At 40.0% G+C, this 72,089-nt stretch overlaps 4 protein-coding genes across 5 annotated transcripts; 3 read left to right on the top strand and 1 right to left on the bottom strand.

Moving 5' to 3' along the window:
• Positions 1-15,180: 15,180 nt before the first annotated feature.
• On the top strand, positions 15,181-19,585 carry LOC141368985 (uncharacterized). The gene is made up of 6 exons (XM_073873859.1): positions 15,181-18,140; positions 18,231-18,405; positions 18,485-18,780; positions 18,864-19,033; positions 19,112-19,366; positions 19,450-19,585. Exons 1-4 carry the CDS (start codon positions 17,588-17,590, stop codon positions 18,908-18,910), a joined length of 1,071 nt encoding a protein of 356 aa, XP_073729960.1. The 5' UTR covers positions 15,181-17,587; the 3' UTR covers positions 18,911-19,033; positions 19,112-19,366; positions 19,450-19,585.
• Positions 19,586-25,997: 6,412 nt separating this feature from the next.
• LOC141368984 (uncharacterized) lies at positions 25,998-28,241 on the top strand. The gene is made up of 2 exons (XM_073873858.1): positions 25,998-27,505; positions 28,108-28,241. The coding sequence occupies exons 1-2, from the start codon at positions 26,815-26,817 to the stop codon at positions 28,122-28,124; spliced, it is 708 nt and encodes a 235-aa protein (XP_073729959.1). The 5' UTR covers positions 25,998-26,814; the 3' UTR covers positions 28,125-28,241.
• A 452-nt stretch (positions 28,242-28,693) lies between these two features.
• Positions 28,694-36,185, top strand: LOC141368983 (uncharacterized). Of its 2 annotated transcripts, XM_073873855.1 has the most exons (8): positions 28,694-28,739; positions 28,812-28,877; positions 31,090-31,233; positions 31,331-32,597; positions 34,627-34,790; positions 34,905-35,009; positions 35,086-35,157; positions 35,237-36,185. In XM_073873855.1, exons 4-8 carry the CDS (start codon positions 32,435-32,437, stop codon positions 35,591-35,593), a joined length of 861 nt encoding a protein of 286 aa, XP_073729956.1. In that variant the 5' UTR covers positions 28,694-28,739; positions 28,812-28,877; positions 31,090-31,233; positions 31,331-32,434; the 3' UTR covers positions 35,594-36,185. The 2 variants fall into 2 exon arrangements, with proteins under 2 accessions (XP_073729956.1, XP_073729957.1); XM_073873856.1 differs by having other exon boundaries at positions 28,707-28,877.
• A 4,254-nt stretch (positions 36,186-40,439) lies between these two features.
• On the bottom strand, positions 40,440-59,848 carry LOC141368884 (uncharacterized). Its single transcript, XM_073873670.1, has 24 exons — positions 59,655-59,848; positions 59,130-59,292; positions 58,752-58,941; positions 57,921-58,011; positions 56,727-56,788; positions 56,496-56,604; positions 56,346-56,407; positions 55,966-56,080; positions 55,676-55,737; positions 53,908-54,016; positions 53,758-53,819; positions 53,373-53,487; positions 53,083-53,144; positions 50,927-51,032; positions 50,777-50,838; positions 50,392-50,506; positions 50,102-50,163; positions 47,999-48,101; positions 46,822-46,886; positions 44,697-46,674; positions 44,541-44,600; positions 44,345-44,410; positions 41,577-41,642; positions 40,440-41,167 (listed from the first exon to the last, which is right to left on the bottom strand). Exons 1-24 carry the CDS (start codon positions 59,755-59,757, stop codon positions 40,932-40,934), a joined length of 4,224 nt encoding a protein of 1,407 aa, XP_073729771.1. The 5' UTR covers positions 59,758-59,848; the 3' UTR covers positions 40,440-40,931.
• Positions 59,849-72,089: the final 12,241 nt, after the last annotated feature.

Raw genomic sequence — 72,089 nt, 5'->3', positions numbered from 1 at the left:
ACTGTGTGTTTCATATATGCATTGAGCTATTACGTAAAAATGAGGTGTTTGAGTTTGAGAGTGGAAAGCTACCAGCTTGGGTGTGTGTGTGTAAAACTGCAAGAAGGATTATCTAGGAATGTATGTCTGGAAATTGTCAAAGATAAGAGAGAGACAACCATGTATTAACTAATGCTTCAATATTCACAGGATAAAATATGCAATATATTTCTTACTTAATCAGTATTAATCATTGAATAATTCATGTAATAAATGATATGATGTTGTCTTTGATGGATGTGTGTTGACCAGTGGGATGGGGGTTGCATGCAGAGTGGCCTGGTGGGGGGATGGCAGCTCAACTTTGAAGAACAGAATCTCCTGCGCTTGTTCTTTGTCTGTGTGTGTTTATCTTCGCCTACAGGCTAAAACTGGGTGTGGTGATGGAGTCAGATTGACGAGGGGAACGGCCTTTGTGGGTGGAGATTCTAAGAAGAAGATCGACGTCACATACTTTATAAATAACTGTTTTCCCCAAATGCTGGCTGTTAGTCGATTGCCTATTGTGGCCTTGAGACTGCCCAGCGCTGTAAAACTTTTTCATATCTGATCAATAAATAGTTTAATTTTAATATCGTGCCTTTCCTCTAATTATGAACATGCAATGGACGCCTTAAAGTCCAGCAGAACAAAACAGGAAAAAGCCTATGCATACAATTAAACACAAATTAATTGATCTAATCTGTTCATTGAAATAATAATATGACAGTATAGGTATTACACAAGTTTCATTTATTATTTTATTCTCTCTTATGATCAATGTGTTACTTTCCATGTTATGTACTATATTTCTAAATTATACGATAGCTAAATGGCTTACCTTTGTTGTTATCCATGGTGTAACTGCTTAAAGTAGGCTACTGCAGTTGAAGTTTATTTTTGAAGTTGTTTTTGAACAACTTTGAAGTTTTTGAAGTTAAGGAAAGAAACATAAAAATGGCAAACATTAGTTATAGATGTTATTGGTGACATTCGTTATTGTCCATGTATTATAGGCTTTATGTTATTTAACAGGCCAAAGCTTTTTTATATGACTGATTCGTCCATTTCTCTTGCGTTGAAGATAACAGTTAACGAAATTTTGTGGTTATATTTGGCGACCATTTACGTTATACAACACCATGTGCATTAATCAACATGTGCCCAGCAAGCACGTTCGTTATCTATACCAATGCCTAATTTAATCGTGCTTAAATTAATTAAATCATATTTAATATATGTGCTCCCATAAATATGACTCATTTAACTTACATTCTACATAGCTTTTTAAAATTAATTACTTATGTTAACTAACATTTAGTTAGTCTGTGCCTAGTATGTTATCTGGTTATCCCTTTACATGTACCTATTGTGTAACTTATTAATTCATATCACCAGTTGAATATCATTTTACATAACTTTTTAATATTATGCATTAACTTAATATGGCGTACTGGCATTACATTTTTAAATAAATAAATAGTATGCAAAATGACAAAAAAATTCATCATTATATCACAAGTTCTTTAATATCATAACTTCTTAATATTATGCATTAACTTAATATGGCGTACTGGCGTTACATTTAAAAATAAATAAATAAATACTATGCAAAATAATTACCAAATTGCTCCTGTTCACGCTCTGCCTTTCTGGGAGATTCGGTGGGTGTTCAGATTTCTCTTGGCACGGCTATTAGAAGACTTACAATTGTCAGACAGGTTGCTCACTTGATATCTACGTCATCAAGCTCAGTTTGAGTCTGCGCAGTACGCTCGACACCCAGGAAGTGGGTGCTTCTAATTGACTTCACTTGTCTCCGTTGAATTCAATGGGGTCGCTGTGTGGATTTTTCAGTAGGGACAATTTTTTGTTTTGTTTTAGGTCTTGCTGAGGAGATTGTTTTCATAGTTAGACACCACGCTTCATAGGTCCTGATATTAAGAAGCAAGCACTAAGATAAAAAATACAACAAAAAAAAACGATCTAACCTATCCTACCCAAAATATTGCTGTTACAGTAAGTTATGATAAACATGTGAAAGATCATTAAAGCAGTTACCTCAGTATTAAAATAATTTTATAATGATTGTAGCCTGTAGCTGCTCAAAGAAAAAAACATCATCAAAGAATGGGAGAGAAACTGAGGCAGAAGAGGGAAGGAGCAATGTTGTAAATGAACAATGTAAAATCAGACTTTTACAGATAAAAGTGCTAAAAATATCAAAGAAATGGGTAACACTTTACAATAAGGGTGCACTATTAAGCAATTCATCCTTAACTAATGCACAGATAATACTGAATTAATGTATTACTAATGATTATCTAAGCTATTCATTAACTATTCATTAATGATTGCCTCATTAGCAACTAATAAATAGTCTGTCTGATTAATATATTAGTTCATATATGAATTGTTATTAATTAAATATGTAATTGTGGATTAATTCCACCATCACTTCTTTTATGAACTAATAGTGTTAATTAATTTGTTAATTACCACATTGAGCCAAAGCCTTATATTTTAACTTCCAGATAAAACAGGTTAACTAATATGCGTTAATACATTATTAATTACACCATTACAGGGGTGCAAACTCATCAGGGGTGAAAAAGGTGACAAAGACACAAGCGCTCATATATGTGACCCGTCACGGAAACCAGGGACACAACTCGGCAGCACAAGTTTCGAGAAAATGAGAAACAAAGGTGTTTTTTTTTTTTCAAAATTTGTGATTTTCGTTTTATTGCAGAATCTGTTAGTTGAGATCACGAAGAAGCCTCTCCGTGTTTGAGATAGCAGTTTTTGTATATTTAAAAGCATACATTTTGCGGTTAAAATAGGCTTGTTTTTCCAGAGATTCTAGCATGCAGCGGGGGGCGTCATTGTCTGTGTATATTTACATACTGTATAAGCTTGTGTTTTCGCCTCCGCCCCAAAAGGAAACAGCGTGACTACTAAATAAGGATAGTTCGCCCAAAAATGAAAATAATGTAATTAATTACTTACCCTTATGTCGTTCTAAACTCGGAAGACCTCCATTCATCTTCGGAACACAGTTTAAGATGTTTTATCGTTAGATTTAGTCCGAGAGCTTTCTATCTCCTTCATTGAAAATCTATGTATGGTTTCCATGTCCAGAAAGGTAATAAAAACATAATCAAAGTAGTCCATGTGACATCGATGGGTCAGTAAGATTGTGTTGAAGCATCGAAAATACAGTTTGGTCAAAAAATAGCAGAATTACGACTTTATTCAGCATTGTCTTCTCTTCCGGCTTGAGCGTGAAGTCACGTGACTGTAGTGACGCGGCTGCCCTATTCCTCAGACATGTTTGTTAAGGTTTTTTTTTCAAACTTATAGCGTGCATCTCCCCAGACTGTAAAGCTCTGGCGCACAAAACAAAAGAAAAATAAAGGAAGCTGGGGCGGAATAAATAACAGTCAGCCGCATCGTACGTCAGCCGCATCACTGACTTTATGCGGCGCCGCAGTCGGATGACGTCAAAGTACCGCGAGAGCTCTTCAAGAAATCTTATGGAGTAGTTTAATTTTGACTCATGTACTTTGACGTCATCTCTCTGTCAGTTCTTGCAGCGCAGCATGAGTCCAAACACACAGAAGTTACACAGAGATCGTTGTATCCGTAATATAATTTGCTACTTGTTTTGTCTATCATTATTTTCCATGATGTCATTGGCTGTTGGAGGAACGTGCGAGCGAGCGATTGGCTTAGCGATTGGCAACATCTCTAAAGGATGTCACGTTTTCGACGGCGCTGTTTGGATGATCTATTTATACTACCTCACTATTTTAAATACAAACTTTAAAGGCGGGTTCATGTGTTTAACGGAGTGTAATCTCATATACCCTTACATGTTACGATGTAAATAGTCTTCAGATTATATATTATATTGTATTACCCGACATTCATGCGAAATCTGATGTAAACAATCTATATTTCATGGATTATACCCAATTGTGGACAAAGATGGTCATTGGATAATCTGAAACAGACTGGATTCGACTTGTGATCCCCACAAAGGTAAAAAAGTCATGTTTATTTTTGCATGTTGTTATTTGGTCATAAAATACTACATATCATGCTAGAACATCTGTATCTCAAAACGGCTTTACAGAGGGTATGGCTTAGCTAAATAAGATGTAAATGAGCCCTTTTGTCTCCCCCAGTTGGAAAGAAGAGTCCCTTTTGTCTCGATTTTCTCGGTTTGAGTATTTCTGAGTTCCTATATTCAAATGGCCACAACTTCTCCAAATCTTATCAGATTTCCATGTGTTACACATCGTTTGAAAGGTAGAAACTGCACTTTCAGAATCTACTAAAAATGCCCCAGATCCGACTTGTGTCCCTACTTTCCGTGACTGTTCACACACACACACACACACACATATAATATTTGGATCAAAAACGGCGAATTTCGCCGAAAGGTTTGCACTCCTGGCATTAGTGTGCCAATTACTACAATTACTAAATGATGTTAGTCATTAATAATGATGTGCCTCAACAAGTAAAGTCACAACATAATGATATATTTGCAAACCATTAGCTAATGATTAATTAATAATTAATGACCATCACTAGAGTTTATAAAAGCTGTTTAATAAACACATTTTCCAGAAACACATTTTCATAACACATTATATTAAAACATTGACAAAATATAAAAATGTGTACTTCCCTTTTTATGACAACTGTTAGCCTAAACCCTAAAGAAAAAAAACTAGCTCGGCTGAGCTAAAGAAAAAAAATGGGAAGATTATTCTAAATTCTTATTTAGGAATTATTTTGTTCTATTTTACCACTAGAACAAAAGCAGTCATAAACACATTTTCCAGAACACATTTTCATAACATTACATTTAAACACAACATTTAAACATTTACAAAATAATATAAAATTAATTAATATATATCCCTCTTTTTGACAAACAAAAACATAATGTGTCCTGTGTACTTGATGTACTTTTAACAGGGCAAATGTGATGTACTTTTAACAGGGCAAATGTGATGTACTTTAAACAGGGCAAATGTTAATAAAAAAAAAAAAAACTTGTGTGCTTTGTGGTGAACTTTTATACAGGATAGTAATGACGAATGTCTTTTAAAGAGCCAGTAAGATGACAATTTTAAGCATCCTATCACTGTTTATAAGTCCCGGACAACAGGTTTAAATGCATGCAAGGTCAAAAAACACTGTAATTTTCTCAAAATATAAATTTATAATTACCCCATTTCTCAGAGATCCCCAAACGATTCGTGTGAAGCCGTTCAACGACTCAGTGTGACACAGTGTCTTTGCACAGATCACAGATCAGTCTCACAGACCACAGATCGGTGGCACAGACCAACAACAGTGCAACATGTATTGACCTCATGCTAACATGATTTACTGAGAAGACATTATCAACATCAATACACATCATTCATCATTAATCCAAGCAATAACAACGACGATTGAAACTAACATTTTACACTCATTTAAGCATTTATGTAAACTAACCGGGTCATAATAAAACCGTAAATGAGCATGCGTTAGCCGTTTGCTAACGTGACTCTCTGACAGTAAATTAACAGTTTAAACACACAACATCATTCATCATTAATCCAAACAATACAAACGACGATTGAAACTAACAATTTTACACTCATTTAACCATTTATCTAAACTAACCGGGTCATAGCAAAACCGCTTGCTATCGTGACTCTGACAGTATATAAGTTAGAGTTTAAACAACGATATCATTCATCATTAATCCAAGCAATAAAAACGAATATAGACATTTTACACTCTTTTAAGCAAGTATGTAGCTATAATCATACTTACAGTTTGTGGTAAGGAGACGCATGTTGTTCCAAATAAAGTGGGTACTGAACCACTTTCATTGCCAAACGTCTAAATCCCTCCGATAAAAATTAATTTTAACCACTGATTCTTCACAGCCAGACACGTTTAGTATATCCCTCCTTGAAAAAGTCTCCTTTGGTAGTGAAAACAACACAAGCTGAAAACACAGCGTGAGCTGATGTTTACACTCACACACAAACTAGCTATGGGCGGGTCATAGTTTTCGTTTCTCCCGGGCAAGGCTGTAGGCGGAGATTAGTATCTCATGTGACGTGGATAAGTTCGTGTGACGTGGATAATATCAGGAAGAAGACTCACTCCCTATAACGACTCGTTTCAGCGATTCAGAGTCGACTCCCTACTTTGGAAGCCAATAACTTTATTAATCGTGCACTTTTTGGTTCAACTACTTTACACGTTGTTTACATTGATGGACAGCTACATGACACACTGCAATAAAGTTAAGTTTCGATTTTGGATCTGTGTGGCTCTTTAAAAAAGTCTACCAAGGGGACCCTGACTATGTTTGTCAGCCAGCCAGTGAGTCCATTCAATGACAGAGAGGTGTTGCTTCAGGTGTTTTTCTGTTCTATTTCCTTGAAGTCTCCAAATAGTAGACTTGTACTTCAGCCATGCTCTCTCAAGATGCTGGGTGTGGGCTCCACTGTGAGGATCCACAAACCACTGTCTGTGATTTACACTGAAGTGAGTGTAGCCCATGGCAGCTAATGCACCTCTGTATGCTCTCCATTGATCACTTATAATGGTGCTGCCAGGTCGCACATGTTTGACCACGATTGGCACAAGATTTTGCCTTCCTCTTCGCTTTACAAGCCGTAAGACTGGACGTCGCCGCTCATTCTTCACTCCAAGTATACCAAACACCCACTTTCTGCGTCTCCAAGCTGTGGCTGCCCTCCCTCTGCCATACTGTAATAAAAGTCATAAAACATTTTATCACTTGTAGTCGGCAAAGACCTGACACAAAAACAAAATATACTCAATGGCAAAAGAACAGAAATGGCTTCCATATAAGCACTCAAAAATACATATTCATGCTTAGTATGCCTGTAATGGATCAAAATATGTATTATATACTATTAATTACAAACAGAAAATGATTTGTGACGGTTGTCATTTGCTCAAAGTTGACAGAAGGTAGTATTAAAGAGAAAAGTGAATGCAGTTACAATGAATAATAATGCCTGTCTTCAGCAGCACAATGTTTACAATTTTTTGAGTATGACATAAAGCAGTGTTTCTCAACTCCGTTCCTGGAGGCCCACTGCTCTGCACATTTTGTATGTCTCTCTTATCTGCCAGCCTCAGTTTAGTTCATGGAGATCTCTTCTAATAAGCTGATGATTTGAATCAGGTGTGTTAAATAAGCGAGACATACAAAATGTGCAGAGCAGTGGGCCTCCAGGAATAACGTTGAGAACCACTGACATAAAGAAATATGCCACAAGCAGCAGTGGGTTACCAGTGCATTTTAAAACAGCAGTGCATTTTTAAGCAGTATGAGGGACTAGTGGTGTCCTGTGGCCACAGATGTGCTCAAGTCATTCAAGCAAGGCCACAACTAAATTTTTTTCAAATTTTGAATGGTGAATAATATTATTTCTGGAAAAAAGTGTTCATAAATTGTTCTCTATTTATGATCTCCACTGTAGGTTAATCCTTTGTGACTCCACAATTTGTGAATATTCCATGGTAACATGGAGAACACCCTTTAACTCACCTTACGTTTATGACGGAAGTTGCTTTCGTCAATAACAGCAAATTCTCTGGCATCTCCAAAATTTGCCCCCTTCTTCTTCTATATCGCCTTACAGCACATCTGCAAACCTTTCTTAATGTTGCAGCCAACTTGGACAAAGTCCGGGAACTTCTTGCAATCCCATCTTCCATCATGTCGATTTGTCTGAGGTGCAAGCCCTGAGAGAACCTGGTGGTAGTGAAGATAAGTGCATAGTTGGACCATTAAACAAACAAAAACCGGAAGTAAAGTTCAGACCATAAGCTTATCGCGTCACTGCACGTATGCCAGATGAAACAGTCTATACAGCATCTGTTATATCAACACTGGAGAGTTAATCTTTATTAAAAGAATAGCAAAGAATAGCACTGAAGGCTCTTCTCAATAACAAATATGTTTTTACTCTACTGCCAATAGCTTTAGCAAGGGTTTAATTCTGTTTCCTCTTATATGTTTGTTATTTGGATTGGTTGAAGTTAGTCTATTACAAATAGACATTGATTCAATTACCAATGTAAACAGTTTAGGATGACATTCCAGATGGTTTAGTCATGTTTAGTACATTTATTTCTTAACCAAATGCAATCAAAACAAATGCACAGAATTATGTTAACATTAGACAATGTGGTATATTTAATCTGGTATGGATATTCCAGGATGTCTTCAGAGTCATGGCAGGTAAAGGAGAATCAGAACTATAAGGTAACACTTAACTGTCATTATGCACACGTCTACATTGCATTATGTCAAAGGGTTAATCTGTTTAGTTGTAATTGGAAAAATTTAAACCTGAATGTATCAGAAAGGAAAAAAACTCCCGCACACTATCATATACTTGCAATTTAAAATAATTTATTTAACAACGTTTCGGTCTCACGACCTTCATCAGGTATACAAAAAACTTCACATTCGTCTCATTTAAAAAAAATATCACATGACTAATCAACAGAATCACATCTGCACTCACTCAAGCTCATTAGGCATACCTAGACACCTCTCATTAACAATTACAGGTTGAAATATAACAGAGAAAACACACTCCTGTTTTTTAATTAATTACAGTCATTAAAAGCACAATCCACATATCATCAAACAGTCTCAAGTTATAATTCTAGACAGTTACAGTGATCGATCAAACTCAATAACCAATAATCACCCAAACTCATAAGGAAGAGTAGTATACAAAGCACACCGTTTCAAACAGTTCCTACAAAAGATATTATAAAAGACACATTGTTCCAAACCGTTATCATAACATCACATTGAATAATGCCTCATCATTCATACCCATAGGTGATAAAGTCTGAAGGGTATAGATCCAGAAAAGTTCACGTCTCTGTAAAAGCAATTCAAGGTCACCCCCTCTAGGTGGCAAAGTTACTTTCTCAATTCCACAAAACCGTAAAGAGGTAACATCATGATTAAAAGACAAAAAATGGGCTGCAACTGGATAATTTAAATCTTTTCTTCTTATAGAACTTTTATGTTCACTAATTCTCTGTTTCAATTGGCGTGACGTCTTCCCCACATATCCTAAACCACAAGGACATCGGATCAAGTACACAACATGAGTAGAAACACAAGTAATTACAGATTTAATTTGATATTTTTTACCAGTTCTTGGGTGACAAAAAATGATGTTTTACACGTATTGTTACATTGAGCACAGTTCCCACAACGATAATTGCCATTTTGTATAGGGCTAAGTAGACTCTGAGAAACGCGAGTAGTCTGCATACAACTTTGTTCACAAAAGAGACTGATCGAAACACACTTTTACTTGCTAATAGTTTTCATCCAACCTTTTTAAAAAAAGGACTGCCTAAGAGTCAATTCTATAGACTGAGAAGGATCTGCTATTCTGATTCCGATTTTATCGAGAAAGCGAATACTATGAAGAATAAATTTTTGCACAGAGGTTATCCTTTAGAATGGGTGGATGAAGCGTTTAATGCAGCTTTTAAAAAAACGCGGTCTGAATTACTAAAAAAGAAGCTAAAACGAGAAAGGAAGTATTCTTTTACATGTATTACAACTTATTCACCCAAATCACATAGGATAAAATCAATTTTTAAAAAACATTGGCATTTGTTGTCTTCTGATCCAGAGTTGAGAGATATTTTTTGTCACCCTCCTTTGTTTGTATATAAGCGTGCTAGGAATCTAAAAGATAGACTTGTACATGCGCGTTTTCAGAGTGAGAATCCTTGCGTTTCTTAGAGTCTACTTAGCCCTATACAAAATGGCAATTATCGTTGTGGGAACTGTGCTCAATGTAACAATACGTGTAAAACATCATTTTTTTGTCACCCAAGAACTGGTAAAAAATATCAAATTAAATCTGTAATTACTTGTGTTTCTACTCATGTTGTGTACTTGATCTGATGTCCTTGTGGTTTAGGATATGTGGGGAAGACGTCACGCCAATTGAAACAGAGAATTAGTGAACATAAAAGTTCTATAAGAAGAAAAGATTTAAATTATCCAGTTGCAGCACATTTTTTGTCTTTTAATCATGATGTTACCTCTTTACGGTTTTGTGGAATTGAGAAAGTAACTTTGCCACCTAGAGGGGGTGACCTTGAATTGCTTTTACAGAGACGTGAACTTTTCTGGATCTATACCCTTCAGACTTTATCACCTATGGGTATGAATGATGAGGCATTATTCAATGTGATGTTATGATAACGGTTTGGAACAATGTGTCTTTTATAATATCTTTTGTAGGAACTGTTTGAAACGGTGTGCTTTGTATACTACTCTTCCTTATGAGTTTGGGTGATTATTGGTTATTGAGTTTGATCGACCACTGTAACTGTTTAGAATTATAACTTGAGACTGTTTGATGATATGTGGATTGTGCTTTTAATGACTGTAATTAATTAAAAAACAGGAGTGTGTTTTCTCTGTTATATTTCAACCTGTAATTGTTAATGAGATGTGTCTAGGTATGCCTAATGAGCTTGAGTGAGTGCAGATGTGATTCTGTTGATTAGTCATGTGATATTTTTTTTAAATGAGACGAATGTGAAGTTTTTTGTATACCTGATGAAGGTCGTGAGACCGAAACGTTGTTAAATAAATTATTTTAAATTGCAAGTATATGATAGTGTGCTGGAGTTTTTTCCTTTCTGATACGACCTAATTGTTGGTCTTTTTTCCTACGCACCTATTCACTACAGGTGTGCGATGGAGTTTGTTCATTAAACCTGAATGTATCAATTTTTTTTTGAGGGGGGGTAAAGTGTGCCAATAACCTTAGTATTTATTATGTAGCTGTAAGTGATTACAGTTCCAATTACTTGTATCCGGATCGCAATAATTTACTCCCTAATGGTGCGTTTACACCAACTGCGGTAGAGGCGTGAAGCGCGAGTGATTTCAATGTTAAGTCAATGTGCAGACGCGTTGACGCGCGTCAGGAGGTCCCGCGGCGCGGAAGAGGCGTTCGGCGCGGAGCGGAAGACGCGTTTTCCGCCTCATTCGCGCGTGAATGGTGCTTTTGTGCATTTTGCGGTTCACGCGAATTTGCGGCTGACGCCCGAGTTGAAAAATTTGAACTTTGGCGGAATTTCGCGCCGCGTCAACCAATCAGGAGCCTGTGTGCTGCTGTGGTGGCAGCCCCGCCCGGAGTCACTGACTCAAGCAGTCACTCGAAGCTATATGACACAAGTTGTTATTTCTATAGAGGAGACAGGAATAAAAAGGACCTCGCTTGGAAGAGTGTCAGTAAGAACTTTTGGCAACCTGGTACGTTGTAATACACACTTCACTTTTGAGTCAAGTGACATTTACTTGACCCGCGCCGTTTATTTCCCCCCTATAGTAAGGTTACCCAATACAAACTGGTAACTCTCTTGATAAATGCACAATCAACATCAGTCATTTTGCAAACAGACACTAGCACAGCAGTTGCCCCTCCCACAAGAAGCGGATTTTGCCTCGGAAGCGCGTCAAATGCTTACTTTTTCCGCGCGTCTACTCAGGGGTGCAAACTTGTCACCTTTCGGCGAAATTCGCAGTTTTTGATCCAAATATTATATATATATATATATATATATATATATATATATATATATATATATATATATATATATACTGTTATTAACAGATTCTGAAAGTGCAGTTTCTAAGCTTTCCAACGATGTGTAACACATGGAAATCTGATAAGATTTGGAGAAGGTGTGGCCATTTGAATATAGGAACTCAGAAATACTGGTGGAGACAATAGGGCTCATTTACATCTCATTTAGCTAAGCCATATCCTCTGTAAAGCCGTTTTGAGATACAGATGTTCTAGCATGATATGTAGTATTTTATGACCAATTAACAACATGCAAAAATAAACATGACTCTTTTTACCTTTGTGGGGATCACAAGTCGAATCCAGTCTGTTTCAAATTATCCAATGACCATTTTTGTCCACAAATGCATATAATCCGTGAAATATAGATTGTTTACATCAGATTTCGCATGAATGTCGGGTAATACAATATAATATACAATCTGAAGACTATTTACATCGTAACATGTAAGGGTATATGAGATTACACTCCGTTAAATACATGAACCCGCCTTCAAAGTTTGTATTTAAAATAGGGAGGGAGGTAGTATCATAGATCTTCCAAACAGCGCCGTCGAAAACGTGACGTCCTTTAGAGATGTTACCAATCGCTCGCTCGTTCCTCCATCAGTCAATAACTTCATGGAAAATATTGATAGACAAAGCATGTAGCCAATTATATAAAGACTACGACGATCTCTGTGTACCTTCTGTGTGTTTGGACTCATGCTGCGCTGCAAGAACTGACATAGAGATGACGTCAAAGTACATTGACGTCATCCGACTGCGGCGCCGCATAAAGTCAGTGACGCGGCTGACGTACGATGCGGCTGACTGTTATTTGTTCCGCCCCAGCTTCTTTTATTTTTATTTTGTTTTGTGCACCAGAGCTTTACAGTCTGGGGAGATGCACGCTATAAGTTTGAAAAAAAAAACTTAGCAAACATGTCTGAGGAACAGGGCAGCCGCGTCACTACAGTCACGTGACTTCATGCTCGAGCCGGAAGAGAAGACAATGCTGAATAAAGTCGTAATTCTGCTATTTTTGGACCAAACTGTATTTCCGATGCTTCAACACAATCTAACTGACCCACTGATGTCACATGGACTACTTTGATGATGTTTTTATTACCTTTCTGGACATGGAAACCATACATAGATTTTCAATGAAGGAGATAGAAAGCTCTTGGACTAAATCTAATGATAAAACATCTTAAACTGTGTTCCGAAGATGAATGGAGGCCTTCCGAGTTTAGAACGACATAAGGGTAAGTCATTAATTACATTACTTTCATTTTTGGGCGAACTATCCTTATTTAGTAGTCACGCTGTTCCCTTTGGGGGGCGGAGGCGAAAACACAAGCTTATACAGTATGTAAATATACACAGACAATGACGCCCCCCGCTGCACGCTAGAATCTCAGGAAAAACAAGCCTATTTTAACCGCAAAATGTGCGCTTTTAAATATACAAAAACTGCTATTTCAAACATGGAGAGGCTTCTTCGTGATCTCAACTAACAGATTCTGCAATAAAACGAAAATTTGAAAAAAAAATTTGTTTCTCATTTTCTCGAAACTTGTGCTGCCGACTTATATGTGCCGACGGGTCACATATATTTATTAACTTATTAAGGTACATTGTTACACACACTTATTTTTTTACACACTTATTTCTTGTTTCCCGCTTCAAGACTTGTTTGCCCGGAATGGTGGTCTGATCAAGAGAAGACCTGAGAGCCAGTTATAGTCATATGGTGTGGACTCTGGTCCTTGCCTGAGAGGGGGCTCCCGCGAGCTGGGAATTTAGGGGGTTCATGGAATTTTCGCCCATTCAAATAAATTGCCATTGTCTACTTAGTGGGTCCATTGGCTTGCTCCCCTTTCGTGGTCACCCCGATTGCCCATTAACTTGATGTCATTTTACCCTTACTGGCCAGGAAGGACCCCAAGCCCCCCACTATTGGGGAAATGGACACCACCAGAGGCACCCTTGAGCTGTGGGCTACGTAGTCGCAGACCACCAAGCACTTTTTTTGTCCATGGGGGCTTTTTTTGCATTGGGGGTCTTCTCTCCCTGCCCACCAAAGCATTATTTTACCCACTTATCTCTTACTGTTGTTCATTGAGGCCCTAAAAGCGTTATTATGCCCAGATGCCAATTAAACCTTTTTCATAGTCTTCCTCATCACCCACAGAGCCACTAAAATGCCCACCGACCGTTTAGTAGTCTTCATCATTCCCACAGAGCAAGTGTTCTTTCTACCCTGTTGCCATTTAACCTTACTCGGCGGCCTTTAGAATGGCACGGTGCGCCCGTTCCGGCGACCACTGTGGGGCCTGTACAAAAATAACATTGATTTAATGGGAAACTGTTCGATCTCCCGTGCACCGCAGGAACGTCACCCGGGGCCAGGACCTTGCTTTTCACAACGTGCTGAGCCTCGGCTTTTGTTGCCACGGAGCACGGGCATCTGGGTCTTTCCACGGCCAAGTTTGGCAGAAGCCTGCCTCAAGGCCGAACGCCTCCGGCGGGTAAGAACTTTTAGAGGGTTCGTGGAAAAAAGTCCATTCAAATAATTTGCCAACGTACACATAGTATGAGCGAGGGACCGTACGCCTCTATTGGACGCCCCAGCCCATTTAGATAACAGGCAAATGGACGATCCCGTTTTTCCGGCAGTAATGGGGGTAAGAGGGGGACGTGGCCGTACGGACACCTCCAGGGGCGCCCTTGAGTCACGGGGGTGCCCCCCACGACCCCCCCGAGACCCCCCCGTCCACGTGACCACTATTTGTCCATTTGCCCACTATTGGTCTGGAGATCATGTACAACCCCTTTCGCCGGTCCGGCACGCCCCCCAGACACCCCCCCCCCGTCCACGGACCCGTTATTTGTCCATTTGCCCGTTATTTGTGCGGATCACACTCCCTGCCCCCCCAGACGACCCCCCCTCCACCCCCCCACGTCCACTGACCCGTTATTTGTCCATTTGCCCACTATTTGTGCGGATCACCCCCCCTGACCTCCCCTGACACGCCCCCACGTCCACGGACCCGTTATTTGTCCATTCGCCCACTATATGTGCGGATCACCCCCCTTGACACGCCCGACACCCCCCCACGTCCACAGACCCGTTATTTGTCCATTTGCCCACTATTCGTGTGTAAGTCGTCACGTGACCCGCCCGACCCGCCCCGGTGGCCACGGACCCGTTATTTGTCCATTTACCCATTGTTTGTACGAAAGTTCTCCCGTGACCACTACGACCCTTCGCCGGACCCCCTGATGGCCACGGACCCGTTATTCGTACGTTTGCCAACGTTTTTTTTCCCTAAACCTCCGAATACCGAACGGACGTCGCGGCCTCGTCCCTCGTCCGTCAACGTGTACCGTAGTGCCGAGCTCGTGTCTAAAATGCCTTCCCCGTCCGTTTTAGCTCAATTTGGACCCTATTGTTACTAAACCCCCCACCCCCCCACCAGGGTCACCGGCCGAGCGCGTGGCAGTCGTCCGTTTCGAGATTGGACGCGTCTCGGCTTCGCGGGGACGGGCGTACGCGAACCTGTTACGAAAAACGCATTGATTTAATGGGCAAGTGTACGCTCCGTCACGCGGCCCCCGAAGGTCGCACCGTCCCGAAACGCGCGTGGTACCGTCGTGCGGACAGCCCGCCGCGTGTTCCAACGGACCGCCGACCCGCAGGGAGCAGACTTCCGGAACCTACCCTAAGCGGGTTCGCGAGAGAGCCGCGAGCGCGCCGTACGCCGTCGGGACACCAAGAGGATCCTGAAGAGTGATTTTAAAAGCATTCGGACAACTACGTCTTGAAACGGAGCCAGACGCTCGCCTCGCGGATATGTCGTTCAGGGGGCCTCGGATAGCCGCCGTGAGCGATTTCGGGCCCGCGGCTCGTTCCCGAGGAAATCCAACTTCCCCATTAATCCAATACGTGAGGATAACGGGTTCGTGTACGGCGCTTCGAAAGTCGCGAAAGCCTCGCCGCCTTGGCGTTGGCGTGTTCTTAGGCCCACGAGGAGACGCCCCTCGAGGCGTGCGGTTTCGACACCGTTCGGGGCCGCGGGGGCGCGCGTACGCAGACCCTTTACGGAAAAACGCATTGGTTTAATGTAAAAGTGTACGCGCCGTCGCGCGGTCCCGATACGCCCGACGTCACATCCCACCGGCGTCCCGGCCGGGGATACGGTAGGACGCGGCCGAGAACCCTTCACGAGCCGAGTTACGACCCCTAACCCTAGATTTTCGCGCCGGAGCCGCGCGCACGCGACGGGCCGCCGGCGCGCGGGTTTCGGATATGTCGAAGGGGCGCTCGCCTGCTGTCGGCTCTTCGATTTAGGCGAGCTCAGGGCTTACGGCGGAGGCGCGGGCTAACAGACAGTTTCCCGCTATTCGTAGCGGGTTCGCGTACGGGGTCGAAACTTTGCACGCCGGTTCAAGGAGGTCACCCTAGACGGACCCCCGAAGCACAGGCCGCTGCGACGTTCCTGAAAAAAAAGATGCCAAAAAAGCAACGAAAAAGTGAAGCCTGAGGCCTATGCGAATTATAATGGGAGAATTTCATGGTTTTGGACGCCGGCCGACGTTTTTTTTTCGCGCCACGACACCGAGCTTCGGACATGCCGTAGAGGGGCACTCTGCGAGCCAGGGCCCCGAATTTGGGGCACCTAGGCCCTTCCGCGGCCCTTCGGCGACGCTCGGAAATTCGTCGTTTTTTCGTGTTTTTAGTATGGGACGCAAAATTTTGTCACCAGGGACCAAGTTTTCTAGGCGTTTCGGACGACGCAGATTCACCTGGTAAACTTTCTGTGAGAAGGTTTTTTGAGTTTGGCGTTTTTTGTGTAAAATTGGGTGAAAAAGCCATGTTTGTGGCTCTATTTCTCGGCCGAGGGAGGTCGTAGAGACTTGAACGAGGGTTCGTTGGAAAGGTCTGGAATTGTTCTTTCCTACGAACTCAAGACGGAGGCCGTGACCCCTTCCAGGGCGGAGCCACTGGCAATCAAAAACAGAAAATGTGTGAAAAAGGCTAAAGTTTAGGGATCTTTTTCTCAGCCCTGGGAGGTCGTAGAGACTGAAGACGGGGTTCGTCGGAAAGCCCCTGACGAGACCTTTCCAACGAACCCAAGGTCGAGGGCGTGGCCCGCTCGAGGGCGGAGCTAAGGGCATTTGAAAATAAAAGCACGTTTTTTTATATCTCCGGAAGGGGAGGTCCTAGAGACACGAGGGTGGTGGCGTTTTGAAGGGGCCGTAGGGAGCTTTCAAACGCCACTAACCGCAAGTCTCTACGACTTTCCTAGGCCGAGATAGTGGTTTTCATTTTTGAAAACTGGCAAGAAAGTCCTGTATTTGGAGCTCGATTTCTCTGCCGGTGAATATAGTAGAGACTTGTATGTGGGTTCGTTGGAAAGGCCAGGAAGAGGCGGCGTGGCACTCTCGGGGGCGGAGCTACGGGTGTTTAAATATTGGTAAAAAACGTCTTGGACTTGGGTTTTTTCTTGGGTTTGAAACAAACTGTTTACTACGGCATCTTTAACTGTTTGGCCTCAATTGTTTTTGCCTTGTGAGATGCCCAAAGTTTGGGTCTCTTTTTCTCGGCCCGGGAAGGGCTCGAACGAGGGTTCGTCGGAAAGCCCTGGACTAGGCCTTTCCAACGAACCCGAGGTCGAGGGCGTGGCCCTTTCGGGGGCGGAGCTAGGGGCATTTGAAACTAAAAGCACGTTTTTTATATCTCCGGAAGGGGAGGTCCCAGAGACACGAGGGTGGAGTCGTTTTGAAGGCGGCGGAGAGGGCTTTTCAACGACACCACCCGCGAGCCTCTACGACATTCCTACGTCGAGATATTGTCGTTCCTTTTTTGAAAATTAATGAAAAAGGCTTGTATTCGGAGCTCGTTTTCTCGACCCTGGAAGGCTCGCCGCGTGGCCTTTGTCGACTGCAAGAAGGCAAAGGTCATTCGGGACCTGGCCGTCCTGCGAGCCAGCAACCCGGTGGTGCCTATGGTGTCTGCCTTTGACCTGGAGGACGAAGGGGCGGCCGCCCCCGAGAGAGAGGAAGAACGGGACGAGGACGAGCACGACTGCACGGAGAGGTGCAAGAGGCAGAAGACAAGGCTGAAGGGTCTGGTCAGCGACCTGAACAAACAGGTCGACGCCTTGTCTTCTGCCTTGCAGGAGGTGACCCGGAGGTGCAAGCGCCTCATCCGCCGGCCCAGTGCCCATCAGACACAGCAGGTGAAGGACGTCACAACGAAGCTCCTGAAGGCACTGGAGGATCCGGCGGAGGAAGACGCCGCGACTCCGGCCGTCACCTCGCCGCCGCGCTCGCCCGAGTCCGGGCCGTCGACCTCGCGGGCCACGGAGGCGGAACACCTCGGAGAGAGAAGCCCCGCTCACTTCCCGGACCACGTGGCGGTTCTGAGTGAGTTCAGAGGTCTCGCCTTTAGCCGGCATGCTCCTGTCGATCGTCTGTCACGCTAACTTTTGTCTCTTTTTTTCTGTTTCTCTCCAGACGAGCTCCTGGAGTCATACAGGCGGCACCAGGAGGGACCGGCTCCGTCACGGAAGTTGAAGGAGAACGTGAGCGGGAAGGTGTTCCGGATCCGATCCTTCGTGGCCCACATGGCTGAGGGCCAGGGAAGGCTCCAAACGTTGGCGTTCTTAGACGACCCAGAAAGGATTCGAAGGTACGTCGCGCTCCCTCTCTCTGCCGTCGGTACGACGTGAGCGTGTCGCCATTAACCAGTTCTTTGTGTGTGTTCGCAGGTGGGTCGGCAACCTGGGGAGGTCCAAGATCACGGCCACGACGGTAAATCACTACTTAAAGAACGTGGCCCAGTTCTTGGACTTCCTGGCCGAGACCCCTCCGAAAACCTGCCGGCTGTCTAAGAACGCCATGACGAGGGTCCGACGGGAGGTCAGGATGCTGCTCCGGTCGATGAAGCGACCAGTGACGATGCACCAGATGGAGGTGAAGGAGGTCAAAGAGGGCCAACTCATCTCCAAACAGGTGCTTCGTCGCTGCAACGCGGAGGCCAAAAAGGCAATCCCGCGGATCCTCGGTAGGTCGACGTCGGCAAACCTTTCTCTTGCTTTTAGACCGTTTGATTTTACTCACCCTTTTGTTTGTCTTTTGTATCCGCAGACAAGCTGGAGAAGGACCTCTGCCAGAAGACGCAGTTCGTCTTCTAGGGGCACTTGACGGCCTTCTTCGCCTCCATATACGGGCACAGGTGTGGTGTCTTCCAGAACCTGACGATCGCGGAGGTGGAGAAGGCCGTCAAGTCGTCCAGCACCGGGTCGTACCTGATTAATGTGAGCGTTTCCCCAGCGCGAGCATATTTTCGCGAGCGGTCTCGCTCTTTTCTCACACTTTTCTTTGTGTTTCCGCAGGTCAAGTTCCACAAGACTAATCAGGCCTTCGGCCCGGCCCAGCTGTCGGCGACGGAGGAGGAGTACGGGTGGATGCGGAGGTTCCTGGCCCTCAGGAACCGCCTGGTCGGCGGCAAGACGGCAACGTTTTTTTTTTTCACATCGACACCCAACCCCTGCAAAAATCTTAACAATTATTTTCAGGGGGCCTGGGTGTCGATGGGGCTTCCCGGGAAGCCCAACTTTACGGACCTCCGGACCTCCATCGCGACCCACGTAAGCGTCCGACCCGTCCGTCCTACGTAGATTTCTAAATGTTTGCTGCGTACTGACGTGCACTTTTCTTCTCTCTTTCTCAGGCCAAGAACAGCCACAGCGCGGACAACCGGCGGAAGGTGGCACAGTTCATGTGCCACGACACCTCCACGGCCGACAAATTTTACGCCATGAACCTTAGTTCTAAGCAGGCCGTGGAGCACCGTCGGTTGTTCGAGCAGGCGCTGTTGGGCGAGGATGGGTCGCCGGAGAAGGCGGCCGGCTCGGAGGCGGGGACCAAACGAAAGGCCAAGACGCAGCGCGGCCGGAGCGGGAAGCGCGCCGGGGCGAAGGAGGCCTCGCCGTCCGGGTCGACGTCGAGCAGCAGCTCCGAGGAAGAGGAGAAGGTCCCTTTCCAGGAGTCTGGGGTGTCCACCCTCGACTCTCCATCGGTGAGTCGTCCGCTGTAGATCTAGTTCGAGTCGACAGCGCGTTTGGGCTCGTGTCGATGCTAATCTGTTTTACTGTCTTCTCTTTCAGAGCTTGGAAACCTACCCCACCCACCTGGAAAGCCCGGACCGATCGCCATCGTCCTCCTCTTCCTCGATCGTGCCTCCGTCGACCCGGGGCTCTCCGGAAGCGGGCTCTCCGGAGCTGTCCGTCCCCGGGCGCACGACCGCCCGGGACTCCGCCGACTCCGAGCCGGACGTACCCCCGCCAGCCGTCCTCGACCAGGACGTCACCCTGCCCGCCGTCCCCGACCAGGACGTCCCGGAGCCCGCTGCCGCGGAGCCGGACGTCCCCCTGCCCGCCGCAGCCACGCCGGAGCGGTCCATGAGAGGTGGCAGGATCACCAGGAGGAAAGCCATGGTGATCCTGTCGCCTCTGAAAACCATCACCAGTCCGAGGAGGGTTAATAGACAGTATCGGCTCTCGGGCCTCGCCCGCGCCAGTCGGGCGCGAGCAAAGGTCCGGCGGGCTCTTGAGAGTCAAAAAAAGTAGCCCGTGTTCAGAAGGGACTGTGTTTTTGCTTTTATCATGTGTTCAAGTGTTTTTGTTCTATTAATATTGTGTGTTCTATGAGTGTTTTCGTGTGTTCTTTTGTTCAAATAAATGTTTTAAATTAAAAAATGCCTGACTTGTCTTCATTTCTGGTTTTGACATGAATAAATTCCAGGTATATGAAAAAACATTCAACTAAAATAGCTTTAATTTTATAAATAAATTTATTATTCATAAATACAATCAGTAGCAACAAATCCAAGTGAATAAACAAAGAAAAACTTATAATTAAACGATCAATGACAATTATTAATTTAAAACACTTGAAAAAAAATAAATAAAACTTAAAACTTGATCTAGAGTGAAAGGTAATAAGCTTTTGGCCAAAAGAAAATTAACAAGGTGAAAAAATTCGATAGAATAAAGTGAAAACAGAGCCAATACAGAAAACCGGAAGTGAACGGAGCTAATAATTAATAAACTAAAAACGTAACATTAATAACGATCGAAATGCAATTAACATCCCAACGTAAAAAGAAATGAGATAAAATTAATTAAAACGAAATTAAACAATCATTTCAACTTTGACAAAAACGTAAGCCCAAAACCGGAAGTAACCGGCGAGAGCAAAATAACGAAAAACAAAGCATTATTCTTCATCGAAAGGGCAATGACAGCGTAACGTTAACATATACGACATGAAATAAGCCCATGGCGAACTTAAACGGTCAGTGTAAGTGGCATAAAGAAGTAAACAAAAACCCGGAAGTAAACGGCGATCGAAGATTAATTAATTTCAACATAAAGACGTCTTGATTAAACGTGACATTGACCTCGAATGATGTCAATTACCTTTAATAGTTTTAAAAAATCAAGTACAAATAAAACAATGCTTATGAAACGCAAACGAATCCCATTGGATACTGTACTCTCAACGGGAACCCCCAGTGACGTAATCTACCTATACGCCACGGCTAATTAAAACATCGCATGCATACTGATTGCAAAGTTGACGAGGTAAGTTTAATTGCTTGAAACCTTCGTGAACAAAATGAATGTGGTTGATTAATTTGTTAATTGCATATGTACAAAGTTGTAAACACGAGCACCTGTAATGCAAAGGTCGTGATTTATTAAATATATTCATCTTTATTGATGTGACGTAAAGGGTGATGTCACGGTTCAGCGTCTGTGACGCACGTTTTAATATCAGGGCATTCAAATGGTGTCAATTAACCTCTGACCTTTGCTATTTTCGTTCAGATAATGCAATATCTCAGTGCCGGTTGCATTATGCATACGCTTATGCATACTAATGTCACGTAACATCAAAGTTTACGGCTTGTGGCTTCCGTTTAAATGGTTTAACTGCAACAAATAGGCCTTGCAACGTGACTCTGGCCTCTGACCTGTGCTTTTCTCATCTAGACGCTGTCATATCTCGGTGCCGGTCGCATTGTGCGTACGCTTAGCTTTGCATTAAAAGGCTTATCTATTGCATTCAAACAACGCGACTTTGCTCTCGTTTCACAGCCCGCATCGTTGCTATTAACGTCCTCTTTTGTGTCATTTCAGACCATGGCGAAGGTTCATTGCCCCCTGTGTAAAAAAGTTATTGCAAACATGAGGCAACACCTGCGCCTCACGCACGGTGTTGCCAACCTCCGGGAGAGGCAGCTGTGGGTCCTGTTTTCCCGGAGGAAGGTCACAAAGCCTTTCCATCCGTGCCCATTGTGCGGCCGGACTTTAAAGCACATCCGGCCGCACTTTGCGAACTCCCACCGGGAACTGTCGGTGAGTCTACCGTTAAACTTTCCTCGTTGAAATGTCGATAGCCGGTAAATCTCTACGATCCAGGTTTTAAACACATTTCGTCTCCTAGGCCAAGGAGCTTCGGCGAGCTGTCCGACAGTTCCAGTGGGAGGTGACCATGGAGAGGCTTCGTGACCTGCAGGCCAGCCGCCCCGATGTCCCGCTCGTGACGCTCCGGGAACCCTCTGGTAGGTGTCAATCAGAGACTCCTGTTTGGACTTTACTTGCTGTCTCTGGAAAGACAATGGAGCAAAGCTAATCGTGTGTGTGTGTGTGTTTTTTGTCATGTTTTAGAAGCCCCTGAGGATGAAGGAATTCCTTCAGCTCCCACACCCTCCATCACGCCCGCAGTCTCCTTCACGCCTGCACCCTCTGTCTCCTCACCACACCCCATCATCTATTCACCCCCCATGAGCCCACACTCCAGTGCAGTCGTGGAGGAGATTGCGGTGGAGCTGAAGGAATTCCTCATAGGCATGGGTGAGTCTGATGTCACCGCTTTGCTCTCAGCTCATCTCTGTCATTGTTCTCAAAACACAAATTTTACGTTTGTTTTCCCTCGTTGTGTCATTTCAGACATTCCTGGCATGGTGTCAGAGGGCGTTCCGGGGAGCGGCCTTTCCTCGCCTGACCTCGGCATGGCCATCAGTGATTTTCTGAGTAGGCCTCGAGACAACGTCCTGTGTGGCCCTTTGTCGTTCCTTCTGATACAGAAATTTAATGTTTGTTTAATTACAGTGACCCTGGATGGCGATGCTGAGGCCAGAGCGGGGATCGAACAGGTCTCCGGTAGGTTTTCCATTTCGAATCACTACTTTCCTAGCAAGTCATCGGTCCAGAGACTTAAACGAAAGCTAACATTTTGCTTATCTTGTTTCGTTTTTCGTGCAAAGAGTGGGACGCCCCGGCATTCGTGCCAGAAACCATAGGGTTTGTCCAGCTACTGGAGCTGGACTCCTTGGATGACGAGATGGTCCTAGGTATGTTTCAAATCGACGCTGTGCCTTTAATTGTGTTACTGATAAAGGAAATCATTTCAGAACCTAACAAGTTTAATCTTTCTTTTGTTTCAGGGCCAGGGTCCCCCACACTGGAGGCAATTTAAATCAGTTCTATTTAATCATGTTGTTGTTGTTGTTGTTGTTGTTGTTGTGTTTTAATAAAGTTTTAAATGTGTTTTAATAAAGTTTTAAATGAGTTTTAATCACGTGTTTGGTTGTTTCTTCATATTTTTAATTGCATGGTAAATAACATGCAATATAACTGCATAATGGATGCATTTTTGATACAGGTGACATTGTGTCACATTCTTAATTGCATGGTAAATAACATGCAATGTCACCGTTTAACAACACAGGTGGGGAGGATGTCTCGCCGACATTCCTGGGCCGAGATGTTTTTTTTTCTTTTTCTTAAACTGTTTAATACGGCCTCTTTAACTGTTTGGCCTCAATTGTTTTCGCCTTATGAGGGGCCCAAAGTTTGGGTCTCTTTTTCTCGGCCTGACAAGGTCGGAGACACTCGACCGAGGGTTCGTTGGAAAGCCCTGGACTAGACCTTTCCAACGAACCCGAGGTCGAGGGCGTGGCACCCTCGGGGGCGGAGCTAGGGACATTTAAACGTGAGGATAAAGTCGTTATATCTCCTGAACGCAAGGTCCTAGAGACTCGTTGCTGGTGGCGTTGGAAAGGGGACGGAGAGACCTTTCGAACGGCGCCCGATTCGAGTGTGGCCGACGTTCGGGGGCGGAGCTAGGGGGATTTGAATGTGAGAACAAATGTGTTATATCTCCCGAACGCAAGGTCCTAGAGACTCGTGGCTGGTGGCGTTGAAAAGGGGACGGAGAGACCTTTCCAACGACACCAACCCCGTGTCTCTACGACGTTCCTAGGCCGAGAAGGCAAAAATGTACACAAACCCATTATTCGTCCAATGGCAAGCTTTTTACATGCACATGTCAGTCCTCTATCTCGGCACAGGAACGAGCTAGACTGCCGGGACCGACGCTCCCGTCTTACGGTGGACCCCCTCTACGCGCGGCTCGAATTTGGTAACGATCGGGCGAGGTCGAAAATTTGGTCCAAAAAACACGACAGGGGTCTGTCGTGTTTGACGAATTTTCGACCTCGCCCGATCTCCACCAAATTCAAGCCGCGCGTTGAGGGGGTCGAGACGTGCGCGGGAACACGCGTCTCTGGGCGGTGACATGTCGTGGGGCTGAGATAACGCCCGTACACTTGCCCATTAATCCCATTCAAAAAAAAAACGTGGGCTAATGGACATGTCGCAACTGCGCGAAAGTGACTTGGTCGCGTTCCGGGCATCGACCGTGATGCGGTAATGCGGTCTAAACCGCTGAGGCTCTAAAGGTAAAAATGTACACGAACCCATTATTTGTCCAATGGCAAACGTTTTGCATGCTCGTGTCAGTCCTCTATCTCGGCACAGGAACGAGCTAGGCTGCCGGGACCAACGCTCCTGTCTTAATCTGGACCCCCTCTACGCGTGGCTCGAATTTGGTAACGATCGGGCGAGGTCGAAAATTTGGTCCAAAAAACACGACAGGGGTCTGTCGTGTTTGACGAATTTTCGACCTCGCCCGATCTCCACCAAATTCAAGCCGCGCGTTGAGGGGGTCGAGACATGCGCGGGAACACGCGTCTCTGGGCGGTGACATGTCGTGGGGCTGAGATAACGCCCGTACACTTGCCCATTAATCCCATTCAAAAAAAAAACGCGGGCTAATGGACATGTCGCAACTGCGCGAAAGTGACTTGGTCGCGTTCCGGGCATCGACCGTGATGCGGTAATGCGGTCTAAACCGCTGAGGCTCTAAAGGTAAAAATGTACACGAACCCATTATTTGTCCAATGGCAAACGTTTTGCATGCCCGTGTCAGTCCTCTATCTCGGCACAGGAACGAGCTAGGCTGCCGGGACCAACGCACCCGTGCATGGCTCGACCCCCTCTACGCGCGGTTTGAGTTTGGTGAAGATCGGGCGAGGTCAAAAATTTGGTCTCTCCTGTGTACACCAATAATAAGCAATTGGACAATCCATGGTTAAGCGGACATGGGGATGGTGCGTGGGGACCTCCCGTACAAATAATGGGTAAATGGACAAATAACGGGTCCGTGTACCTCGGGGGGGGGGGGGTTGGGGATGACTTCCATGTAACTAATGGGCAAATGGACAAATAATGTGTCCGTGGACGTGGGGGGGGTGGGGGGTGTCGTCTGGGGGGTGGGGGAGTGATTCTCACAAATAATGGGCAAATGGACAAATAACGGGTCCGTGGACGTGGGGGGGTGGGGGGTGTCGTCTGGGGGGTGGGGGGAGCGATCCGCACAAATAATGGGCAAATGGACAAATAACGGGTCCGTGGACATAGGGGGGGTGGGGGGGGTCGTCTGGGGGGGTGGGGGGAGCGATCCGCACAAATAACTGGCAAATGGACAAATAACGGGTCCGTGGACATGGGGGGGTGGGGGGGGTCGTCTGGGGGGGTGGGGTGAGTGATCCGCACAAATAATGGGCAAATGGACAAATAACGGGTCCGTGGACATGGGGGGGTGGGGGGGTCGTCTGGGGGGCTGGGGGGAGCGATCCGCACAAATAATGGGCAAATGGACAAATAACGGGTCCGTGGACTTTGGGGGGGGGGTCAGTGGGTGTGGCCGGACCTATGACGAGCATAATTGGCAATTGGACAAATAGAGGGTCCATGGACGGGGGGTGCAGTCGCCCCCCTGTGTCGAAGTGTTATATCACACCAAAAAGCCAATAACTTCGACCCCCCTTTGCTCGGCTCGTGGGGGGGGGGCAGGGGGGCAACGTTCCGCACTCCCACGTGATTCGAAAGCACACGACCCTCCGATTCGGAGCCTCAGCGAAAGGGTCTAGATGCTTAAGAGCACAAGACAGCTTTGAAGAGGTTTTTGATGCCTCAAATGTCGCAACATCTCCTTTTCGGCACCTGGCGTCAATATGTTGCCCGGTGGCTAGGGACGTACCGAATCATGCGATTTGGGGCCTGCCGAACCTTCCCGGAAAAAGGCAGAGTTCAATTTATGGCCAGTCTTTTCCGTAGTGGCTACGCTTATTATATTGCATAACATGCGTAAGAGACCCCTGACATAACACCGTGCATGATTTCGCGACATCAGATCGCTCTGCCATTTTCCGGGCCGACGACTGGGAACCCATTATATTATATTGAATAAATTGCTGATGATCTGGGAATGTTGAAATGAATTTTTACACCACATAGGCCATGAAAATGATATTTTTTACTACGTAGGCCACAAACCATGTTTAGCTGCCTATTGTCCCATTAGATAGAGCATTTGATCTTAAGTTGCCATTTTCCCTCAAATTTGACCATCTCCCCATTCGGTCAACTTCACAACTCTCAATCTCCATCTTACCAACTCCTTTTATGATGGGCATCGACCTGTGTCCTCTGTGCCACAGGAACTATGCACAGCTCAGCCAGCACCTGCGGGTAACCCACAAGCTACTCCTGGCCCTGGAATCGGGAAGGGTGAACGTGCGGGTTGGTGTTTGGCCCATTCCGGGATGCTACCGGGAATCGAATAGGCTCAACTGGCACTTAAGAGCCACACAGAGTTGTCGGCAACAGTGCGGAGGAACGCGATGGTGGCCTGCAAACGCAAGAAAATCTTGCAGAACCTGCCCAAACTGAGGGCCTCCAACCCAGAGGTCCAAATGGCCTCCTCGCTGGATTTGGATAAGCCTGATTCTGAAGGGAAGAAGGAGGTTCCAGCTGAGGAGGAGGTCTGTGAGAACCAGGGCTGCAGGACAAAGGTGTTTCGACTGGCTGAGGAGAATGCAGACTTGAGAAATCAGGTGGAAACTCTGGCAAGCACACTGAGGGAGGTGTCCCGGCACTACAGATCCCTGAAGCGGCAAAGGGGAAAGAAGCCCTCTGAGCAGGTAAAGAGGGTGACAAAGCAGCTCCTGCAATTGTTCCAGAGGGAGTACACGGACAGGATGAAGAAGCTTGCCTCCCACTCCACCAACGGAGGGCACCTTATCACAGCCGACCTCATCGGCTGTGCTCAGTTGTGGCTACTCGATCCGTACAGCAACCCGATCGGTCCGCGCATGTGCGAAATGACGTCACTTCCTGTTATCGCCGACGTTTTACGACAGTTTGCTCGCATGGGATCAGTTTGGTTTTTACGGTGGAGAGAGACGAATAGCGACATTAATTCCTTTCAATTTTATGTACGACTTCAAAAATTTCTTTTAAAGAGAGAAATTCCTGACTGTCCTTCAGAGTTGCGGAAGGTGAAACGTGCGTCTGGAAATGTTGCCATCAAAGGTAAGGAATAATAATTTAAAAGTAAATTACCGATAGATTTTATAATGAATAAAGTAGACTAACTCAAGTGTACAGCATGGGTCATGTGTTTAATTAATAAAATTATTTTGAAAATAATAAGCCAATTGTTCAGTTCCAATATTTGGGTAATCCTGCTGAAAAAACAACAACAGGAGCTTTCGAGATTCTAATGGTTTCCATTAAAATACTGTTAGGAACCATTAGCCTTTACAAATAAAACAAGTATAACATTCATTTTTTGTGGTGTGTTTTGGGCATTATTTCTGTATGATTTAATTGGGGTTATATTGGTTCCCATCTGCCAGAAAACATCTCACCCAACGATTCCATTACATACCAGTATACCCACAGAGACCCTAATAGTTTCCATTACAACCAATAAAATTTCCATTATAACCATTATATTTATAATTATAATTTAATGATTTCAATCAGTTTATAAAATCTGAAGAATTTATGTGATGTTTTATTGTTTTTCTAGCAGAGTATTAATAAATAATTGACCTTAATGTAGTTTATTTTTTAGTCAGATATCAGTTACTAATATGATTTTTTAAAATCTTTTCTTTATTCTTTTATAGGCTTCAAGTTCCTATAGGACATTTGTTCTCAGGCTACAGAACTGGTCATTTTATCAGACATTACATCTATTTATTTTGTGTTCTCTTTTCAATGCCAGAAACATTGCAGACTTCATTGACCCAGGCTCCTGGACAGAGAAACCAGGAAAAGACCTTGAGGTTGGTTTTGAATAATAAAGTTGTATAAAGCTTTTTTTAAGTATATAGTAGGTGTCTCCGACTATGCTCCTGGAAAGCTACCCTCCTGCAGACTTCAGTTCCAACCCAGCTCCAACACACCTGTCTGTAATTATCAAACAACACTGAACACCTTTATAAGCTGCTTCAGTAGTGCTTCTTTGGGGTTGGAGCTAAAATCTCCTGGACCGTAGCTCACCAGGAGCAGGGTTGGAGACCCCTGGTATATATTTATGCATGTTTAAACAGTTTAAAACCAACTGTGAATGCACTTTTCTTTTTCCAGTGTTTTCCTCAACAGTGCAGTGGGAATTCTTGTGGTGTCTACATGCTGATGGTAAGAATGTTTAATTCATCAAAGCTGTTAGACAGTAAAATCAAAGTCTTACAGTATTGTTTGTATTTCACAGTATGCTCTCAGCATCTGCACATCATGTCCTTTAACATTTACAGAGGTAAGGTGGATTTTCACATAATTATGCTTTCAAACTATGCTATGTGCGCATTTTTATTTTTGTGCGTTTTAGGAGGAGGTGCCATTGATTTCGCCAGTGGTGGTGTATTCAGCTAATGGAAAAGTTTTGCCTAGAAGGGTATGATAGGTTTTCTAATAATAATAATAATTTCAGTGTCTTGGCTGTATTAAGTCACTGTGGTTAAAGTTAACACTCTGGGGTCGGCTGCGGCGCGGGCGCCGCCAACTCTTTATTTTTCAATCACTCCGTAAAGAGACTTAGATAACTCTGCTGATTTTGGACATACAGATATGATTTATACATCATTTAAAACGTTAAAGTGTCTAGTTTTTTTTCTGTCCACTCCCAATAAAAACAGAATGTTGTGCTTTTCGCAAAATTAAGAAAATAAACATGATGCGCGTTTTGTTCTCTTTCCCTCAGTGAAGCCATTTCAGAAACGCGTCAGAAAATTAACTGTAACTTCACGAATACATGTCATATAAACAAAAGATAAATGTCTACATAATGCTTGGAATGTCAGCTTTTAAATTATGTAAGTGAGATCGAAAACATATATTGTCATTCGGTGTAAACTGTATGAGAAGTAGGAGAGGGACCGTCTTTCTAATGTTACCTGATTATCTGTAATGAGAAGAGATCGCCACGCCCCCGCGCCATTGAAGTGAATGAGCAGAGACATCCATATGCATAACTTGTGCCTCCTGCAGTCAATGGATACGCAATCCAGTCCACAACCCAGTCTCTCCATTCCCTGTTGTTTCATCCGATTGCACCAAAACATGACATCTAAATCCTTATTTACTTGCGTATGTGTGTCAGTATCTCCAAACGCGAGTGTTTTCATTGTTCTTCCGTCAAACATTTCACGCGAGGGGAACACACGTAAACAAACACACGAGTCAGGAAACTCGACGCGGTTTTTGGTATTCTTATAAAATACGCGATTGAAAACAGTACAATCCTTATTTACTTGCGTATGTGTGTCACTATCTCCAGACGCGAGTGTTTTCTTTGTCTTCCGTCAAACAGTTCACGCGATGGGAAACGCATGCACAAACACGCGAGTCAGGAAATCGACGCGGTTTTTGGTATTCTTATAAAATACGCGACTGCAAACAGTACAATCCTTATTTAGTTGCGTCTAAGCATATATCTTCGCACAGCACGTTTATTAAACACAGGATCACTCGCATGTGCACACATAAGTTAATAGGCTTGTTCGACTTAATGCGGCGCCACAAGAACCGGCAGCCGAATGACGTCAGAGTTTCGCGAGAGCGATTTAAAAGCAAACTCTTCCATATAATTTCGAGGATCACTCTCGCGGTAGTTTGACGTCACCCGGCTGTCGATCTTTGCAGCGCCGCATGAAGTCGAACAAGCCGACTGCTTTCATGAGCAACGCGTGAGGTAATGGCGGCGGCTGTAAACAAACATTGAGCAAGTTTATCGTGCAAGTTTATCATCCTTGTCCCTTGTTGTGTTTCTACTATAATGATATAATGATTACAAAAACACAACTAAGAGTCCAAACAACGATAGGCAGTTGTTCTTTTGAGCTTTTTGCCACACACAAACCCTGTGTTCACTTTGATTAGGCTACTATGGTTTTTAAAAGGTAACTTATAGCCTACATGTGAAATTAATGTAATTATATATATATATATATATATATATATATATATATTTATATTGTGTGTGTATTTAAATTTAAATTGAAAAGTAAACCATCATGGTTTTACTACAGAGAAAGTTACATTCCTGTTGAACATCCCCACAAGGCTCATGTGGCTCATTATGCAACCCTTTTGTCTCTCAGCTGTCAATCACTGATTATTCAGGAGCATTCCCGCCTCCACGCATACAGCCTTTCCCAAGCAAAAGTGTCTTAGAAATTGTAAATCAATATCTTGCTTTATGTGAACGAGTAGGCCGAATGATTTTCACATCATTTTGAAGAAAAAACTCTAGACTACTAGATCCTGTTTTGAAAAGTCTTGGGAAAACATGTTTAGAATTAGTTTTGTGGACTTATATCAGTGACTTAAAATTTTTGCTTTTTCAAAAACCACGCATAAACATTTTTCTCTCAAAAATACAAACATGTACATACATGTTGATTATATGATATTGTAGCCCAGTTTGTGCTGAACGCAGTGTTATGAGACGTTTGCCATTAATATGTTTTTAAGCAACTGAAAAAAGCACAAATGTCAGTGCATGTCAAAACTTCCCCAGGGCCCTAAAAACCCCTTAGACCCCAGAGGGTTAAACTAGAAAGCTATTACATTAATAGATGGCATCTATGTTTGCATATATTTCAAAGGCATGGACAGAGGTTTGCATACTGGACTAAAGAATCATCCCAACTCCTTCAGGGAACACTTGAGCTGTCTTTAGAGTTTCGAAATCCACCACCACCAAACTGTTGCCCAGCAGAAGAGTTGTGGTTGAACAGGACATTAAAAAGGTAAAGACTTTAGTGGTCATATCCAACAGTTAAATGTGTGCCACTATTGTGCCATTATAATTTTGTATATTTGATTTACAACTTGTGTCTTCACCAGGTGCAGCAGCCAACCATTCTGAGAGACCTGTATACAGCGTGGAACTAAATATATAGTCACAGAGACTTATTCCGTGGGGAGGTGACAGAGCCTGCTTTTCTGCAAATGACCATTGATGACCAACAAAATGCCATCAAAAGGGTCATGTGTGATGAATTCCCTGAGGCAAAGGATGACTTTATGTTTATTTTTCAATGTCAAGAGGACATGGAGAAATTTTTGTCCTACTGCATTGATGAAAAGGCTTGAAGGTCAATGCAATGTTCCTGGAGGGAGGGAGGGAGGGAGTGATTGATTGAGGGAGGGAGTAAGCATATTCATTAATGAATAAATCAGTTGAATAAATCAGTTTTGTCCTGTGTTTTTGTAATCTATTTTTCTTAAATACAAACACTTGTAAAAATATGCTGCAATGAGAAGAACAGTTTCAGAACATATATTTAGAAAATGAAATATTAAATGTAAACAAACACACACATCTGTATGTGATGTCTAACATATGTAAACTATATAGTTTAATTTTACAACATTTTCTCATACGTTTTATTTTATGTTGCACATGTGATTGCGTAGGACAAAAATACCACAAAAACAAGTCAGAGTAAGTAAACTTGCACACAAAACAGACATTACACGAGCAATATTATCAATTGTTGAAAGGCAGACATAGTTGTAAATAGTAAGACTTGAAAATAAAGCGCTATGACAAGGGTAAGAAAAGCGTTAATATCCGAAACTGCCGTAAATCGTATCGCAGTCATTTCGCACATGCGCGGACCGATCGGGTTGCTGTACGGATCGAGTAGCCACAACCGTATCAAGAACTTTTTGCCCTTCATGGCCAATGGAAGGTCAAAGCTCCACACTCTGACCTTCCTGAACGACATGTACAGGATCTGGGGGTGAGTATCACGTGACGGGTCTCCTGTGCGTTTTCTTTTCTGACTGTCTGTCTGTCTGTCTGCCTGCAGGTGGGTGCACAGCCTGAGAAAGAAAGTCATTGTTGACACAACGATAAACCACTATATCAAAAATGTGGCACAATTCATCGACTATGTGATTGACACCCCTTCTGTGACCTGTCGGCTTTCGAAAAAGGCGCTGATGGGAGTCCGTCGGGAGGTCCGGTCTCTGATACGAGGGCTGAAGCGGCAGGTCACAGTCCACCAAATGGCAGTGAAGAGGTCAAAGGAGGGGCGGCTAATTTCCAAGCACACTCTGATCCGGTGCAGGGAATTAGCCAAGGCTACGATCCCGAGGATTTTTGGTAAGTAACCTCGACGAACCGCCTTGTGCTTTTGAACATCACCTGAGCATTGCTTTTCTTGTGTGTTTCAGTGTTGTATAAAGTACTAGAAAGCAGTACTTGAGTAAAAGTACAAGTATTGTACTAGAAAAAGACTTAGGTAGAAGTGAAAGTTGTCTTTTAAAATATTAATTTAGTAAAAGTCTTAAAGTATCTGATATATACTGTACTTAAGTATCAAACGTAATTTTCTGATATTTAATGTACTTAAGTATTTGAAGTAAAAGTAAAAAGTTTTTTTTTAAAGCAAGCGGTTAGAACTCTGATTGTGAACTTTATTGTGACTTTCTTATAGTAAAGCATATTCAGGGTTCCCATTATCTTCTTAATCTCAATCATCAAATAAAAATCTGTCTTTTCCAGCACTTTTCAGGCACAATTCTCTTAAGTTCAAAGAGCAAACAGCATATTTTTAGAGCTGACATCAAATAAAAAAGCAGAAATTTCACTTTTGTATGAACTTCAGGTAAAAATGAAAAATACATTATAACTTATTTCGGTAACACTTTATTATAATGTTCATTAATTAACATTAGTTAACTACATTAGTTAACATGAACTAATGATGAACTGCACTTGTGCAGCATTTATTAATCTTTATTAATGTTAATTTCAACAATTACTAATACTTTATTAAAATTTGGTTAACGTTAGTTAATGCACCGTGAACTAACATGAACAAACAATGAACAGCTTTATTTCTATTAACTTACATTAACAAAGATGAATAAATACTGTAACAAATGTATTGTTCATGGTTTGTTCATGTTAGTTAATACATTAACTAATGTTAAATCATGAACATTATAATAAAGTGTTACCCTTATTTCTTTCAAAACATGAGCATATTTTTGAAAAAAGTGGAGTATCCCTTTAAGTTAGCTGCTCTACTAAGAAAAACTGCCAACTCGTTGTGTGGCAATGAAAGCACTGTGACTTTGATCAACAATGCAAGTGTACATTCACAATGTATAACATTAGCACAACATTATCCTATAACCACTGAGTTTTGAGTTAATTAACATAAAAGGAAATCTCAAGTTTGACAAAACGTATGATGCTTTTGAAGACGTGAATATAGTCCTTAACACTTTCTTTCTAACCTGCCACTGATTAACATGTTTTTAACAAATATTTCTCAATCTAACATTAGCCTACCTGAGGGAATATTCGGCCGGCAGTTATGCTATAATGTTACCATAAACAGTTAAGCGTGTTTCAGTTGAGAGTTCTCTGTGAATTAAATAAAATCAGCGGTGCAACGTTAACGTTGATGTTTATTAAACATGTGCGCCTGGCCATCACATTAGACAGATAATTATCTAATACGGCTTATGATAACTAATGTTGAATCACATTGATATTGTGGCTTTACTTAATAACTATTATTTTAACGTACCTTGATGTGATTCTTCAGGTTGGACGGGGAGTTTTTAAATGACAAAATGTAAGTGATTTTCGCTAGGCATAAGAGGCACTTTATTCGGTAATCGGGAATCTTTAATTCCAATGTACAAAAACATTTCTTACAAATACGGCCACGGATGTATAACGTTAGCTTTCTCACCCTGTTCATCGTCGGGGTGGTCGATTACGATAACGGGAGGTCCTCCAGTATGTGCTTTCATTGCAGTTACAGTTGTGCTTCCTCATCCTTTGCCAACACTACGCTAAAATAGAGTGTGCGTGAAATAGAGTGTGCGGAGCGTGCGTAAATCAATCTTGAAGCACTGATTCGCTAAAACCTCCTTTATTGAGGTCGCACACATTTCTTCTGATTTTATTTTGTAGTAACGAGTAACGAATATGCTTAGTGAAAATATATCGGAGAAAAAGTATACATTTTATCTAGAAAATGTAGTGGAGTAAAAGTGAAAGTTGACATAAATTTAAATAGCGAAGTAAAGTACAGATACGTGAAATTTCTTCTTAAGTACAGTAACGAAGTATTTTTACTTCGTTACATTACAACACTGGTGTGTTTCCACAGACCAGCTGGAGAGAGACTACTCTCAGAAGACCCAGTTTCTTCTGTACGGTTATCTAACCGCCTATCTTGTGTCAATTTATGGACACAGATGCGGCGTGTACCAAAATTTGACAATCAAAGAAGTGGAGGAAGCCGTTCATTCTGGGGAGGTGTTCCTGATTAACGTGAGTGCTCTGTCCTATAGTATCTCTCACTCACTCACTCACTCTCTCTTTCTCTCTTTATCCGTGTCCTAGAGACTGCTTTATCACATTCTGATTTCTCTGCATCTCCTTCAGGTGAACAGGCACAAGACCAACCAGGCCTTTGGACCAGCACAGTTGGCGCTGGTTAAAGAGGAGTACGGGTGGTTTCAGAGGCTACTGAACATCAAAGAGAAACTGGTGGGCAGGACTGAGGCTTTTTTTCCCCTACACTTCCACTAAGAACCCATGCAAAAACCTCAATAATTATTTCCAGATGGCGTGGAAGGAGATGGGTCTGATGGGAACCCCCACTTTCACCGACCTAAGGAGCGCCATTGCCACACAGGTAAGTGGGACGGGCTAGGGAGCTTAATTGGGTCCGATCAGTTTGATGTGTTTCACATCCGTCTTTTATTTTTTTACAGGCAAAGAACTCCCACGGAGTGGACGCGCGGCTGAATGAGGTTTTTTATGAGGTTAATCTAACTGCTCTCAGGCAATGGATCACCGCCACCTTTTTGAGGTGGCATTGGAGGGACCGGACACCTCTCCAGACAAGGTGGTCGATAAAAAGAGAAAGGCGGTGGACAAAGCGCATTGTTCTTCAAAGCGCAAACGCAGCTCTCCCTGCCACTCCTCGAGTCCTGGGAGCACCAGTACGGAAGAGGAGGAGCCTCTTTACCAGGAGTCTGGCGTGTCGTCCCAAGACGAGGATGAGGGGAGTTTCGATCATGTCATGTTCCTATGGCGTTTTATCTCTCTGGCATCTCAAAACATTCTAACTTTTGATTTTTTTTACTTATTCAAAGGACTTGGATGAACCCCAGCCCACACCCAGGAGAATGCTGCCAAAGAACAAGAGGACCATCCTCACACCACTCAAGTTCCATCCCCGGGCCATCCTGACCTCCCCGGTCAACAGCAGCGGCAGCAGCCGCCGTTCGCCCCACACCGAATTGACCAGCGTAAAGGGTCTGTCTTACAGAAGAATCCATAAGAAAAACGTACACACCGCTAGGCATCGCCAAAGCCACGAAGGCTAAGGCAAGCGTCCAAAAGGCCCTAAAGACTCGAGCTAAAAAAAATGCCAAGTAGCGGTTGTTCACCGGCAAATTATTAATTGTTGTACGTTTTCATTGTTGTGTTTTGAAATTTGTTCAGACATGTAAATAGTTAATTGTTCCTGATTTTGCCTAAATGTTTGATGTTTTCATGTTGTTTTTAAATTGTTCAGATGTTCAATTGTTCTATGATGTTTTGTGTTCTGTTTTTTTATTTGATTCACTTGTAAATAGTTTAATTTGAATCCACTTTATGTTTAAATTGCTGTTTGGTTACTTTTTGTTTTAATAAATGATGGCCCGTTCATTTGAACATTCCTCTCATGTGTGATTCATATCTTTAGATAATTAACTTGAAAAACTTAAAAGTTTAAGTTTAAGTTAAAAACTTCAACTCATCTTTAACTTAATAATTAAATTCCAATGTCAATTCATATTTATTAACATGGTAAATTGTAGAACAATAAATACTATGCCAAAGATAAAGCATTATTAACACTGTGACCTTTAATCTCTATGATCTTAAGTGATGAAAGCATTATTAATCTGTGTCATATGTGCTTAATGTGCAGACAGGGCCTATAAACACACTTTGACCTTTAAACTCTATGATCTAAATGGATAAAAGCATTACTAATGCGTGTTGTATGTGCACAATGTGCATGCAGGGACTGTGACCACACTGTGACCTTTAATAATGCTTTAATCCCTTTAGATCATAGAGGTTAAAGTGTTTCATATATCCACAATGTGGATGCAGGGCCTGTGAGCACAGTGTGACCTTTAACCTCCATGAGCTAAAGTGATAAAAGCATTATTAATGTGTGTCATGTGTGCATAATGTGCATACAAAGCCTGTGTACACAATCTTTGTCATATGTGCATTATGATACTTTATGATTAGACATTAGAAAAGTACATTACATATATAAACCCATGTAAAATGCATGGTTTTCTAACGCCCTAGAGTCCGGAAAGAGTTAAAAGTTGCTCTGAGCAAGATGTTTGTAAATATACTGCCTCTGGCAGACATAACAGATTTATGTTAAAGCACATGTCATTTGAAGTGCTGCAATCATGCCACATGTAAGTCTCTTTTAAATCTCTATCAAATGTAATGTTTTGCACTAATTATAGTCTTTTTACATCATGTAATGTGCATGTACATGTGCCATCCACAATTAACTATGTGCTTGTGTCTTTTACATGTGCCATCCACATTTAACACTCTCAGATGTAATGCATGTGTGTTTGCACTCTCACTTTTGTATTTTACAGCATCAGTGGCAGGCCTGCATCCATGTGAACTGACTTTGACCTTTGCATTGTACCTATGTGCTTGTGTCTTTTGCATGTGCCATCCACATTTAACCCTCTCAGATTTATTTATTTATTTATTTAAATTAAGATCCCCATTAGCTACTCCATAAAGAAGCAGCTATTCTTCCTGGGGTCTTACAATATAACCAACATATTAACATCAATGCTTTACAACAATGAAGACAAATACAGAAGTGATCACAACATTATCTAAACTCCATACACACACACACACACACACACACACACACATTCTGGTTTCCATGTTTTGTGGGGACATTCCATAGACGTAATGCATTTTATACCATACAAACTGTAAATTTTATTCCCCTAACCTGCCCCATTCCCTAACCCCAACCATCACAGAAAACGTTCTGTTACTTCACATTTTCAAGAAACATCATTCTGTTTGATTTATAAGCTTGTTTCCTCATGGGGACATCAAAATGTCCCCACAATGTCACAAAAACACTGGTATTCCTATCTTTGTGGGGACAATTGGTCCCCACAACGTGACAATTACCAGGTACACACACACCCACACACCCACACACACACACACACACACATACCCGTTTATCGGGCTAGAGGGACATTTTTTTTAATTTTTCATAAATCAGACTGGGCACAGGGCTGTGGGGACACCGGGATCCAGTGGTGCTAGAGCTACAAAAAACATATCAAAAATCATGAAAAAAATCAGCGAACCTATACACAACTTAAAATTAAAAGATTTTCTTTGCACAAATGAGATATAAAAAAAGTATATTTTTCAGACTTTCTGGTGGTTTGTAAAGACTTTTCTGTAACAATGTCTATAAGGACAGTGTGGTGTACAAGGTCAGTGATGATCATACACACACACACAGAGTATAACCTGCTTTGAAAGGACACAGGGTCTGTAAGGCCGGTTCACCATACACACACACAGAGTATAACCTGCTTTGAAAGGACACATAGTCTGTAAGGCCGGTTCACCATACACACACACACAGAGAGAATAACCTGCTTTGAAAGGACACAGGGTCTGTAAGGCCAGTTCACCATACACACACACACACAGAGTATAACCTGCTTTGAAAGGACACAGGGTATGTAAGGCCGGTTCACCATACACACACACGGAGTATAACCTGCTTTGAAAGGACACATAGTCTGTAAGGCCGGTTCACCATACACACACACACACACAGAGAATAACCTGCTTTGAAAGGACACATGGATAATAAGACCAAAGTGAGGCGCACCATTATAATAACATGGAATCGGGACATACTTTTCAGATAAGCATATCCATTAAGCATGGGCAAGAGCAGGGAGAGCAGCAATACTCCCTCCAAGGGGTAACAGAACAGGACCAACATAATGTATTGCAGATATTGTCCCTTAAACAGGCAATGTGCACCACGGGATATGCTCTTTTCAGTGTCTTGTTTGGGGCATAAAAAAGACTTTTCAATCAAATCCTTGTATCACTTATCAAACCTTGGTCTGTCTTGAATATGTGGGTAACATTATTTGCTTCAAGTTTTTTTTATTGATTGGTCAGCCTGACCTAAATCCAACATGGCCACCGGTGGTGCAGGACAGTCAGATTTTGTGGTAAGTAAATGAATATTAATCTTACTTTTCTTCTTTAAAAAATATTAAAACTGCTAATATTAATTGTGAACATTGTCTTAAGGTGCTGAAGAAGAAATTTCGGTTATATGTTGTTCATATTGTTATTTAGCACATTTTGAAATATATGTATCCCCTGAGATACATTGCCTGATTAGGATATAAAAATGGGATTAACCACAATATTGACTTTCTTTGTATTTTGAGTTGAAAAATGTAATAAATGATCACATTTGCAGGTTAAACTGATATTCGTATATTAAGGTGACTGAATCTTAGCATTTTAACTGGATATTTTATTTCGCGGCCTCACAGCGAATAGGAGTTTTAGGGGCGGTTTCCCGGACAGGGATTAGACTAGTCCTAGACTAAAATAAATAAAAGATCTGTCCAAACTCAAAACAACTTGCACTGACATATCTTAAAATACATCAGTGCCCTTTGTTTTGCCTCAAAATGCACATAAGTAATGTTTTTAGTAAGGTATGTTTGTTAAAACTAGTTATATTTCCCAATTAAACTCAGGTCTAGTCCTGGCTTAAGATAATCCCTGTCCAGGAAACCGCCCCATAGAGCCGATACCAATGAATTCTTCATCACTGTTTTTGTGACAATGCAGCGGTGTATTAGAACCAAGAAATTTAGTTAATTTTCCTCATGCCAGGCATGCATTCCTCTGAATTGCAGCCAATAAAAGGCTTCTGCATGAAACAAACAGTTTATATTGAGGGGTAGTTCAGGTAGTATGCAAAATTAATCAATTGCTAAATAATTTACCAAACTATTATCTAATTTTTTTTTTTTTTGCAGATGGAGAGAAAAAGCACCAATGAAGACATTCAAAAACTGCTCATTCTTAGTTAGGCCTACTTACATTTAGTTGGTCATTTACATGTATTGTTACTAGTAAACCTGTTGTTTAAATGTTGTTAAAATGAATGAAAAAATATGTATGACATGTTTTAGAGCAAGAGAAGAAGTCAGAATCACATAATTTTTGCTGCAAATAAAAAATAAATATTGATGACTTAGTCCTTTTTTATACTTTAAAAGGGAAATGTAGCCTGGGAGATCCTAAATAAATCCTGAATATCAAATTTTAATAATTCCAATGAATATCTTTTACATAAGTTCAGATGATACAAAAAATGTCATGAAATGATTTTTTGCTCATCGTTTTCTACTCTTGACTGTTTAAGGGTTAAATGTACAAAATAATTGAGGAATTTAGTCCGATTCAAGGGGAATAAATGAGCTTTGATAGCATGTGATAATACTAAAGAGCTACAGGTATATTATATATGTATGCTGTGATAAACATCATATTCCAATAGGTAGATGTGATCAGCTGACATTCAGCTGATGCAAACTTGACTAACATTACCTGCCAGAACTGACACAATACACTCGATTTATATGAAATATGCTCTTTGTTTTGTGGAGATTACGAATAGGATTGCAACTTGCTGAGGTCTCAAAGTATATTTAGCGCATTAGTTGATTTCATTATGTTTGACTACTAAACTTAACTCATCTGCAATTAAGCTAAAAACGTTGGGGGGGGGAATCTAGGTTTGTCATTATTAACACACACACAACACAACATTTGTTGAATCACTGAAGTATATTTGATTTTGCCACCTCAAGAATAAATTCCTTAAAAGGAAACATTGTAAAATCACTTCTGAACACAGGACACCAACGTTTAAAACATGCCAGAAATGTAAAGGCTCAAGCTGTCCAAAAGTGCATTTACTTTTTAGCAGTGCCTCTTAAAGGCCAAGCCTCTGTTGCGTATAAAATTTAATAAAGGAAAATAAAAGTAAATCTTGACATTAAAGGAAGACACCACCGTTTCTCAATACTTTATGTTTTCAATATGTTCTTCTCTCAACTAGATGAACTAATATGCATTGAAAAAAGATAGGTACGCATCAATTCATCGAAGTTGAGAAAAGAACATAATAAAACATTGAAAACCGGCTGCGCCCTCCCCCAAAAGGCCAAGTCTAACCACATGGCAAAACAAAACACTGCCTGTTAGTGAAATAATTGAAGAAGTTACCTGAACTATTTCTGACAAAACATGCCTGGGAAGGGAAAGGCTCAATCTGTCCATTTAATGTTTAGCATTTGAATGCCTCTTAAAGGCCAAACCTCTGTTGCGCACAAAATCCCTAATGTTTTGAATGGATCTTGTCTCCAAGATGGGTTGTTCTTTTTCCTTGCACTTCAGGCACTGCTCATTGTTGACAGTCACGCCGTTTTCAATAAAAGGTCTCATGTGTTTCATCACAGCATGTATCTCCTCCTCAGACCATGGTCTCTTCACACACCGCCTTGAAACACGGGAACCTGAACAATTAAAAAAAAAGATTAAAAAGAAAAGATCATGTGAGATTTACTTATAATACACTGACTTTAGATCTGCTAAATATCAACTTTGATTGTTTTCATTAACATGAAATTTCATCACACTGCTTGTTAAAAACAAAATACATCCAGGCAGCTTCTTTATATGCTTTATATGTCTAACCAAACATAATTTTAGTGTTGACTGCACATTAGCAAGTAACACATTATGTGATTCCATGTTGATTTTGATGTTTAAACAACACAAAGTGTGGTGTTCCAAAAATAACACAGAGATGTGTTAAGTTAAAGACAACACATTTTGTGTCTAGTTAAGGACAACACATCTAATGTGTTATTTTAACACATTCATTTAAAGAGTGATGGACATGGCACCGCATTTAAATAATACCTTGAGTAACTGAGTCAGGGAGATGAGGTGAACCAGAAGCTACACAGGCAGCACTCCCCTGGTCATCTAAAAAAAAAATGTAAACACAGTATAAATGTATGGGCTTAAAGTGGCATTTCACCCGTAGAAACATTTATCTTTATTGAAAGTGTCATATTTGTAGTCGAAATGTAACATACATTTAGAATTTGGTGCCAATTTGACTGAGAAAATTGGTGTTTGTAGTCTCACCCCCTCAACAAAGATATTGGACTTTCTTCTTTCAATGATGCAAAATGAGGATTTTTACATCATTGAAAGAAGGAATTGCAACACTGAAATCTGTATTTCTCCTGTCTCAGCGGAGACTGAGGAAATGATGCATGACCATTCAAAAACATGACTGGGGTTCTAACTATACAAAGCTTAATGCAAATGGGTGAAGTGTCCCTTTAAAGACCCTGTCTGCCTACCAGTCAAACACCATGCGCATGGAGGGGATGCATGTTAAACTGCAGAGAGCCAATTCTATTATAATAACTACACTCATGGCAAAGTTGTGAATATGAGCAACAATACCTTGAGTGATAATTGTACTAGGAAATGATGTAGATTTAACACAGGCCAAGTCTTCCCTGTTGTTTTAAAATGATCATGCAAACTACTGAACACATCAAAATACTAGCCACAAAGCATATGCATCACAATTAGAGATGGAACGATTACCGGGTTCACCATAACCATAGTAAAAGGTACTGAAGGTTAGCATCGTTTAAAATTGATCATAAAAACGGTGTATGATTATCATGGTTTTGAAAACTTGCAGTAAATCTTATCCAGCCAGCATCGGTCTAATGCAGATGCATTGCGCAACATTGTTTTTTGAATGTGAAGAAATGGCAGAAGGAAGTCACAGCGCCAGGAGATTTCAGCCTTCTAAAAGGACCAAATCTGAGGTGTGGTCATATTTTGGCTGTTTGTAGGGAAAGTTGGAGTATGATCACCCTGTTTGTAAAACATGCAAGAAGAAAGTCGCTGCTATAGGGGCAAACACTTCAAATCTGCAAATGCAAGGCAAGTGGACTTTGACCTCAATACTAAAACTACATCTGGGAAATAATAACATGAATCTTCCACAAAGAAAAGTTTGCAGAAACTGGCTTTGAGTAAAAGACAAACTAACAAGTTCAGACAAGACTAGGGTGACAGTTAAAGGATAATAATGTATAGTCATTGTGCACTTATTACACAGATTTTCTTTACCACATAAATAATTACAGGGACATATTGAATTGAGATAATCTAACCTGCGTATTAATGCATTTTCTACAGTGTACAAAACAATGGCCCAGACAAGATCATACCAAGTTATAGTAATAATTATAGTACTAATTAGTGTTGGGCGATATGCCCCGTTTTGAGATTGTCCTATCGTCAGCCTGTGAGATCGGCGATACACGATAGCATTAGTTTACTCATTTTCTTATTTGTTAATTTTTTACTCATTATAACAAGTCCCTTGATTGGTGGACAAAAAAGAACAAGAGCAACACCGTCATGACCGCAACCTTCTTAAAACTGATGTCATTAATGCAACCGCGTCATTAAAACCCTAACCATGATTACTTAATAACTGTAAAAACATGCATCTGCGTGCGCGCACATACATACAAACAATTCAATGCATTGGTTTAGTGCTGTTGCAGAAGGCTACACATGTCAAGCAGTGGTGCTCTCAGAGGTGCCTTTTTAAACACATTGGCCCAGCGGAACGCGATCATATTTTAAACACAATCATATTTTAAACACGAGGGACGTATTGCTACAACTTCTTGAAATGTATATCATAGTGATCTGACTTCTTACCGGACGCAGCTCTCTGCACGTACGCGAGAGTGAGAGAGGCGTCAATATGCAGCGGGTCATATTTTAAACAAAAAGTTAAGTTTGCCTCAGCTCACATGAAACGCAATAATCTGAACAAATACATAAGGATTATTAGTTTATGTTTAGACTTTGGACAGATGCGAGAGCGCGTGCACGTGAGACAGAGAGAAGCGCAGCTGCTCATGACGCGGCGCGCTGGATTTAGTGCTAGGAGGAGTCCAAGAAGCGCGCATTAAGTGCAGGTACGTGCAAGAAGGAATTCTCCATTTATAAGCTCTCCGCGTAAAGTGAAGGCCACAAACCCTCATGCGAGGAAAAGCATGCAATGTGGATGTTAATATAAAACTATGATGATAATAATAACGATTCGCCAACTATCGTCATGACAATCGCCATGAAAGCCTGCCATTGGCGATATGTCCGAAGATCGTCGATACACGATACTATCGTCTATCGGCACAACCCTAGTACTAATAGTAAAGTCTGATTTCATTTTCAACACAAATCAAAAACAGAGACGCAAGTGGCATTAATGAAACGAGAGAGCGTGTCCGTTGTTATAATGGGTTATTGGGGTATTGACATTTAAAACTTGTTAAAATGTTTTTAGTGTGTGCATCTGTTCTTTTGGAACATTTTCATCTCATTTTACCAACGCCGTGGTAATACTGATAACTGTGGTATTTTTGGGCACTATAACCGTGATATGAAATTTTAATACCATTCAATACCGTTGCATCCCTAGTTACAATAAAGAGAGATGACAAAAAGTTAAGCCTCTAACAAAGTTTCTAACCATTGTACTACTGGACTAACTTCTGACTAAAACATTTTTTATATACTCTAAGGAACCCATAGATCCCAGCTCATTACATGTGATATGTTGGAAATTGTGATTATACCTTGAGCTGCAGTCTCAGAGAGGTGAGGCGATCCAAGAGTCACAGAAGCAAACATTTCTTCATTGTCTAAAAACAAAGAGACATGTAGCTGTTATCTAAATGTATAAAAAAAGGCATATTCCACCAATACAACTGCAAAATTCACAACACAGAACACCACAATTTCAGTAGCCTTGGGAGCCTATTTTAAGAGTACCTTGCGATGTGGAAACATTAGGGAGTTGCTGTGATCCGGTATCCATATTGTCTACATCATCTATTAATTGACATTGTAAAAATGTTATCAAATGTTATTACACCAACTATATACACATACACCAAGCAGATTTAACAACATGTAAATGATGCATACCACCAATTTCATCCAGAGATTTTCCCTGAATATCCTTCACACTTCCCTTTTCCATAGCCATAAGCAGCTTTGAGATCTTAGCCAGCTGAATTGTTGATTGGGGCAGTCGATAGTACTCCCTATGCACCCTAATGTCATGGCCGAGAAAATCGGCCAGTTGGTCCAGTTCATTATCTTTCAAGTTCATGACTTGGCTTATTGTGGCGATCTGTTTGCGAAGGTTAGTTGATCTGAGGTTTTGAGGATCTTCGGCTCCACAAGCATCTGCAAATTGACCAAACTGCCCTCTGTAGTGACCATCACTACAAGGAATCGCGAAGAGGTAATTGTTGTTTTCAGTTACTCCACACTCTTTCCTCTTACTAATGAGAAGTGACAGGTTAGCAGTCATATCAGGAGTCAGGATCACAGCAACCTTTCGTCCTTTTTTCCCTTTCAGTTCCACTCTGGCGAATTGTTTGCAAAGTCTCTTTTCAACTTCTGTAAGCCCAGTGCTTATGTCATCGTTTAGCTGGGACATGTCACGATCTTGAAAATTTTTTACAGTCATCCGTGCCACTTCACCTTCCCTCCTCCTATTAAACAAAATTACTTGACAGAGTGTCACCTTTGCTAGTGCTGCATAAGTGCCTGCTGTTGGGTTATTGGCTAGTTTCTCCCTAGTCAATTCCACTTGCTGACCAAGATATAACTGTAGCTTCTGAACGTCTTTGGCCAGTGGAAGCCTGGAGCTCTTGTTGTATTTTGCCTCACTAAGGTTTGATAGGGCAGAATGGGAAACTAATTCAGACCACTTTGTTTCATGAAGTGTATGAAACCTCCTGATGGAATCGATCACCCCTTGGTCCTCTTCCATGAGAGCACGACACATGATGAGGTCACTTATCTTTCTGAGAGAATGCCCAATTTTTAGGGCCAAACTTGGGGCTTTGAATGTGTTTTTTTCGTTATCAAAACCCGAAACTTTCTTGACAGCACTAGTAAGAATAAAGAAGTTGCCGGGTTTTATTGCCTCTTCCATGTTATGGATTCTTGTTGTGTGGCGCAAAGTTACAAGTAATCTCCCAAGTTCCCTTACTTTTTGTCTTATATACTCATGCTTTGATCTGTCATTCCCATGTTTATTAAAGAGGGACTGTGCAAACTGCATGAGATAATGGTCATTCCTTATTGCAGTGGACACGTCATCCTTGTGCATTTTGCCCAGCACTGACCAAAGTTCACTTGAAATTGGCTGGGACATTGTGGATTGAGCAGATGCTATACCAAAGACTCTCCCTCTCAACTCAGGTCCATCTTCACCATTATTCTCTGGTCTTAGAGCACATCTTTTCATATGTCGAGAAAGTTCTTTTCTGGATAACATTCCCTTACAGTACAAGCAGTAATCATACGTCTCAGGGCTGCTGCTCTGTTTGGAACTCCTTTTCACTTTAAGACAGCCTGATCCCGTGGTTTTAACAATTGAGTTATGCTTGAAGTTGCCAAGGTTTCGGAATTTCTCAAGAAGAACCTTTCTGTCCTTTGATGATTTCGGGAACTGGAGTGCCTGAGCGATTTCAGCATTTTCATTTACATGCCTCTCGAGATGACGAGCAAATTTGGTTTGAGGTTTTCCACATACAAAACAATAATTGACTTGGCTTTTAAGTAATTTTGCCGATTTGGTTGGGGATTTACTTTGGCTAAGAATATCCACAGTACCCTTTTCACTACACTGCTGGTATGACTCTGAGCTTTCTGATTCTGGGTCACTTTGGAGATCACCAGTAGTTTCTAGATCCATCAGGATATTCTTACAGTTGTCCTGTATATCTAAGGTCTGATCTTGTTCAGCAACAGTAACGCCTAAATCAGGCATATTAGTGGTATGGGCCTTTTTGGATGGTGTAGGCAACTCAACACTCAACTCTGTCCCTGAGCTTTCTGAATCCGATACAGATTCTGGGATGTACTCGTCATCAGATGAGACATCATCCTGTAAAGAACATTAAATTAATTAATTAAATAAATACAGCATACTTTAAAACAACAGAAATACACATGGAAAGGACGGATGTCAAAAACAAACTGCTAAGAGCCATCATATTGATATTAAGCATATTATACTTCGATGTACACTTACATCTGTTATATCCCAGTCTTCTGAGGATTTTTGGAGGCAGATTTTATGCCACACACCAGAGCATTCTTGACAGACAAAATTAAGCAAACCACAGCATTAGACAACATATGATCAGTTTTCCATGCTGACCAATACTCATTTTCTTATTAAATGCAAACAGCTTCACACTTGAAACATTCATAATCAAGAAATGTAACAGTTCAGTACAAATGCAGTTTGAGTGATGGCTAACATTTTCCATTTAGAAGAATGAACACAGGTTTTAACCATTAAGGTAGAATTCACTAGAGTGGCAGAGCTTTTACATTACCCATTCAATGTCAAAAAAATGATGTAGTGATCACACTTCACACATCACACTTCACGAACGCCACTAAACATAACCATAAAGTGAACTAAAAAACTTAAGCATGAAGTGAGTTCAGAAAATAAAGCGGAATTTTTTGGAAAATCACTGTTCAAAATGGTGCATTCTGATGGGATTTCCAGACAGATGCAAACAGATTTAAACTTACAAATATATATATGGCATCATCCTAACAATCAAGAGATTTGAGATTCTGATTATAAAACATTGTTATTGTAAAAGGGCTTATAAAAGGGTTATTAGTAGAAGGGCTGGGACGATTCACTAATTTGCCGATTAAATACGATCCTGATAATTGTGCGCCGATTCGATACATATTGTGATTTGTTGTTTCAGTTTTTGTGGGTTTTTTGCCTAATAAAGACTAGACTATTGAAAATACTTGATCATTCCATTAAAGAGACTGTATATATGTTAATAATCATATTAACAAAAATAATGCATTAAATCTTTCTGAATGTTTATTTCAGGAGCAGACCACATACATAGTGCATATTTTAAAGTACCTTGAACTATAAAACTTTCCAAAACCCTGAACTTGAATATAATATTCAAATGTGCAACATAATGAGTTGAAACAATACTCTCTGAAATAAAATAAAGTGTTGTTAAACCGTTCAAATAAATAACAATAAATAAATAAGCTACTGAACAATTTATATGATTTCAAAATGGTTTGGCAATTTCAGCTTGCAAACTCGCTTGCGTGGTATGTCATAGTATCTGCCACTACAGTGTTTTCCACCACAAGGGTTTGATACTTATGGTATACTGAGAAATGCATTAATTAAAGAAGATTAACACACTTACGTTTGCATCTTACACCTTGCCATCTGATAGATGTCATAGGTGAATGGCATATCCAGCATTTGTCAACTCTTACCAATTCAAAAACCAGCTTATGGATTGTACACTGTGAAAACAACAACAATTCAAAACATGAAATAAAACACCTTTACATGCACAAATTTTATCATGAATTAAAACATTTTGCTGTTTTACTTTCACACAATATTTTCTACAAATCCTTCAGAAGAGATGAAAAGTGAGAAAGAAGCTACTTTTGAGATATAATAGGGAAGCATATCTATTTCAATTCCTGCACAAACACAAGAGAAAGATATGCTTCTACTTGGAACTCTTGTGATGATGGCAAGGAAGACAATTCCTCTAAATAATAAAGTAAACCGCACAGTTTTTTGTTTACCACGAGCGCATGCTGGTGACGTTGCGCAACGTGTGACGCTGCCGCCGAAGCTTCCATGTCATCATCGTACAGTCTACATGCCTCTCGTACCCGAGTTTAAACAATACATGTCGCACATTGTGATAAGGTAATGATCTTATAAGAGGACAAAAATCGTGCAGTGTATTCTGGGCTTAAGGGAAGATAAGTTATTTGGTGTTTACCTCTTATAATGTTTGATTGAAGTTTGCATTTGCTGAAATTTATTTTTGCTTCAAGGTCGCTACTGTTTAGTACTGTTCACTTGAATGCTTCCTTTTAAAATCATAGAGACCTTGCTGTTTGGTTTATAACATCAACAATAACCTATTAATCATATTTATATGTTGTAGGGGGAGCTCGAACAATATAAGACTTTACCAAACACATTTTTATAGGTTCAAAAATAGTGTCTGTGTAGTTGCCGGCAAAGGATCCAGGTATGAATTTTTGTCAATATCGCACACCTCTAGGCTGCATAAATGCGCACAGATAAGCTATTAGTAGAGTAATAAGTTATTTTACACTTTTATGCGCATACCCAGTTACGTGATTGGTCATGTTTCATGCCTTTATGGTCGTTTATAGTGTGGATGAAGATTCTTTTTAAAATGGCAGTATAAACGAGGATCGTTTTCATTTTAAAATGCTGTTTTAAAACGCAAATGCTCTCATGTAAACAGGGCCTTATTTGGTTAAATTACCCTGAAAAAGAGTTTTGCTTATACAAAACTAAATTTAAGGATTGTTTCTCGCCAAACCCACAGTATCCGGTCAGATCACAACACTTAAAATATAGCTTATGGCACGATTTGCGTGGATTATGACAAAGTGCGGAACGTTTCTTTTTAGACACCCACCCATCACACACTTTCTGCCTCCGCCACTGATTAAGTTAGTTCTTCTGCATTATAAATTACTATTTTATTTTTTGCGGACAGCGCTTTTCGGGAATGAACGGAGGTAAGAAATTCAAGACTTGGGTAAATTAAATTTAAGACCTAGGATAAAAATCTGGGTGTTTTTAAGACTTAAGGCCTTAAATTTAACATTCTGAATTTTAGACTTTAAGACTCAATTTTCTACATTACAACCACTAGCGAAACGCAGATAACTAAGTGATAGGGGCAAGGAAACTGATTATTCTCTTCTTCCTAGAAAAAAGGTATAGATTGTGTATGTACGTGTGTGTGTGACACAGACAAACTCAAGGTATGCAAGGACACTGTCCTTCGCACTTATAATGACATCCATGCTCAAACCCTGACTCTTCCACTGTTGAACTCCCAGTGTGTGGCACACTCAGAAAAACATGTGTGTTGGGAGGACACCAATGGTTAGAAAAGACCATCCATACTGCATAGAGGACATTTCCACCACAACTGCAAAGACGTTTACTTAAACACTGAGCTCCATGGAACATCACTTTTAATTTCTCTTGTTTTTATTCTTATTTTTAACTGTTTTATACTTTTATTTCTGTTTTATTCTTTTTCACATATTTAAAATCACATTTATTTTCTTTTAATTGATATTTTAAATTCAAGTATCTTTGTTTTTTTGTTTTCTCATTTCTATGTAAAGCACTTTGAATTACCTCCGTGTATGAAATGTGTTATACAAATAAACTTGCCTTGCCTACTTCTAACCATTGGTCAATTTCAAAACAAAGGTCAATTCAGACTCACCTCAGAAGCAGAGTTGTTTGGTGCGGCTCTAGATCTTTGACATGCTGATCTCGATTCGGTCTCTGTACAGGAGAATACAGGGAGAATCAGTGCTTGGCTTTCCTCGAGTCATAAAACCAATATAGGCATAACATACTCAACTCACATCCCTAACAGACAAAATTCTGTCAAGACACAAAAAAATCATCTAAAAATGGCCTGATATTGCCACATACTTTTCATGCTGCAAACCCTCAGGCATGCCATGCATTGCCAGAAGTTAACAACATTTACTCAAAACTTTTACTGACCACTGTTAAGATCTGTTGAGAACGTAGGGGGTGAAATCTCCTGGTGCTGGACAGCAATTTCTCCAAACCCCTCTTTCGCAGAAGAAGTGTTACATTGACCTCTGACACAATGCACCTAAAAATAAAAGAAAAGCAAAATGCAAAGATGAACAGGCATTAACTGGTACAGTATCCATTTCACCCAAGAGGGACAACATCACTAAAACCTTTTATGACACTCAAAATGATGTAGACAAGGGAACACAATGTTAAATGATGACGTCTTGTACCGAACAAAGATTTCCAGACTAAACCTGCATTAATAATTGCAATTAATTGATAAATATGACCCTTACGAAACTAAACATTCATACATCCCAAAATAAACAGCTGAATTCAAACTAACCTCATGCTCAGGGCTGTTTGGTGTGGGACTGGATGACTGACACACTGCTCTCAATTCGGTGTCTGTTGAAGAGAACACAGGACATGAAGGCACAGTGCTTTGCAAGACACCAGTATTTACAAGGAATTGCTTATTCAAGCAAGAACTCACTTCTGAATAAGTCTGTAGAGGACACATTGGTTTCCAAGTCATGGGCGTGGTCACCAAGCTCTGCAATGGAGTATTGACCAGAAGGGATGCTTGCATTTTGATTTTGCTGTGTATAAAAAGTTAAACAGATAAAGTAAACAGGGTTCCTACACAATTTTCATTTCAAAATTCCATACTTTTCCAGACTCAAACTTCCAGACTTTCCTACAGATTTTTCTGACCATTATTTAACTTAATTTTAACATTATATAAATTGTTTTAAAATTCAAATGCTAACAAGTATGTTACATTCTAAACATTTAGTATTGGCGTTTTTGGCTTTTATTAGGATAGGAAAGCTAGACAGGAAGTGAGGTGGGGGGGGGGGTGAGTCCATGAGCCAACTTGGGTCTCTAGCTAAAACAGTGCAATGTCATTTAAATAACTGTAAATACCTACAGAAACAAAAGAGATGTTCTTGTACAATTAACCAGAAAATATGAAAATAGAGCTTAAGTCAAATGACAATGCTTAATTGGCTGTTAGGCACAGCAAATTTGAAAAGACTCTTTAAACAATAGGCCAATTATAAATAAAATATTTAGAAATTCTATATTAAAATATTGCCTCTTGTGACCTCAACAAAATGCTAAATCAGTCACAATTTTTAAAGGGTTATTCATTTACCCAAAAATGACAGTTCTATCATCATTTACTTACCCTCATGTCAATCTAAACTAAGACGACTTATGTTAACCTTGGAAACACACATGAAGATATTTAAAGGATTAGTTCACCTCAAAATGAAGATGTCCTAATCATTTACTCACCCCAAATGCCATCCAAGATGGCAACTAACTCAGTTGGTTGCTCAAAAACTTAAATTTATTTTTCACTAAAGAAAGAAAGACATGGATATCTTGGATGGCATTGAGGTGAGTAATTGATTAGGACATTTTCATTTTGGGGTGAACTAGTCCTTTAATATAATAAAGGGAATTAAATCTATTAGATTTTTAAAAAATATATTAATTTGTGTTAAGGTCTTGTCTTATAGTTTTGAAAGACATGGGGGTAAATAAATGACAAATTTTTATTTTGTGTGTTCTATTCCTTTAAGAACTCCACCATTGACTTATTTTTCCCTTTAAAATTTTAAGTCTTTGGCTAACCAGGCCTTATATTTAGGATAGGTAAGCCAGCCCTCGAAAAACTTGCATTTTCACATTTTGTTTGCTGTGAAGTCCACATTGAAATGTAAAAATCAAGGAGAATGCTCCAAGAAATTTTAAGCAAGCAGTTTGAGGTCGGGGTGCTGCGATGGCAACTGCTGCCTAACAACCAATCACTGCAGACCTCCAGTAGACCAAGTGTAAAAACAATCTTTTGGCAGTGCTGGCACACTGATCCAAAACCACGAAAAAACGATTGTATATATAATAAATATTTATTATAAACATTTAGAAATTCATAATTTTATATTTAGAAAACGAAAAGGTGACAACAATAGTCTGGAAACGTAAATATTTTTCCATACTCAGATTTATTTTGTCCATACTTTTCCAGACTTGGAAATGACTCAAATCAAATTCCATACATTTCCATACCCCATAGGAACCCTGAGTAAATGTCTTGCAGTTGTGGTGGAAATGTCCTCTATTCAGTATGGATGGTCTTTTCTAACCATGGTGTCCTCTCAACACACATGTTTTTCTGAGTGTGCCACACACTGGGAGTTCAACAGTGGAAGAGTCAGGGTTTGAGCATGGATGTCATTATAAGTCCGAAGGACAGTGTCCTTGCATACCTTGAGTTTGTCTGTGTCACACACACACGTACACAGTTCAATTTGTACTTGTTAACGAAATTACTTTCTTACAATTGTTTTTACATTTCTTGCTTTACTTAAATAGATATTAACCTTGGACTAAACCCTTCCCTTGCTGTTAGGAGTGGCAGTGTTGTGGGAAGGAAAAAGATGGAGAATAATCGGTATAGCATTGACCAAAGTTGTAGGCTAAAGCTAACTGAACTGGGCAGGGAAATGACACTGAAATGGAGTTTCCTTCCCCTATCAGTTTGCAGATGTTTACTAAAACTGAAAACTGTGCTCCATGGAACACCACAGTACTTCTAACCATTGGTCAATTTCAAAACAAAGGTCAATTCAGACTCACCTCAGAAGCAGAGTTGTTTGGTGCGGCTCTAGATCTTTGACATGCTGATCTCGATTCGGTCTCTGTACAGGAGAATACAGGGAGAATCAGTGCTTGGCTTTCCTCGAGTCATTAAACCAATATAAGCATAACATACTCAACTCACATCCCTAACAGACAAAATTCTGTCAAGACACAAAAAAATCATCTAAAAATGGCCTGATATTGCCACATACTTTTCATGCTGCAAACCCTCAGGCATGCCATGCATTGCCAGAAGTTAACAACATTTACTCAAAACTTTTACTGACCACTGTTAAGATCTGTTGAGAACGTAGGGGGTGAAATCTCCTGGTGCTGGACAGCAATTTCTCCAAACCCCTCTTTCGCAGAAGAAGTGTTACATTGACCTCTGACACAATGCACCTAAAAATAAAAGAAAAGCAAAATGCAAAGATGAACAGGCATTAACTGGTACAGTATCCATTTCACCCAAGAGGGACAACATCACTAAAACCTTTTATGACACTCAAAATGATGTAGACAAAGGAACACAATGTTAAATGATGACGTCTTGTACCGAACAAAGATTTCCAGACTAAACCTGCATTAATAATTGCAATTAATTGATAAATATGCCCCTTATGAAACTAAACATTCATACATCCCAAAATAAACAGCTGAATTCACACTAACCTCATGCTCAGGGCTGTTTGGTGTGGGACTGGATGACTGAGTCACTGCTCTCAATTCGGTGTCTGTTGAAGACAACACAGGACATGAAGGCACAGTGCTTTGCAAGACACCAGTATTTACAAGGAATTGCTTATTCAAGCAAGAACTCACTTCTGAATAAGTCTGTAGAGGACACATTGGGTTCCAAGTCATTGGCGTGGTCACCAAGCTCTGCAATGGAGTATTGGCCAGAAGGGATGCTTGCACCACTGAGCTGTGTCTAAACAAGTTAAACAGATACAGTAAATGTCTTGCAGTTGTGGTGGAAATGTCCTCTATGCAGTATGGATGGTCTTTTCTAACCATTGGTGTCCTCCCAACACACATGTTTTTCTGAGTGTGCCACACACTGGGAGTTCAACAGTGGAAGAGTCAGGGTTTGAGCATGGATGTCATTATAAGGCCGAAGGACAGTGTCCTTGCATACCTTGAGTTTGTCTGTGTCACACACACACACGTACACAGTTCAATTTGTACTTTTTTACTAAATTACTTTCTTTTCTTACAATTGTTTTTACATTTCTTACTTTACTTAAATAGATATTAACCCTGGACTAAACCCTTCCCTTGCTGTTAGGAGTGGCAGTGTTGTGGCAAGGAAGAAGACAGAGAACAGTGTTTCTCCTAGGTTTACACCTTGGGGGGGGGTTTGGTTGGGTATGTATGTATGTATGTATGTATGTATGTATGCATGCATGCATGCATGTATGTATGCACACACACAAATATATTGCTCATTCATTGTTTGTCAATGTTAGTTAATACATTTATATGATAAACACATTTTAAATGATGCATTTGTTGGAGAGAATAATCCTGTTTTTTTTTTTTTTACATATTATCTGTTCAGTTGTCAGACATAAAACGACTAGACTATAAAGTAGTGAGTAAACACGACCCAGTCACACCTCGACTTTAATCCAACCAGCTGTTCCTTTAACTCTACTGAAATCCTGATATATAAATACGATTTATAATCATCTGACAAATCACCATACATTTACATTGAAGGCCTACTTCTGTTGCTTTTCTCATCATGTCTTGTTGTTTATGAGCTTTTTTATTTCAAATGTGAGTTTTATTGTATATCGCGTAGCCTAAGAGTGCAGACAATTCGGTGCAAATTCAGAAATATGACAGCATACACTGTTACTGTTACACAGAGTTACTACAAAACACGTGTGCATACACATTATAGAGAGGGAGAGAATGCACACATGTGTGTGGGAAACACTAATGCTAACCTTTCGTCATGATAAACTCAATCAGCCATCTTCTCTGTAAGTAACATCCATGACTGTTGATGTTTATGCAAAAAAGAAAGTATACGGAGCAACGGACTTTGAAAACACTGTCACCTTTACAGTAATGTGAGAGAGCGGCGTGCTCTGGACGCAACACATGACAGAGAGCGCGCACAGTGTATTAAGCCAAACCGTAAAATATAAATGTCTGCACTCAATTGGATAATTGTAAATGCGCAAACACAGACAGAAAAGACACACCATCGTGGAAATAAGATAACATATTACTTGAAGGCTGTTTAGTTTTTTTTAATAAAATAACAGTGTTCTCTGGCAATATAAAGAAAATCTAATCAAATTTACTTGATCTTCAAAGGGGGCGGGTCGAGCCGTTAGGAGGGCGGGGTGCCCCCCTTATATAATGGTAGGGAAAACACTGGAGAATAATCGGTATAGCATTGACCAAAGTTGTAGGCTAAAGCTAACTGAACTGGGCAGGGAAATGACACTGAAATGGAGTTTCCTTCCCCTATCAGTTTGCAGATGTTTACTAAAACTGAAAACTGTGCTCCATGGAACACCACAGTACTTCTAACCATTGGTCAATTTCAAAACAAAGGTCAATTCAGACTCACCTCAGAAGCAGAGTTGTTTGGTGCGGCTCTAGATCTTTGACATGCTGATCTCGATTCGGTCTCTGTACAGGAGAATACAGGGAGAATCAGTGCTTGGCTTTCCTCGAGTCATAAAACCAATATAGGCATAACATACTCAACTCACATCCCTAACAGACAAAATTCTGTCAAGACACAAAAAAATCATCTAAAAATGGCCTGATATTGCCACATACTTTTCATGCTGCAAACCCTCAGGCATGCCATGCATTGCCAGAAGTTAACAACATTTACTCAAAACTTTTACTGACCACTGTTAAGATCTGTTGAGAACGTAGGGGGTGAAATCTCCTGGTGCTGGACAGCAATTTCTCCAAACCCCTCTTTCGCAGAAGAAGTGTTACATTGACCTCTGACACAATGCACCTAAAAATAAAAGCAAAATGCAAAGATGAACAGGCATTAACTGGTACAGTATCCATTTCACCCAAGAGGGACAACATCACTAAAACCTTTTATGACACTCAAAATGATGTAGACAAGGGAACACAATGTTAAATGATGACTACTTGTACCGAACAAAGATTTCCAGACTAAACCTGCATTAATAATTGCAATTAATTGATAAATATGACCCTTACGAAACTAAACATTCATACATCCCAAAATAAACAGCTGAATTCACACTAACCTCATGCTCAGGGCTGTTTGGTGTGGGACTGGATGACTGAGTCACTGCTCTCAATTTGGTGTCTGTTGAAGAGAACACAGGACATGAAGAAACAGTGCTTTGCAAGACACCAGTATTTACAAGGAATTGCTTATTCAAGCAAGAACTCACTTCTGAATAAGTCTGTAGAGGACACATTGGGTTCCAAGTCATTGGCGTGGTTACCAAGCTCTGCACTGGAGTATTGGCCAGAAGGGATGCTTGCACCACTGAGCTGTGTCTAAACAAGTTAAACAGAAAAATGCACATGTGAACTTGGACATCACCTACACAATTGTTATTGTACAGTTAAACTGACTAAAGTATCATTATTGTAAAACAGACAGCAATATTCAACCTCACCTCACAAGCAGAAATGCCTGATGTTATATTGCAGAACTGGACTTCTGGTCTCTCTCTGGTCTCTGTAGAATACAGGAAAGAAAATGAGAAAGGGCAGGGAGGGTTGGGTTGTGCATTAGGCCTGGGGCGGTAATCCGGTAAAACGTGACCCATGCCGCGGGTCTAAGCTCCTCACCGTCATAACCGCAAAAAAAAAAAACATTGGCCTGCACTTGTGTGTATATGTGGGGATGTTATACACGCAGCTTGTTAACAACCGCAACTTGTTAACTGAATATTAAATGATATGATTTTAATATTAAATTGTCATTGAGTAGAAATACAGGTGACGTTGTCTGTCACTCATTTAAAGTAATACAAACATTTTATCTAATTTGAACGTGCAAACAGCCGCAACAGATCAACCACAGAATCAGGTTTCATACATTATCAAATTTTCACGCAACATAAGAGCACGCGATCAGTCCGAGGATTAATATCCAAAGAGGTTAGATTGTCTCTTTTTCATCTAGCCTACAACAGTGGCCATTTCTAAAGCAGGACACATTTCAAAAAGTTTTGCTTTTGTGTCTTCTTTCTCTGTTTGTGGAAAAAGACAGATGTTTATGGTAAGGGTCGAAGAAAGAAGCGATCTGTCTGAGCACGTGAGACAGAGGCGGACTGCCCGGGTGCGCGCGAGACAGACGCGGACTGCCCAGGTGCGCGCGAGACAGACGGACCGCGTAATCTTGCACACACACACGCGTCTCCATGCAGCTTCCCAGCTATACTCAAGCACAGACACATTTGCAGTACAAGTGATTTCTCATACAAATGGTTATTTTACCAGACCGTCAGGGCACCAATAATTTGCGTCATTTACAGGCTATTCACAATTAATTGTTCAAGTTGTTGAATGTTGAAATTAAAGAAATGTGGAAGGAAATAATATTCACTTTACATGTTCCTTAAGTAATTTGCACGTGTTTTGTATTGAAGATAAATAAATCATGCATGTTATTCAACTCATTGTCTTGCCAATAAACCACGGGAATTTGTTGATTACCGACCGCGGTAAAAAAAAAAAAAAAAAACGGCCCAGCCCTATTGTGCATCACTCTAGAAGCCACCGCACCATCACTGGTTTACATCCTTTATAGTCACAATATGGTTATATTGCCAACCATAACTACATTAAGTCAAACAGTCACTGACCTTCAATAGAGACTGTGGATGACATGCTTTGGTCTTGAAAATGATCTTTAATAGACTCTTGGGCAGCAGTGCTTGTAACAGTAGGGGGAATCTAAAAACACACAGGACAAAAAATGCAGATAAGCTTGCTGGCATCACTTGGAAGAGTCATCTAAGTTCAAGATTAACCTGACAAGATTGACTGAAAACCGGATTGAATACCACTAAGAAGTGACTTCTGTTTTTGGTAAAAATGATTGGCACTAACAAGCGATAGGTGTTGTGTAATCTCTGTGGCATCACGAAACTGACACATCTTAACACACACACTGCAAAAAATGACTTTCTTACTTAGTATTTTTGTCTTGTTTTCAGTAGAAATATCTAAAAATTCTTAAATCAAGATGTATTTTCTTGATGAGCAAAATGACCTTAGAAAATAATACTAGTTTTTAGACAAAAAATATACAATTTAAGTGAATTTGTGTTTAAAACAAGCAAAAATATCTGCCAATGGGGTGAGAAAATTTTACTTGAATTACGTGTTTAAGAAAAAATTAAATTTTTTCTCACCCCATTGGCAGATAATTTTGCTTGTTTTAAGGACAATTTCACTTAAATTGTATATTATTTGTCTTAAAACTAGACTTATTTACTTGAGTCGTTTTGCTCATCAAGAAAAAGCAAAGAAAAATTCTTAATTTAAGAATTTTTAGATATTTCTACTGAAAACAAGACAAAAATACTAAGTCATTTTTTGCAGTGCAGTAGCTTTTAAGACATATTATAAAGATAGATGTATAGGCTTTAAACCTTGCCACTAAATCATAGGAAATAATCAAAATGACCCACCTGACGCCAGGGCCATTCTTTCCCACCATAGTCATAAGTTATTTCAGTTCCTATAGTAATTTCCTTCAGTGCAAAAAGGCAGAGATGTGGCTTCCCTTCTGCTTCGATCAACTTCATTCTGCAATTTGGTGCCCTGTGCTCATCGTTTACCAGTCGCCCAAATGACCCATCTTCAAGTGCTCCATCAATACTGCAAATTAACAAACATCATGCACGTTTTGAGTTGCATTTTACTTGTTTTGGATGTTGGCATTAGTGTAGTTGCTTACAAGTTATAGTTGTTCGAGGCATTGTTCATAAGTTAAAGAGCAACATGAGATCTTTACTTCAGAAATCTTGACATCTCTCTATAGAAATCTAAAGACACTCTGAACTTACCACCATGTCTTCCGCTTCCATATGAAGTCAAACATGAAGATCGAACATGCATTGTGGTACAGTTTACGTCTATGTTCAGCTTCAGCTTCATCAATGAGTTCCCCTCTATACTCCACCACAAAGTCTCCTTGATTGAAAGCAGCTAAAGTGAAGATACCACGACCTGCAAAGTGCAAACACAACCTTATCAGAGACACAGAGTTAGCAGACTATCCACTGGATACAACTCATGGATAGTCTGCTACCTCTACAATGTAATTATTCCTATAAATTGCTACTATGCAACGTTTTATTTTTTTCAATTCTACATGTAGAATCATGAATACATGTCCAAGAGTAAAATATAGCAACAGACAGGCCCAGTATTAACTAAAATATTATTAAAATACTATTAACAACTTTAATTTATATTGATGTTTGTACAATCAATAGTCATAGACTGAAAACCACTGGACATAACATCAAATTAAGAACCCGTGATGTGTAACCCTTTAGTCTAGCATGCAGTGTGTCAAAGTCACTCACCTTTAACTGGATTAATATATTTGATTTCTAACATTGAATTCTTGTCTCTTCCTGCAAGGATGTGATTAATGGCATCCTGACGGGGAGTAGTTCTTCGTGGCATGACAGAATTTGCTAAGAAAATTAAGAACAAAAATGTAACATGGATATTCAAACTGTTTCAATTGAGCTATATGCTTTCCTTACATTCACATAACACTTTCCTGCTGTCATTATATCAATATATTTTAAGTGATGTGAGGGGACATACACAGACAAACAGATGGACACAAGGGTCTAATTTCGAAACCCTATAACAATAGCTTCCGGTTTCACATACAACGCTTAAGCTTGTCCAACTAAAATTCATGTTTGAGCTGTTTTTACTGAAAGCAACTTGCACTGACAGATCTTAAAATGTGTAATTGTTTGTCTCAAAACCCACACCAGTATGCTCCTGGCTTAGTCTAAATCCTGTCTGTGAAACCAGGCTTTAGATCTCTTAGAAATGTAATAGCTTCACGAATACAACTATAATAGTGCAAAACAATCTAATGCAATTTAAAAAGGTAAAACTTTACAATATTATATAAACAAATATGTGCAGAGTATACTAAAGAATGTGTCTTGTCATAACTGTTACTCTTGTCAGTCCTTTTACTATGCTCATATGTGTGAAAACTATAATATAGTTCTAATTAAAACTATTGTATAACAATAACGCATGTGTCTGTAACACCCAGGTGAAAAAAATACTATAGTAATCTATATTTAATTCTATAGTGTTTTTGAACTATACTATAGTAAAGTACTTAATTTAATTTGTTGTGGTAATCAGATTACTTCTGTCAAATACTTTACCCAATACATTTTCTACAACTATATTATACTACAATACATTACAGTTTACTGTAGTAAAAACTAAAGTATACTATATTATTTATTGCAGTTTATCAGTTCACTATAGTTAATACTACAATATCCTGTAGCATTCATTGGCAAAGTATAGTAAATACTACAATATATACACAATACACTACATTGTTTACTGTAGTAAAAACTAAAGTATACTACATTATTTAATACAGTTTATCAGTTCAAGTAAGTATGCTCTACCATTCATTAACAATGTATTGGAAATACTACAATATACAATACACTGCAATTTACTATAGTATGGTTCAAAAACAGTATTTACTATAAAAGTACTATAGTATTTTTTCACCTAGGCAGGCATGACAAAAATACCAAAACAAAACATGAGTTTTTCCTTTTAAGCTGCCTTCATTTCATGAATATTTAAAACAAATCGATTAAACGTTTTATTTAATTTGCCAGGGTGAAATGACCCGTTTTACTGTTAAGTTGAACTTCGTATTGTTGCTATTTGTACGTCGCTTTGGATAAAAGCGTCTTCTAAATACCATATCCATATTTATCATTCGAACCTATTAAAGCGTTTTGTTATTGATTACTTACCTTTTCTCCACAGCGTGCTCTAAAATATCAAAACATTAGGTTTTCCTTTTAAGCTGTCTTCATTTTATGGATATTTAAAACAAATCGATTAAACTTATTTTTTAATTTGCCAGAGTGGAATGACCCGTTTTACTGTGAAGTTGAACTTCGTATTGTTGCTGTTTGTACATCGCTTTGGATAAACGCGTCTTCTAAATACCATATCCATAACCACACTTATCATTTAAACCTATTAAAAAGTTTTGTAATCGATTTCTTACCTTTTCTCCACAACGTGCACGTCCAGAACTCCCGGGAAATGGAATCACCTGTTGATAGTCGAAGCTCTCTCCCATCCAGCCAATCAGAATGAGTAATGCTTGTGTGCGCATGCGCGGTGTATAATTTCGCGCGTTGTGTATAATTTCCCGCGCTTGTGTGTCACTGCATGCAGGGACCATGGCAACAGATAGGGGGCAGTGGCGGACACACAAATATACAACATATGTCAGGTTTTTGGTATATAAAGACTTTTGAGAAAACCACTTTTTGGGTATTAAAACATGCTGAGAAAAGGTTTTATAAGGTTTATTTTTATGAGGACAGCCAACTGTCCTCCTATACCAGAGGGTCCTCATTGCTCTTTGAAATGTCTTGAAAACTGTCCTTATATGCCCCAAAACAAACACACACACACACACACACACACACACACACACACACACACACACACACACACAACATAACCATATAACAATATTACAATATAAGCTCTACTATGTTCAAAATATCATAACTTATTGTGTAAAATATAATAATAACATCACAATTGCCTTAGCTCATTAAACAATCACTATTAATTACATAATTACAGTTACTCCAAGGTAAATAAATACAATCTCAATCTTTTAGAAAAACTAGCATTGTGACTCTCAGAAACCAAAAATAATGGGAGTGAGTTCCATGCCACCATTGCTCTATAACACAAAGTTCTTTGAAGTTGCTTTGTTTGACATACAGGTAACAAAAAACGCCCTTCACTTGATTGACGAGTAGAACAAGTATGAACATCACTGAAAAGAATCAACCTGTATAATTTCTGGTGCTTTGGTAATAATTATATTTTTAAAGAATGTAATAAGAGGATACTTAATTCTGCTTCTTACATGAAGCCATGCTAACTTATTATGCATATCCCTGATACTTGTTCTAAAAGAACAATTTAGAACAAGCCGAAATGCTTTATTTTGTGCAATCTGTAATCTGTTTAAATTAATTTCTGTAGTTGTAGCCCAAATGATGGAACAATAATCCAGATGACACCAAACAATTGGTTCAACCAAAGTTTTCCGTATACGCATTGGTATAGATTTTCAGCAATGTCGAACTACAGCCATACTCCTTCCCATTTTATTCAATATTGATTTAATCTGAACGTTCCAGGTCAACCTGCTATCCACAATCACACCTAGCAATTTGGCCTCAGCCACTTGTTCAATAATCAAACCCACTTGTTCAATAATCAAACCCACTTGTTCAATAACCACCTACTGACAAGTACAGAGCAGGAGAATTTTTTAAAAGATGACTTGATCCCAGCATCATACATTTACTCTTCTCAACATTAATAATTAACTTATTATCCCTAATCCAATTTTCAATTAATTTTAGTTCATTAGTTAATACAGTATTAAGTCTGGTAGAGTTATAATCTGATATGGAAATTGTCAAGTCATCTGCATAGAGCAATAGTGGCACACCCCAACATAAAACACAGATCATTTATAAAAATAGAAAATAACAATGGTCCAAGACAACTCCCTTGAGGCACCCCACAACGCAGGACCTTTGTCTCAGAATAACTACCATTAAACAATACATTAAACTACCTATTAATAAGATAACTATAGATCCATTCGATTGCACACTTTTCAAATCCATAACAACTTTATTTTTCTAATAATAAATCATAATCAATTAAATCAAATTACCGTTCCAACTAATTTTCCATCGTCAATCTCATGCAACCAATCATCCGTCATCTGAACTAAGGCCGTTGTTGTAGAGTGCCCTTTCTTATAGGCATGTTGATAAAGTGAATTCAACCCATTTTTAGAAAAATACAAATTTATTTGATCATATACTATTTTCTCCGTAATCTTACTCAAAATTGGCAGAATACTTATAGGTCTACTATTTTTCCCAGAAAAATGTTCCTTGTTATTTTTTGACAGAGGCACAATTTTAGCTTTTTTCCAATTAACAGGAAAAACTAATTTTTCTAAACTTAAATGAATAATATAACATATAGGCCTAGAAATCACATCAGCAACCATCTTTAATAATTTGACATCCAATTCATCAAAACCAGGAGGTTTATTTTTCATTGACTTCAATATATTTTCTACTCTAGTAATACTAACGCTATCAAATTTAAATGTACATGATTTATTAAACATAATTGTTTCCTTAATAGTCTTAAAAGAAAGATCTGAGTATACCTGTGGAATCATATCTTTTGGAAGTTCTGAACTTTATTTGTAAAATAATCACGTAAATAATTAGCTATGTCAACAGGTTTAGTCATAAACATATCGCTTACATCAAAAAATGTCGGTACAGATCTGTCTCTACGCCCTGTTAATTGGTTTAATGTATTCCATAAATTATTACTATCTGATTTTATTTCCTCAAATTTATATTCATAATAAATCTTCTTTTTAGTTCTATTTAAGTTTGTAACAAAATTTCTTAATTGGTTATACTGTTCCCATAATTTATTATCCACTGATAAGCTTGCCTCTGACTTTAATTTATCTCTTTTCATCATATATTCTTTAAGTTCAGCATCTAACCACGGAGAAGACATATTTCTTATAGTCATCCGTCTTAATGGAGCATGTTTGTCAACAATTGGCATCAATAAATTTGTAAAAACCTCCAAAGCCAGATCAGGATCTACTTCCCTAAATAATTTTGACCAGTCCAATATTATAGTCAATATTTATATCAGCACAATAACTAGCCTCATTGAAATATTTAAAAATCCGTTTAATTATTACCTTTGACCTGGTTTTGGAATTTTAGTTTTTCTGTTAATTACAATTAAATTATGATCACTAAAGCCTACACAAATTGAAATTGCTTTTGAACACAAATCCGTTGCATTAGTAAACAGTAAATCTATGCATGTTTCCGTTTTTGTCCCATCAGCATTATAAAAAATTCTTGTTGGCTTTGTAACCCTTTGTGACAGATAACAAGTATCAGCTATAGCCTGCAATTTATTTTTTAAAGCAACACCAAAGAGTTTTTTTTACCTTAAAATAACGTTTCCAAAAAAGTTTCAGTGGTTCATCCACTCAAAACAGGGTGAATGGCACTTTCACATTCGCTTTGCAGCCCTCTATCGGCCAAAACCGCACTAAAGAAGTTTCCAACCGTCGGGTAGTGGTCCTGTAGTTCGAGTGAAAACTACAAAAACTTGCTTTACGGCAGACCTACAATCCAATCAGAGCCAGCTATGCTGCAGTATTTACGACAGTGGTAATGAACAATAACGCTTCTAACCTGTAGGGGGAGCAAAGAGCCAGAGTTCTTTAGTGTTGCTTTAATGAACAACTATTCAAACTCCAATTAATATTTAGGTCACCTAGAAAATAAATCTCCATATCTAAATCACCAACTATGTCCAACATATAACAGATTCGATCTAAACAAACTATATGTGCATTGGGTGGCCTATAGCAGCAACTAACTAAGATAGTCTTTAAATGTGGCAACTGTACCTCCAACCACAGCACTTCAACCCCAACACAACGAAGTTCCCGTCATATTTTTACTGGAATTTGATCCTGAACATAAAATGCCACTCCTGCTCCATTAATATTTCTATCTTGTCTATATAATAAGTATCCATTAACATGCAACAAAGAACTATCTATAGATGCATCCAAATGCGTTTCATATTGCCAAAATATGTATATTATTATTTTTCAGAATCCCAGTTATATCCTGCATCTTATTTCGCAAACTACAAATATTCAAATGAGCTATTTTTAACCCTTTCTTTAAGAATATTTTATCCATCACCATTTTTTATTTTACACTCAAAATTTCTGATTAAACATAGTAAAGAGCTATCAAATAAACAAATAAAACAACAAAAACACACACCACTCAAAAACACACATACATACACATTCCCAGTGATACACTCCCCATTTGACAACATTTGTAAACAACAACTAATAGGATATTACCCAACTCAGACAAGCTTCTCATTTTACACATAGCTTCTGTGGTAATTGAATCATAAAACATAAATCATCAATCAAACCAACCAACCAACCACTTAAACTCATTATTACCATTTAAACTAATATAATTAATCCGAGATACTGAAATCATATTAAAATTAGACCTTCAGAAACAGACTTAAATATGTCTGTAAACTAATATACGCGCAAAGTCTGTACCTACTTGGCCATCAATGTTCCTTCATACTTTGCATCACCGGTTCAACCACAGTCTTATAGAATTTCTCTGCAGCTAGGTGATCAGTAAACTTGATGGTCTTTTCATTATAAGTCAAAATCAAAATAGCTGGATGCATGATCCCATGTTTCACTCCCGTGCTCCCCAACTTGGTCCTCACCTCACGGAAAAGCGCCCTGGCTTTAGCTGTTTCATCAGTAAAATCAGGAAAAATACGCAGTTTCATTCCACGAATCTCAAACAGCTTTTCTTTCTTGGCTAGACTTAGAATCTCATCTCTTGTATCCAACCTATGCATCCTCACAATCATTACGCGCTGACCAGATTTAGCCGCAGGTCCAATGCGGTGAGCATTTTCCACTTCAGGTGCGCGATGGAGTTTATCCTTAAACAGATCATTAAGCAAAGTGGACACAAAACTTGTTGGATTCCCCTTCTCAATATCTCCAACCAAGCCGATAATACGGATATTATATTTCCGACTATGATTCTCCAAACGATCTGCTTTCTCTTTTAAATCCGTGGGTTTGCAGTCTCACATTTGTCTTTTACGCCGTCTGTGGTAGGCCTTGCATCCAGGTGAGCTTACATTGAGCTCTGACCTTTGCATTTTAAGTATGTGCTTGTGTCTTTTGCATGTGCCATCCACATTTAACACTCTCAGATGTTAAGAGCTGACTTTGACCTTTGCATTGTACTTATGTGCTTGTGTCTTTTGCAGGTTTTATTCACATTTAACACTCTCAGATAGGGTTGGGTACCGAAACGCGGTGCCAGTATGCCATCGGTGCCTATATGGGCGGTACCTACTGGACCGAATCAGAACACAAATTTCGGTGCCTCATTTTGGTGCCTCTGATATGTCTGAACAGTCAACTGAAATGTTTTGCTCTCTATGGCGCAGAAATAATAATCACACCAGCACCGCACATGATCGCTAGTTAAATTAGGTACTTATTATTAATGTTGCCTTTATATTGTGTAAATAATTATAATAAACACAATTTGTTATTATAAGGTAATATTATTGGCTATTGTGTAAATATTTTCCTCACTTATATAAATTCACGCGAAAGTCGGAAAGCTTTGATAAAACAAAGCATGGGGTTAATAATAAAGCTTTCATTTGTTTGCCTAATATAATTTAGTTTTTATATTGTTGTAGTTTTATTAAAATAATAATAATAAATAGCTGTCAGGGACAGGGTCCTGTGTGTTGTCGTGCTGTGACAACCGTAAGCCAGTCATTTTGTTTTGAAAAATCACAACATCTTTAGAAGGCGGATACAATGTTTTCAGTCTATCCGTTTTGCTAAACATTGTGTTTAATATAAGAGTAATTATTCACCTAATTTGTTGTTGTTTTGTTTTAACTTTAAAATAATGGAATATAAGCATTTATATTTGTGGAAAATTACATCTGATTTTGAACGTCTTTGTCAAATATATTTTCTTTTAAAATGTGTGGTGTGTTTAGAAAGTTTAAAAGGTAAAAAAATCTCACCTGCACTACTGCACATCCCTAATAAATAACATAAATCCAACACATCTTTGTATGAACGGAAAATGACATCCGTAAATGCACTATCACGCTCTGACGCATCCGACAGCAGCTAGTTACTGTACCTAAAATGCCTAAAGCAAAGCGTAAGTGTGGCTTTATTACACAAAAAAATATTCAGAAACCGCAACGTGAAATAAATGTCTCGCAAAAACCACATGTAAAAGACGAAACACATAGAACTTAATATAACATTTAAGAACGCATGGAATCCCTGCTGAAAAAAACAGCATACCAGCAAGACCAGCATATGCTTTGCTAGTGAACACCAGCTAAACCAGCATCCGCACCAGCCTAAAACAGCATTAGCACCAGCTAACCCAGCATCAAACCAGCATTAGCACCAGCATCCCATGCTGGTCATACCAGCATATGTTGTGTTTTGGTGCTGGTATGCTGGTGACCACCAGCAGAGACCAGCATAATTCCCATGCTGGTTTGATGCTGTTTTTTCAGCAGGGATAAACCTGAACGTAGAGGAATGCACAGTTTTTGACTGCCTTCAGACGTCAGCTGACAGTGTGGAAGTCCCTGGCCCCAGTCAGCCCCACCCTAGCAATGTGGGGACAACTGATTGTGACAACGACGACAGTAGCCTTTCTGCAGGTTAGTAGGCTAATGTGACATTGATTTGCAAAATGCTAAGCTATTAGCTAAAGTTTACAAATTCAATTCAATTCAATTTTATTTATATAGCGCTTTTCACAATTGGTGATTGTTTCAAAGCAGCTTTACATTAATAGAAGCAGTGGAAAGCACAGAAAAACGACAGATAGCACAACATAATACACGATAGCACAAGCAGCTAAATTTGATGCGGCTATGAATCAACATTATAAGCGTGCGTATTGCTAATGTAACGTAAAGAAGAGGGTGCTAAGTTAAGCCCAAGAGGGCTGCCTCCCCGGGTTGAAAAACCCCCAAGGAGAAAAAAAACCCCAGGCTCAGCCGGGGAAGTAAAAAAAAGTCATAGGAGGGAAAAACCCTTGGGAGATATATTTATATATACATTGAAACGATTAAGGATATATTTATATATACATTGAAACGATTAAGGAGATTAAGGAGATTAGGCGGAGGTTAAGCGGGTTCTGCCGGTGGTTGTTGGTCATGCATCAGCCGGGCATCACGTTGAAGGTCTGCCGGTGGGTCAGTGGTGTGCCGACTTTCACATTTACCGGAACTGGGTCTGTTTGTCTCATTGTCCTCGGAGAGAAGGACGAGACATAAAGAAAGAAAAACAAAACCCAATTAGCGTAGGGGCCATTCATATGTATACACATGTACATATACACAAACATATATCCATATATATCTATATATATCCACACATATCTATGCATACATATATACACATACATATACATACACACACATACACACATATATATATATATATACATACATACACATACATACACACACATGTACACATACGTATTGAAGATACAACGTCATCCTAGTGAAAGACTCTGCACAGTTTGGTTTAGGGAGAACGAGAAAAATGCACGGGACGGCGAATGTTTTGGAAATGGGTGCAGTGACACCCTTTTAAGGACTGAAGTCCCGCCCCCGACTAGTGGGCTTAACACCACAAATCTATACCCATCGTGCTTTATTGAAATCCGGACGAGCAAGGGAGTAAAGGGGAGACAGGGACGTGACTGCGCCAGCCATCTCCCTGATGCCTGTCTGGGCTTCACAGTACTCCCCTACTCGACTCAGAAACCTCAGGAGAAGGGCCGAGCAAGTGATAACATAATGCCATACATAACTTTCAATCACTCCTCTGCGCTTGGCAATTAATGGCCTGATTCGGGGATTTATTGGTGTAGGTTTGAAGTTTTGGCCTTGTATTGTGGTTTGTATGTGCACAGAGTAGCGTTTCTTTTCCTTGTATGTAGCCTTTTCTATTTTATACGTGACATATGTTTTTAAAAGTTTATGCCCGGCTCATGGTTTGCTGCACATATGTAAACGAGTAAGGAGAGATTAAACATTTTTCTTAAGAATATTAATAGCATTTACCATGCTTTGAAGTGTTGACGAAAATGAGGATTTAGTTTATTTATTTATTAAGTTGTTCAAGCTATCTATTGTGAGATGAGTACCATTACTAAAACAATTATGTGAATGCCTTGTTAAAGAGAAAAGTTTTAAGTCTAGATTTAAAGGTATCTATTGTGTCTGATTCTCGGACAACGGTTGGCAAATCATTCCAGAGCTTAGGGGCTAAGTAGGAAAAGGATCTTCCACCTTTAGACACTTTTGATTTTTTAGGGATAACTAAGAGACCAGAATTTTGCGAACGCAGTGCACGTGATGGATTGTATTCTGATAGTAATTCTCTAAGATATGAGGGTGCTAGGCCATTTAAGGCTTTGTAGGTGATAAGTGATATTTTAAATTGTATGCGATAATTAACTGGTAGCCAGTGTAAAGATGCCAGAATTGGACTTATGTGGTCATACTTCTTAGATCAAGTAAGCAGTCTTGCAGAAGCGTTTTGAACTAGCTGCAGCTTGTTTACCTGATTTGCATGGCATCCCCCAAGTAGCGAGTTAAAATAGTCTATTCTAGAGGTCATAAAAGCATGGATAAGCTTCTCTGCGTCAGATGTAGACAGCATGTGGCGAATTTTTGAGATATTTCTAAGATGGAAGAATGCTGTGCGGCAGACGTTGCCGATATGACTATCGAAGGATAAGTTGCTGTCGAACATCACACCTAAGTTCCTAACCGAGGAAGATGGCACCACAGTGAAGCCATCTATGTGCAACTTGTAATCTGACATATTATGTTTGTAGCGATTCGGTTCAATAATAAGCATCTCTGTCTTATTGGAGTTCAGCTTAAGAAAGTTATGTGCCATCCAGTCACTAACATCGCTAAGGCAGTCTGTTAGCTTAGAAAACGTGTGTGTTTCGCTGGGATGTGAGGAGATGTAAAGCTGGGTATCATCCGCATAGCAGTGAAAACTTATGTTATGTTTCCTGATAATGTCTCCTAGGGGTAACATATATAACGAGAACAGGATAGGACCTAAAACTGATCCCTGCGGTACACCATATTTGACCAGGGAGTGATATGACTCTTCCTCATTTACATAAACAAAGTGATAGCGATTGGTTAGATACGACCTAAACCAGGCTAACGCCTGACCACTGATACCAACATAGTTTTCTAGTCTATTGAGTAAGATTGTGTGATCTATTGTGTCAAAGGCTGCGCTAAGGTCTAGTAATATAAGGATTGAGATTTCACCACGATCGGATGTTAACATGAGGTCATTTGTAATTCTAAGCAGCGCTGTCTCTGTGCTATGGTGGGGCCTGAATCCTGATTGGAACTTTTCATACGTACTATTATTTGTCAAGAATGTGCGTAACTGGCTTGCCACTACCTTTTCTAATATTTTCGAAAGAAAAGGGAGATTTGAGATTGGTCTAAAGTTATTAAGCTCTCCCTGATCAAGCTGTGGTTTTTTAATCAGCGGTTTAATAACTGCTAGCTTGAAAGCTGTTGGAACGTATCCTATTTCTAGCGATGAGTTAAAGATTTGTAGTACCGGGGTTGACACTACAGGGAATACCTCTTTAAGTAGTTTTGTGGGAACGGGGTCTAATATACAAGACGATGATTTGGATGATGTGACTAGTTTAGAGAGCTCATCTATTGTAGTAGGTTTAAATGAATCAAGATGTTCATATGGTAATGGTAGTGTTTAGTGAACTAATGGGTAGAGTGATGGCTGCTTGGGTAGTTACGATGTTTTCCCTAATAGCCGTAACAAATGATCAAACAATCTGATTTTTAAATAATTTAACATGAATTGTTTTATATAATTTCTATTATTAGTTCTACAGCTGTTATTTAGTGTTACATTAAGTGTTATTTGGTGTTAAATTATCGCTTAGGCTTTTGGTGAATTTGTTTTGTTAAGTTGTTGTGTTTTGTAATTACGTACATTTGTACATTTGTGTGCTTTTAATAAATCGGCAGTGGTCGAGTGGTTCATGTAGGTTAATAAATCGGCAGTGGTTCATGTAGATTGTCTACAAATGGGAAGGTTGGTGGTACAATCCCCGGCACCACCTGACCAAGTGTCGAGGTGTCCTTGAGCAAGACACCTAACCCCAGCTGACACCGCCGTCAGTGTATGAATGTGTGAGTGAATGGGTGAATGTGAGGCAAAATTGTAAAGCGCTTTGGATGGCCATTGGTCTATGAAAGCGCTAAATGGGCCATTCTACCGAATTCGTGCAAATTGCTGTCCCGGAACCAAAAAACTAATTTAAAAAGCAATAATGTAGGAAAATGTTTGATAATAAAAAAATATAAGCAAATACCAATCAAAACCCAAAGTAATATTTGAGGTAGCGGCAGGCTTTATATATAAAATATCATAATTTATATGGTGCTTTCAATTGAGAGGTGGTTGTCCCAAACCCCAAGGTCTGAATTTCAACAAAGGAAAAAAAATATGAAATAATTTTTGTAATTTTTTTATCATTGTTTTAAGAAGTATCATTTTGAATACTTTTGTTTATTAAAACCAAAAATATATTTATTTGATATTTTCAGTAAAAATCATGTAAAATCATGTAAAAAAAACACTGTCCCGCATTTTCACGTCACTACCGAAACATTGCATAGTTTGGTCAATAATATAATAATGCTTTAAGCCACTCCCCTTCATTTTGAACCAGAAACTTTGTCTGTGCCTCTCTCCCTTGTGGTGACATGGTGAGTAGATCAGTCCCATGGTTTTGAAGTAAATGTGATCAAAAGTTTGGAAATCAGTGTGTGACATTTATGAATGTCACTACCGATCACACGTTTTCAATGATTAATTAAGTTTTTTTGATTTTTTCTACTGGTCATTTAGGTTTTACTCATGTTTCAATGTCGAGAACTGTGCTAGTTAACTACGTACTGAT

This window comes from Misgurnus anguillicaudatus, chromosome 12 (genome assembly GCF_027580225.2).
Source record: "Misgurnus anguillicaudatus chromosome 12, ASM2758022v2, whole genome shotgun sequence".
Lineage (NCBI taxonomy): Eukaryota > Metazoa > Chordata > Actinopteri > Cypriniformes > Cobitidae > Misgurnus > Misgurnus anguillicaudatus.
Note: the sequence above shows the minus strand (reverse complement) of the source record. Positions and strands in the feature narration are given on the sequence as shown.

Excerpts from the sequence above, each read along its gene's own strand:
- LOC141368983 (XM_073873855.1), top strand. The coding sequence starts at position 32,435 with ATGGGAGTCCGTCGGGAGGTCCGGTCTCTGATACGAGGGCTGAAGCGG. Across the intron at positions 32,598-34,626 it reads TACGATCCCGAGGATTTTTG|ACCAGCTGGAGAGAGACTAC; the intron begins GTAAGTAACCTC and ends GTGTTTCCACAG. Across the intron at positions 35,158-35,236 it reads GGAGCGCCATTGCCACACAG|GCAAAGAACTCCCACGGAGT; the intron begins GTAAGTGGGACG and ends ATTTTTTTACAG.
- LOC141368984 (XM_073873858.1), top strand. The coding sequence starts at position 26,815 with ATGGTGGCCTGCAAACGCAAGAAAATCTTGCAGAACCTGCCCAAACTG.
- LOC141368985 (XM_073873859.1), top strand. The coding sequence starts at position 17,588 with ATGAAAAAGGCTTGTATTCGGAGCTCGTTTTCTCGACCCTGGAAGGCT. Across the intron at positions 18,141-18,230 it reads GGACCACGTGGCGGTTCTGA|ACGAGCTCCTGGAGTCATAC; the intron begins GTGAGTTCAGAG and ends GTTTCTCTCCAG. Across the intron at positions 18,406-18,484 it reads GACCCAGAAAGGATTCGAAG|GTGGGTCGGCAACCTGGGGA; the intron begins GTACGTCGCGCT and ends GTGTGTTCGCAG.
- LOC141368884 (XM_073873670.1), bottom strand. The coding sequence starts at position 59,757 with ATGCCACGAAGAACTACTCCCCGTCAGGATGCCATTAATCACATCCTT. Across the intron at positions 56,605-56,726 it reads CAGGCATTTCTGCTTGTGAG|ACACAGCTCAGTGGTGCAAG; the intron begins GTGAGGTTGAAT and ends TAACTTGTTTAG. Across the intron at positions 53,820-53,907 it reads CTCTACAGACTTATTCAGAA|ACACCGAATTGAGAGCAGTG; the intron begins GTGAGTTCTTGC and ends TGTCTTCAACAG.